The following is a 55,132-nucleotide window of genomic DNA, read 5'->3' as shown; positions in this document are numbered from 1 at the left end:
GGTCTGGGATAGCAGCGCAGAGGTCTCCCGGGGACTCTCGCCCGCCACCCTTTCACAGCTGACCCACTGAGTCCTCCCGGAGCCGCCCTCGCTCGCCTGATGGGACGGGAGGAAGGGGGGGGGGTGGGGAGGGAACAGGAAAGAAGAGATTGAGGGGGAAGTTTCAAGGGGTGTGCCCGGGAGCGGGGAGGATTCTCGTGAGTCAGCCGAGCTGCTGGAGTGTGACTTCATTGCTTCCCGAGAAGAGGCGCCCGGGGCAGGAGGCCGCTCAGAGTGCAACAGGAGTAGAAGGTCGGAGTCCCTGGCCCCCTGCGCGGGGCAGGACAGGGACAGAGCTCGGGGCTGGCCAGGTTGCTTGGGGCTGGGGCGGAGAGGGAGACCGCGCGCGGGCCAGGAAAGCTCAGGGCAGAGGAGCCGACCTCTCCTCTTCTCTTCTTCCTCCGGCTGGGACGCAAGTTCCCGCCGCCCGAGACGCCGCGCGGCGCGCGTTCCGCCTGCAGGTGGCGCTGCAGAGGCGCCCTGGGCGCACTGCTGGGGGTTGGGGGTGGAGCTCTGCCCCAGCGGAGAATCTGGGGTTTGGAAGGCGCGCGTGCCCAGAAGGGGCGGGAGCGGGGGGGAGGGGGCGAGGGAAAGGCGGGAGGGGCCGCCAGAACCTCCACGCCGCTTCCCGCCCCGCTCTCCCACCCGAGTGGCGGGAGAGGCAGATTTGACCTGCTGTGGTAGCGCCACAGCGTGGGGCTGGCTCCTGCGTGCTTCTTAATAATCCCTTCGGCCACTTCCCGGGCCCCGCAGAGCTTCGGGCGGCTCACCTTCAGCAAAGGGATTGTGGTTTAGGGGCCGGCTTTCCTCTCCGGGGATGGCGCTCTTGACCCGCGGGCAGTAGAATGGAAACTTTGAGTCGCGTCTGGCGCGTTGGGGGTGGGTTTCCCTGAACAGCCACTCTCTAGCCTGGCTCCCCTGAGACCCAGAATGCTTCGCCTGCACAGGGATAGACCCGGGCTAGGGTTGGGGCGCAATCTGGGACCTAGGCTCAGCCTAGGTGAGGGTCAGGAGCTGAGCTTTGGGCTGGATGTAGGGCGATGGTTAGGGATTCTGCGCTCCACAATCCGGTTTTTGGCAGCTGTATAAGAAACAAACAAACAAACAAAAAAACTAAGAGGCCCATCTGGGGCTCAAACTTGCAACCTTATTTTCAGGAGATAAAGCCCTGTATTCTACTTTCTTGCAAGGCCCTGAGCTCTAGAAGTCATGATGCTGCTAACCTTCCCATGTTGGTTCATGGTTATGTGGTGGCTCTTTAGTTAGCATATTGAGAGTATCAAAGCACAAAAATAACCTGTGGCCAGACACCTTTAGGCTGACAAAAAAAAAAAAAAAAAAAAGCTGTTGGGGGCTCCAGCCTCATCCTTTCCAGAGGCTCCAGTGGCTATTCCCATGATACAACTTTACATATAACTATATGGCTACATTGTGTCTCCCGTGCATGAGCATAAAAGCTATGCTCTGGGGGGCTAGTGTTTTTGGGGGGGGGGGGGGGCTCTTCTCCTCTATCAGTCAGTCCACCTCCCCTGCTTTCAGGATGTCCAAAGCCACCTGAGAAAGTTATCCTTAGGATTTTCCATAAAGAAGAGGAAAGGGGTTTAAAAGAAAAAAAAACGAAGGATCCTAAACGTTTCACTGTGTTTCACTGTGTGCCAGGAGAAATACCGTCTGTCTCCCGCCCAGACCTCAGAGCCCGGGCCTCCTTCCTACAGGGCGGTGCCCAGCTATTCCTGGAAACCCCCTCCTTTCTACTAACCCCTTCCCCAAGGTGTCTCCTCCCAGAGCACGACCTAGGAAAAGTATCCTACTGTCAAACCTGATGTCTCTGTCCTCTTTCTGTCCCTAACCTGACCTGCCACAGTCCTCAGCCTCCCCTTTTTCCCTTGATGCCCTCGTGCTGTCTTCTCCTCCCAGAACAGGGCCCGAGCTGTGACCTCTCCTTCAAAGCCTGGCTCTGCACCTCACTAGGAGACTGGGAGAGGATCTGATATACTAATTAGTGTTAATGTGATAATGGGAGTTAATGGGGTCACGTGGTAACCACAGGCCAATTTCTAGCCCGGCCTCACTGCCTCAACCCCAAGTCGAGGCAGTGGGGATGGGAATTTCAGGCTGACTAATCTCCACAGCCCGCTGGAGGGGGCGGGGGAATGGGAGGAACCGAAGCCCCAGGACGATCCCAGAGTACTGGTGCCTCGGTTTCAGTTTCATCCTTGGCTGACACTTTCCTCCGACGAGTGGAATTGCTTTGGTTTTCCTCCAGCCCCTCTCCCCTCCCTGGCTACCCCCCTTTTGGATTGCTAGCTTCCCTCGGCCAGCCCTTCACTTCGTGAGGGGAGAGATGGGAAGATAATTTGGCAGTGACGAAGAAAAAAATGTACACGTAGACACCCTCAGACGCACAGGCTCACATACCATGCTGCCTTGCAGACACACACACATGCGCATGCCCTCCACAAACACACTCGCACGCATGAGGGGACTCCCTACTCACATCTGGGAGTCAAGCTCACACGCATGCACACACAAACACACACACAACCCTCCTCCCCGCCATGGTTACACCCTCACTCACATCTGAAATACCCTCACGGACACACACAAGGCCCTACAGAGGCCCATCCCACACACAGACCCACACACACACTCTCACACACAAACCAGCAGCAGCAGCCGAGCTGGATGCCTTCCTCAAAAGAGGGCTGGAAAGTTTGTTTGCTGCCAGCGAAGGGGCCTAGACATTCCGTGAAATGACTCATACTGCACCTTTACAGACATTAAATGTTGTATTTTTCTGGATGAAACAACAACCCTCGACCCCTGTTGTGATGGCAGAATGGGGAAACTGAGTGGCTGCACTCCTTTTGGGTCTCTGTCTAGTGCACATCTCTGGCTTGTCCTTGCCTCCCTGGGGAATGGGGCAATCCTGAAAGAGCAGAATCATCTACCTCCTGACACAGACCTCAGCCCAGCACCGCGCCTTGGCAGGATGTGAAGTGGGTGAAATTCAGGCTAACAAGCCCCCCTCACAGTCTTTCCCCACTACTCCATCCCCAGACTCGAGGATCTGGAGTCAGGCTTGGTACCCCCACGCTGGTGACCCAGCCTGAGCCCTTCCTGATCTCTCCTTTCATTCCAGCACCCCTCCCCACCTCCCCTTACTCCAGTAAGGGTCTGTCCTTACTGCCACCTCTGAACACAACTCCGGGGGTGCCATTCACCATGTAGGTACATAGCGCCCCCTGAAATGTGACTAGAGCCTCCTCCACTGCCCTGAGCCTCCTCTCCACCTCTCCACCTGAGAAGGGAACACCTAGCTTGGTGGCTTCATGCTCCCTGTCCCCCAGTACATTCAAGGAGCCCCAGAAATCACTTGGCACCTCCTCCAGGAAGACCTCTATATGTCGACATCTCTCTGCCCCCCCATCCCAATCTCTGCCCCCAAACAGCACCCCCTTGGGCCAAGGCCCCCTTAGACCCACTCATTTTTTCCTGCAGGCCATGAGGGGAGATGCCTTTGGGGTGTCGCTTGGCATCTGCGCAGGGCCGCAGAGCACAGTGAGGCTGCCAGCCACACAAGATGACACATCAGAGGTTGAGGAGTTAACTCTAGTTCCACTGGATCGTGGCCTCAACACTCTGGATGCTGCGCTGCCTCTGATAGGTGCCCCAGAGTAGGTGCCTGCCCTTGGCCCTGGTCCCAGGGACTTTTCCATGGCTCCAAGATAGGGGCTAAGGGCCAGTAGGATTAGACTTCAGCGGACTTGCTCTCATTTGCTGAACTCTGCTTGAAGCCACTTCTTCCTTCTTTTTGGCAAATGAACCAAAGGATTGAGTCTCTCCTCCTCCTCCCACCTCAGAAATCTCCCACCAACCCAGAGGCTTGGCCTGAAGGGCACTAAATCTGTTTCCCAAATACTAGGCCCACTCCCGGCAGTGTATATGGTGGGGACAGCGCCTCCCAGGAGCCACTGCACTGAGTATGGACATAAGGAGCAGTGATTCAAGGCTGTAGCACTTGCTATGTGAGGCTGTCATCTCACTCCACTGGACCCTTGAACTGCTCACCAGCCCTCCAAGAGGTGAAGCCCAGAGGTCCTCTGAAGTTTTGTAGGGGATATTCTGGTGCCTGAGCCTGTCACAGCAAAGGCCTAGAGTGGAACTGTGTAACTCTCCATTTTAATGAGAGCAACTTGGGGTGGGGGGACCAAGTGGTTTTCCAAGATCCCCAGACAAGGAAGGTGGCTGGCCAGATGAAAGTCATGATCTGAGAAGTTGTTCCCAATGAAATCTTCCCATCTGCATGCCTTTTCTTTGGCCTGGGCACACACCCCCCCCCCGTAGTCCCCAGTATGGACATGGGCAAGAGACCACCATCTGGATAAGGAGCAGTTTGGTATATAACCTACCTCAAGGAATTCTTATATTGCAGCTACCCAACAATCTTTTTTGAAGTTTATTTATTTTGAGAGACAGACAGACAGAGAGAGAAGGGAGGGAGGGGCAGAGAGAGAGGGAAAGAGAATTCCAAGCAGGTTCCACACTGTCAACGCAGGCTGGATCGCACAAACTGAACTGTGAGACCATGACCTGAGCTGAAACCAAGAATCAGGTGCTCAACCAACTGAGCCACTCAGGCGTCCCCTGAATAATCTTTTTATTTAAAATTTTTTTTAAATGTTAGCTTCCTTCTGTTTTTTTTTTAAAGTTTATTTATTTATTTTGAGAGAGGGAGAATGAACATGAGCGAGGGGAGGGGCAGAGAGAGAGGGAGAAAGAGAATCCCAAGCAGACTCCACTTGGTCAGCACAGAGCCCAACGTAGGGCTCAATCTGACAAACCTTGGGATTGTGACCTGAGCCAAAACCAGCAGTTGGACACTTAATGGATGGAGCCACCCAAGACCCCCCTCCCACAATCTTTTTAGAATACTCATGATGGCCAGCCACAACCTGGGATGTAGAAATTTCTGTCTGTCATTTGGAGCTTTCTAGGGCCTCATCACATAAACCCAATGGAGGCAAATCTGGTGTTATTGAACATATCAACAGAGGAATGATTGTTGGCTGTTTAGAAAGGATTATAGGGGGCTTCTCAGCTTTACAGGTGGGAGGATTTCTTTTAAACTATAACTTCTCTCCTGGCTTTTGAGTATGCTTCTCATTCTGAAAGTCTGATTGATGGGTGACTTTTCTAGCTTGTATCTGTGGTGGAAAGTAAGGGCCATGGATGGCTACAGTAAGTGTGGCACTGTGGTATTTTGTTCTAGCCACAGGTTTGAATAGAATTTGTTGAGGCCAAGGGGTTAAGAGGGGGGGAAGCAACCAGTCACTTTGTCTCTAAAGAACCTGGGTTATTTGCAGGAGAACATAGGCACTGCTTGAAAGAGGGGAGAAAGAGAACCTGAGAAAGTTGCCAAGGTGGGAAGGCAAGTTGAATACTGGAATGGCGAGCTGGCCCTGCACAGGCTGTGGGCAGCCAGGAGGCCCTCCACTCTTGGAAGGATCCATGTTCTGAGGCTCGAGAGGACTGAATCGGAGTTGGAGGGGTGGGGGTGGGGGACGGGCTGGAAGGAGAAAGACTGAGAGTGCACACTGGATGGTGCAGTCTGGGCATCCATGGGCAACTCGAGAAGGGGAATTCCTGCCAAGTCAGGGAATGAGACACTGGCAGAGACAGCATGGCTGTCATCAGGAGTAGTGATCTCAGTCGGCTGGTCCCTCCTGGCTGGGGCTCACCCAATGGGTAAATGGAAGAGTGGGGAGCCAGGTGGGGAAGGGCTGGCAGTCTGGGGAGCAGCAAAGTCATTGGGAAGGGCAGCCTGGTTGACCTGGAGCCATGGAGCCAGGAAAGTCACTCGTGTGGCCCATGGCTCCCCAAGGCGAGGTCAGCACAAGATATTCGTCAAGGGGGGGTGGGATTTGCTTTGGCTGCAACTCCCAGATTACAGGGCTGTGGTTAGTTCCGAGTGGCTGGGGAAGGTGGGAACTTACGGGATTCCCACTAATGGGCTCCAGGTCACTGGCAGGTATTAGGACCAGTCACTGTTAGTTGGTTGGCACAGTGCTTGACCTCTTTCCCCGCCCTTCCCAAGAGGAAGACCTCTCCTCTGGCTTTGCCATGCCTCGAAGCTTCAGATTTGGTTTAAACCACAAACATTTATAGGAGGGATCTCACCATTCGTCCTCAGCAGCTTCTGGCCTGGACCGATCAGACTCTCCTGAGAGCTGGGTTAGAAAAGTGCAGTGAGGATGAGGATGATGCTGAAGGTAGCTAACATTTATTGAGGGGTTACTAGACACCAGGCACTGCCATAGACGTGGGTTATGTTATTCAGTCGTCACTACAGCCTTTTGATGTAGGTTCTTATTATCCCCAACTTAAAAATAAGGAAAGTGAAGCTCAGGGAGTTTAAGTGACTTGCCCAAAGACACATAGCTGATAAATGGTGCAGTTGGAATAGGAACTCAGGCCTGTCTGATGTTAGAGACCACTGAACTCTTAGCAAAATGGAAAGGTATGTGTGTTTGTGTCCACTGGTGAGTTTCAAAGTCAAGATAAAGGGGGTTTAGGGATAGGTGGGACCTACCATGACTTCGACCTCGAGAAGGGAGCCTCACAGACCAGAGACCAGCAGACAATGATGTGGCTCCAGGATCTGGAATCCCCCCGGGGAAAGCATGCCCACTTAGAAAAGAAAAAAAGTGGGAATCTGCTCTTGGTGCTTATTTCAGGGACTTGGCTATATAGGTAGCCAAGAGATCTCGAGGGCCAGTGCCCCAGTCCAGTCCCTAGGTTTTTCCCTGGAAACCTGTAATCTGCAGCTGCCTTCACCACCATCATCCACCACCACTCATGTCCCCAAGTCCTGTGCCAGGGACCATCCTTTCCCAAGGCTGGGGAAGCAGGCAGATGCTGGTGGTTGAGCAGGTCCCTGAACTTCAGGCCCTTTGGCCACCCCTGCCCCACAGAAAGCCGTTGTCCTCTGGGGCCCCTTCAGCTTTCCTGCTTTCTGCCAAGGAACTTCAAAGGCTGAGGCTTGGGTGCACCCGTCCTCCAGACCATGTAGAGCCATAAGAAGTGACAATTTCCAGCCATTTCCCTCCTAGAGCCTCTTAGTTGTGGGACCAGATGGGGGGTGGGGGCTTTTATGGTTGCTGAGGCAGGTCAGAGGAGAGGGTAAGGGGGAGATAGAATGGGAGCCTGGGGTTCAAGTGGTTGCCTCAAACAGGGCAGCTTGGCTTTGGAGAGAAGGGGAGCCTAAACTTTTTCCCAGCACCCAGCACTGCCTGCCTTTGCACCTGTTGTGTCAGCCCTACTCTCCCCACCCAGCCCTTCCCCTGTTTCATGTCTGCCTGGTCTCCCCCACTAGGAGCCCTAGGCTCGACTTCCCTAAGAAGTCCCCCAAACTCTCCAGTCACCCCAAGCGCACGATGATGCATTTGGCCCGGGATCCTGCGGTGTTTGGCATATAGCTCTCAAATTGTATCCTCTGGGCATCTCCTTGTCTCACCCACGCGCTCCGCCGGCCCTCCCGCCAGGTCCGCACACAGCAGGCGCTCAATAATCTGGAGTGCAAGCGTATGGGCCAAAGGCGTCAAGCGAGTGGTGTGTGCAGGCCGCGAGGGGCCTGAACATAAACACCCGGGGTCCCCTGGGAATAGATTTCTCTCACGGGCATTGTGTGGGGGCCTCTCACCGGGAAGGGCCCCGACAGGGATAGGTGAGCCCCGCACCCGCCACGCGCTAGCCGACTTAGGGGCACTGGCCAAGGCAGGGGCGGGCAATACGGGCTCTGCAGGGGCCCTGCTCTCGCGGTCCCCGGGGGCGAGCGAGCCGCTAGGGGAAGGAGAGGCCGCGCGGGCCCCTGGCACGGCTCCCCCTGCCGTGCTGGCGACCGCGGCGGGCCGGGAGTGGAGGGGCGCTGTTTCCACCAAGACGCCTCGTCCCTCCCTCGCTCCCTCACCCACCCCGCCCGCCCGCGGTCCCTCCCGTCGGTCCCTCCCTCCGGCTCTTCCCTCCCTCCCGCCCTGCCTCCTCCGCGCCCGCCCCAGCCGCCGCCTGCGGGGACGTGTGTGTTTCTAGTGCAATTTCCCCTTTCGCTCGGGTGTCTCAGTGCAGGTCTCCGCCGGCTCGCGCCCCCTCCCCGGGCGCCCCCGCTGCCCCCTCCCTCGGCCTGGCCCTCCCCGGCGGCCACCCAGCTCCCCCCCGCACTCCACCCCGCCCCCCGGAGTCGTTTTATCAGGGGCGCCGGCGTCTCACCTGGTATTTGCATCTCGCCCTCCAACTTGCCATTGGCGGCGCGACGTGTGGGAGAGCCCTGTGCCTCGCCCGCCCGGACCAGCCTGCCCCGGCGCCGAGGTGAGTCACGGGCGCGGGGCCGCGGGGGCAGGCGGGCAGGGAGGAAAGAGGGAGGGAAGGAGGGAGGGGGACGGTGGCCCCGGCGGCCGCGGGGACCGACCGGGCGCCGCGCTCAACTTCCACTTCTCCTTTCGCCGGCGCCGAGGTCCCGGCGCCACCGGCCCGGCTGGCTTCTGAGAGGAGAAGGCGAGCTGGCGGGGGTGGGGACCCTCCCCTGGGCCCCCGGAGCGGGGAGGGGACCATAGCGACCGATCCCAGCCCGGCGACCGAGCCCACTCGGCCTCAGGTACGTCGATGGCGCCAGTTCTTCGAGCCATCGGGGACCTCGAAAAGTTTGCCCGAGGGGGCGGGATCGGGGGCGCTGGGGCCCCTGCGTGTAGAGTTGGGGGCCCAGGGAATGGTGGGAGAGCCCTGGCGTGTTGAGTCTGGCCCTTGCCTCGCCCCACCGCGTGTGTGTTGGGGAACCCGGGCTTCTGAGCCGGGGTTAGAAACGGAATCGAATTCCCCAGTCAGGGCGGGGGGCCGGTTTTCCGGCGGCCGGGGGGCCAGTTTTCCCGCGACCCGGGCAGCCCGGGTTCCCTGACAAGGCCGATCGAGACAGCAGCCCCCCAAAAGCTCGAGGCTCGAGGGCGGGAGGTCAGACCGCACAGTGGCTAGGCTGCCAGATTGATCGGCAGCCGGCCCCTGGGGCCTCTGGGGCCAGGCGCCTTAGAGTAACACACACACACACACACACACACACACACACACACACACACACACCTATGACTTGGATAATTGGATCGCCAAAATAGAGACCTCTTGGCAGAGACCAGAGTTTCCGTGTGAGCAAGCCGCCAGCCCTCCCGCTCCCGCGTTCCCGCTCTCCCGGTTTCTCCCGCCTCTGTGTTCCTTCCTCTTCTGCCGGCAAGGGGATTGAGCAGATACACAGCGTGGGGTGCCATACCGGCAAGCGCCTTGCTTTGGGGAACTAATGAGGCGGTAGCCGCTTTATGAATTTCTGGTCCCTCCACCGCACCATAACTCTGCTGCCATTTCCTCATGACTGCGTGTAGGGACATGGCCTTCCTCACCAGAGTCACCTTCTGACCCCTTGGTACCTCAGCTCAGCCAGGTTCTCCCTGGCTCCCCCCACCCAACACCCCAGCCATGGGATTTGATGGCAGTTTGAGTCCTGCCCCTCATCCCTGTACCCCAGATAGAGGCCTGTCTGGTCCTGCAGCTTCTTCTGGTTAATGTTTGACAGTTCATTGTAGCTAATCATTTTAATTAGCTCTTAAAGTGGGGAGGAACAGTTAACCTTGGACTTCTTGATTTTGGCCTGGTGGGGCCTCAAATGGGAGGAGTGCTAGGGAGGTGGGGAGGTAGGAGCGGAAGTGAGGTCACCACCCCAGGGCCTGAGCCACCACTGCTTGGCCCCAGCAGCTGGTGGGCACGCCCATCGGGCACTCACCCCCTGCAAGCTGACCCCTAGCCTGAGTGCCAGGTTGGACGGGGTTGAAGGGAACAGATCTAGCTCTCCCCTTTGGGGAGACAGGACACTTTGGCACTAAAAATGCCTAGGGAACACGTATGCCCGGCAAGAATGCAAATCCCTCCACGCAGTTACATGGTTATAGCAGTTAGTTACATGGTTATAAGGCGCTTTCTCAACCATTGATTCAGTGGACCCAGAGCAGGAACAGCTTAGTGGGGGAGCTGTCTTGAGTTAAGTGAAGGACTTAACTATCTTGGAGGACTTGTGTGGGGAAGAGGCTGCCTTGCATGTGGGTTATTTCTGGGGCTGGGTTCGATTCAAAACCTGGGATGTTTGGGGGGGGGGGGTGGTGTTGAGCAGGCTCCATGTTGCCACCCTCACCCAGCCTCTAGCTGTGAGCCGAAGGAGTGGCTTGTTTGCAACTATGTCTGGCATTCCTCCCACTGCTACACTGTTTGCTCTGTGGTTGCTCAGGAACTGGTGCCCACCCTGGACAAGCTGGGGGCCTGAAATCCACTCTCCCCCTGCCTAGTGCTAAGTGGTGGCTCAGTGGCTTCTGTCTTCTCTAAATTGGGATCTAAACATGAGGGTGCTGTGGTCTGTCATTCATAGGCCTGATTGATAGAATATCCAATATGTCCCAAGCCTGCAAAATTCAGGGCTTTTGTCTCTGAAGAGGCCCAGCCAGGCGCAGGCTGATGGGATTGCTTTCCCAGGGAAATCCCTGCTCCTAAGCTTGGCCTTGGGCCTTGCCACTCCCCACCCCGCAGCCCCCAACTTTCTCATTTTATCTTCCATCCCTAGAGCCAGACTGTCTGGGTCTAAAACCCAGCTTTGGGGGCGCCTGGCTGGCTCTGCTGGTTAAGTGTCTGACTTTAGCTCAGGTCATGATCTCGTGGTTTTCATGAGTTAAAGCCCTGTGTTGGGCTCTATTCTGCACTGGTGGTGCGGAGCCTGCTTGGGACTCTCTTTCTCTCTGCCCCTTCCGCGCTTGCGTGCGCTCTCTCTCTCTCCCTCTCTCTCAAAATAAGTAAATAAACTTAAAATAAATAAATAAATAAATAAATAAATAAATAAATAAAACCCAGCTTTGTTATTTACTAGCTACGCGATCCCAATCAATTGTATGCCTCTGTTTCTTCATCTTTCAAATGAGCCCTACTTCATAAGGATGCTCTGAAGATCAAGTACATCAATACACATAAGCTGCTTATTAGAACAGCATATGGCACATAGTGAGCATGAATTAGCATTATGGTGTTTTCTAATACAGTGCCTAAAACTGAGACTCCACTCAGCAAACATTTGCGGAGAGCCAGTCATGGTAGCAGGCATCAATGAAGTGGCAGTGAGGAAAATATGGAGGTGAAGAAGACACCACATGCCTTCCAGGATTGTGTATACCTTCTGTTGCAGGCCGGAGTTGGGATGTGGGGTGTGGGGTGTGAGAGGGAGCCAGGGAGAGTGGCTAGCTCATCTATACAAGTACGCATAATCCAAAGCCAGCCTCGACTATCTGAGCTAGTGTGAGGAGCCAGGCGCCCCAGACTTGGAGGCTTCTCCTTGCCAGGGAACCCTGGCTGGGTTCTGGTCTGGATGCATCACCTGAATTGCCTTGGGATTTGGATGAATGATGGGGCAAGGGAGACCTGCTTCCTTCATGGGCTGCAGGTGTTGAGCATTCAGTGGCCTGATTTGTTGGGTTCCAGGGCAGGATGGCATTACTTAGGGCCACCCCCAAACACCCCTCTAGTCCCCTGCCATGTACCCCCCAGAGATCTCCTGCTGAGCTGGGAAGGGCCTCCAGCAGCCTTCTGTCCTCAAGCTTGGGCCTGACCCCAACCTGGGCTTGGTTATCTCTCCAGGATTTCTAAGCTGCAAAGAGGTTTCTGGCTTCGCTGCCAATTTATTTCCTTTGTGGTTCTCAGACTGAAAACTAGTTCTGCAGGGGAGAAAGGAAACTCATCCGAGGTACCCAGAATCCTATGGGCGCTTTCCTAGAGGTCAGAGGCTTTTCTCATCAACACCAACCCGCCTGCAAATCTCTGGCTGCTGAGCCTCACATGGTCTGTAATAGTGGCCACACCAGTAATGCCCTATAGCTCAGGCCCCGGCGCTGGTTGCCAAGGAACTGCTGGTCGGGGTGCTCGTGAGGGTTCTGACCTCATAGGGGCTGCCGAGTTTCAATTCAACAGCCATTTATTAACACGTACTGTGTGCCCAACCTGTGCTAGGCACTGTGGAGGAGACAGCAGAGGAGGTGGTGGTGTAAAGATGACTAAGACGCTGAAATGATCAGAGGCGAGGACAAGTAGCCTGGACCGCGACTGGTCAGGTGCTAATTGTGCTCCTCAGAGCAGGGGCCAGAGGCGGCCAGAGCTCTGAGGTTGGCAGTTGGAGGGGGGAGGGAAGGCTTTGTGAGGTCCGAGGCTCAAATCCAGCTAGACCTTGAAGCAGGAGGGGTCGGCGTGGGGGAGATTTGGCTGGGCAGAAAAGGGAGAAAAGACGCCTTTCTCTGTCTCCCCTGGCCAACAGACTGACCTTCGAAGTCTGGATAATTGTTTGGCAAATGCATGTCACACAAAAGACCAGGTCAGGGGGTGTGGGTGGCTCGGAGCAAACCTCTGATCTCCCCTCCAAGAAGAGATAGAAAGTGGCCGACCCAGACTGGGAGCCCAGCGTGTACTGATAAGACACAAAGGGTAGGCAGGCTTCCTTGCCACCCAACCTGAAGGGATTTTGTTTTGAGCTACCCCACCCCCACCAACACACACACACACACACACACACACACACACACACTCACACACACACACACCCTGGGGAAAAGAGGGGAAGAGAGGTAGAAGGCACCAAATGCACGGGAAGATTGACACACCAGTAGTGTTCACAGCAGGCTTGGCCTGGTTGGGTCCCACCTTTCCCAGGAGTTCTGGGATTTCTCTGGAAGCCTGGAGGTTCAGGTGGAAGACAGAGATTTTCATTTCCTCAGCCAGCTTGGGAACCGAAGAGTCTAGAGAGTCCCACAGGTTTCTGCCCAGACCATGCAGACAAGGGCAAGGACTAGCCATATATTTGTTCTGCTGCTTCTGTGTCTCCCATCGGTGAGTGTAGAGAGGAACTTGGCTCTTGTTGGGTTTAACTGGAGAAAAACACCCAGACACACACATCCCCCCTCCCCCGCATCATTTTTTTCTCTGTCACTGCCCTCTTTCCCTGCCCCCTCCCAGCACATGGCAACACCACAGGGACACACCAGAGTGCCCTGAGTTCTTGGCTGGGAAATCATGTTCTAAGGTGAGTTTCTTGGCAGAGACTCCAGCCTTCTATCAGAGGAGAAGGAGGCTCAGGGAAAGGTGTTTCATGCAGGAGGGTCTGTAAGGGAAAGTACTGGAACGTTTCTTGAACCAACAAGAAGAAAGAGGTTAAGCAGCCTGCCTGGGTTGAGCAAGCTTTGCCTTAGGTTCCCACCTTCTTGATGGACCATTTTATTGTCCCAGTGCTGGTACTTCCTGCTTCTCAGTTCACCTGCCCTTCCAGAAGCTTCCTTTCTTCTTCCAGGCTAACCCAATGTACTTCCAGTGAAGCGTGTCGTCTAGAAGGGGGAAGAGCACAGGCTCTCTGTGTCCATATTCCAGACCTGCCACTTACTGACTGTGTGAGTTTGGACTAGTCACTTAACCACTCTGGGTCCTGGTGCCCACCTGCCAGGGTTAGAATGTGGATTAAATGAGATAAGGCATGTGAAGTGCTCAGCATGGTGTCTGGCCCATAGTTCCTGCCCAATAGGATAGGTGTTAGCTGCTATTATTCCTGTGGCTGATGCTGTGCTTGTTGTCACTTACCCCTTCACACACCCTTGACTCTGCCAACTCCAGGGATCCATCGCTTCTCTGGCAGTACTGGCAGGGCCTGCCATACCCATTCCTAAAACTGAGATGGAGATTTCCCGTATCTTTCTGCTAACCCTTTGTTAGCTCTGCCATCACACTGGAGAAGGAGGGGGTACGGAAGAAGACGTGTGTGTGCAACATACAGTCTTTCCATGTGGCAGTCGGTAGTGCTGTGAAGAGCAAAAAGCAAGTCTTTAGTGTCTTTATTCACATTGCCATCTTTATCTCTTTGCCACTTTCATCTTGAGTATCATTGGCTGTGGGAATAAGAGTTAAGTTAGTTCCTCTGAGAGAAGGCCTCATATTCCATCCCTGGCAAGTATTTAGCAACCATCGGTTTGTTATTATTACCCTGCTGAGTGATGAATTCTGGGAGCCAACTGGCCAACCGCTGCTCACTTTCTCCCTCCTTTTACTAGAATTAGATTATGCATCCATTTGGGGCTAATGCCCAGAGGCCTTGGGTTGGAGCTGGGGCACTGCCTTTGCCCAGAAGAATTCCCAGGGTGCTGAGTGCCATCTCCATTCCAGAGGCCTCCCAGAAAGTACCTTGGAGGTTCCATCTGCTATTAAGTGGATCGTGTTTGCCCAGGATAAATTAGACCACCCATGGACCACTCCTGAGCCACTTACTCAGTGCCTTTGTCTCCACCCCTCAGGTTTAGAACTGCTAGGCCTTGGGGGATGGGAGAGTGGGCAATTAGTCTTAACCTCCCCAAATTCCTGATGACCTGATAGCAAGGAGGTACTTAGACATAGATTTAGGAGATAATCAGTCTTTTTTCCCATGTTGCCCCCAGAGGATAAAACAGGCTAGTTCAGCTGTGTTGATTCTGTGAGAATCCATGCCCAGAAAACACCTGTCTGTTACATTAGGTGACCAGTTTCTTGGCGCCACTCTGATCCTAAAAAAACAAAAAAACAAAAAACAAACCCGGGGCGCCTGGGTGGCTCAGTGGGTTAAGCGTCTGACTTCAGCTCAGGTCATGATCTCACAGTCTGTGAGTTCGAGCCCCACATCGGGCTCTGTGCTGACAGCTCAGAGCCTGGAGCCTGCTTTGGATTCTGTGTCTTCCTCTCTCTCTCTCTCTGCCCCTATCCCTGCTCATGCTCTGTCTCTTTCTCTCTTAAAAATAAATAAATGTTAAAAAAAAAAATAACCCAAACACAGCAGACCCAGCCCCCTGCTCTGAAGGATCTAAACCCAATTCTAGAACGTTAGTAATACACATGCACTTAGCCCCATAGTGGGCTATTTGCATATTGTAATATGGTTGCCATTGTAATGATAATTAGCACTTCTATCGTTACATCATTACCCTTTTTTTTTAGTGATTAAAGAGCAATTCAAGACCGTGTAGGAGTAAGAGACTTTAGTCTCCCAACAAGTTTGATAATCAATACAATATTGTTACCTATATTCACTATACTGTGCATTAGAGCTCCAGGTCTTATTTATGACTCATTGTAACAGTTTGCATCTTCTGGAGTTCTATATAAATGGAATCATGTAGCATGTTCTCTCCTTTTGTATGGCTTCTTTCAGTCAGCATGTCCATGTTGTTATATACATAAGTATTTCATTCCTTTTTATTGCTAAATAACATCACATTGTATGGACATACCATACATCGTTTATCTATTCATTGGTCAACAGACATTTGGTGGCTTCCCCTCCCTCCCCACTCCTCGTGTTGGGCTATTACAAACAAAGCTGCTATGAACATCTGTGTACAAATCTTCGTATAGCTGTATATATGTCCTTTTCTCTTGGTTGAATGCCTAGGACTGGAATGGCTAGATCATGCAATAGTTGTAGGTTCAACTTCTTAAGAAACTGTCTAACTGTTTTCCAAAGTGGTTGCACCATTTTATACGCCCACCAGCAGTGTATGAGTTCTGGTTGCTCCGCACCCTCACCAACACTTGGCGAGTCTTTTTAATTTTAGCCATTCTAATAGATGTGCAGTGGTATCTCATTGTGGTTTTAATTTGTATTTCCCTAATGATGGATGAGGTTGAACATCTTTTTATATACTTATGTGTCACCAATATATCTTCTTTGGTGACGTATCTGTTTGAATCTTTTGCCCATTTGAAAATTGATTTGTTTTTCGTGTTAGAGTTTTGACAGTTCTTTATACATTCTAGATACAAGACCTTTATCAGATGATGCATGCTTAGTAAAGATTCCCACCCCCCCCCACCCCGAGTCCCTGGCTTGCCTTTTCATTCTCTTCACAGCGTCTTTTGAAGAGAATTTTTTTAAAATTTTTATAAAATCTTTTTAATGTTTATTTACTTTTGAAGGAGAGAGATACAGAGTGTGAGCAGGGAGGGGCAGAGTGAGAGAGAGAGAAGGAGGCACAGAATCTAAAGCAGGCTCCAGGCTCCAAGCTATCAGCACAGAGCCCGACATGGGTCTCAAACTCACAAACTGCAAGATCATGACCTGAGCCGAAGTCGGACACTTAACCGACTGAGCCACCCACACTCCCCAAGAGCAGAAGGTTTTAATATTGATGAAGTCCTACTAATCAATTTTTATTTTTATGGATCATGCTATTGGTGTTGTATCTAAGAACTCTTCACCTAGCCGTAGGTCACATATTTTGTCTTATGTTTTCTTCTATAAGTTCTATAGTTTTAGGTTTTACATTTTGGTCTTTCGATCCATTTTGAGTGAATTTTTCTATGTGGCAAGAGGTTTGAATCCAAATTTATTTTTTCTCTTTTTACATATAGATATCCAATCACTCTAGTACCATTTGTTGAAAAAGCTATTGTTAGGCTACTGCAGCTGTCATTATATATGTAGGCTTATTTCTGGACTCTGTATTCTGTTCCACTGATTGATCTATTTATTTATCTTTACACCAATGCCAATTTTTTTTATTAATTTAACTTTGTAATCATTTTTGACATCATGTAGTGTTAGCCTTCCAACTTTGTTCTTTTTCAAAGTTGTGTTTGCTTATTTTAATTATTTTGCAATTCCATATGAAGTTTAGAATGAGATTGTCAATATCGTTTTCTTTTAACACTTGAATTTACCCTATTTACAGTAATTGTTATAACAGATATGTTTGGTTGTGCTTTTGTGATCTTGTTTTATAACCATGGATGACCCTGATGTAACTGTCATTTAAAAGATGCTTAGGGGTGCCTGGGTGGCTCAGTTGGTTAAGTGTACAACTCTTGATTTCGGCTCAGGTCATGATCTCGTGGCTTGTGAGTTCGAGGCCCATGTTGGGCTCTGCACTGACAGTGCAGAGCCTGCTTGGGATTGTCTCTCTCTGCCCCTCCCTCTCTCTCTCCCTGTCTCTCTCTCAAAATAAGTAGATAAATTAAAAAAAAAAAGAAGATGCTTGATCTTTTCATTGATATTCTTCAACTAAAGAGTTTCATAGTTCACAAACTTATGTATTTGCAAAATAGGACTATTTATTTGCCCTTCATTTACAAACCATTTTTGGTGACTAGGCCCATGATTATCTGCTCCATACATCATTTTGTAGATGCCAATCATATTCCTTCTCCACCTTTTCTGTCTGGACAACATAAGGCCTCTTCTAAAAAAAAACTTGTCTTTGGGGCATGTGGATGGCTCAGTTGGTTAAGCGTCCAACTTCAGCTTAGGTCATGATCTCACAGTTCATGAGCTCAAGCCCCACATTGGGCTTGCTGCTGTCAGCAAGAGCCTGCTTCAGATCCTCTGTTCCCTTCTCTCTCTGCCCCTCACCACCCTCTCTCTCAAAAATAAATAAACATTTTTTAAGAAAAGCTTGTCTTGGGGCGCCTGGGTGGCTCAGTCAGTTGAGCATCCGACTTTGGCTCCAGTCATGATTTCATGGTTTGTGAGTTTGAGCCCCGCGTCGGGCTGTGTGCTGACAGCTCAGAGCCTGGAGCCTGCTTCGGATTCTGTGTCTCCATCTCTCTCTGCCCCTCCCCTGCTCGCACTCTGTTTCTCTCTCTCTCAAAAATAAATAAGCATTAAAAAAATTACAAAAAAAAACCCCACTGTTTTTAAAAAAAACAACAACACAGAAAAGTTTGTCTTCATATAGTTATCCTCACTCCCTGTTCTTCTGAATCATTTTAGGTCTTAGACCTGATCCAGAATCATGAAATCTTTCCAGAGGGTCCAGTGATCAGATCAGCACCCAATATGCCCAGGGTGGAAACACTGTGGCTTTGTACAAAGAGAGAATGCTTTGGTGATGATCTGATTGATCACCAACCGCCTTCTTGATGCAGCTTGGAATAAATGACTCTAGCTAGCGTGTGTTTCCCTAAACAGACTCATGGAGCAAGAGAGGACAAGTAATGTTTGAGACTGGAGACCTTTGTCCCCCAACTCTATTTCTAAATAGATCGTGGCTCTCAGATCAGTCAGGACCCGGGTTCTCTATTTTAGAGATCTCACTTGAGGAGACTTCACATGAACTTAATTCACGAATGCCCAGGCCTGTGCTAGAATCAGGAGAAGATGAGCTAGGCGTTGGTTCCATGGATTTGACTGCCTATTGGGGAAACAAGATACACACATGAAATTATTAAAGAGTTGTTCAAGCCTGTGTGGCATTAAGAGCTCCTGTGGTCGAATTTAGGCTAGCATCTAGAAAAGGGGGCTCCATAGGTGTGCAGTCTAGTTATCAGGGTATCAACAGCTCCATGTGTTTGGGGAGCTTGGGTGGGACCTTGCTGGATGGGCATTATTTGATTAACCAAAACAGAGCAGCAAGGGCATGGCAAGCCTGAGAAACTCCGTGAATGAGCCTGGAATGTTCCCTCAGGGGACCATGAGGAGACCACTGGGCTTGAAGCCCAGGCTTGAGTTGGGAAATCATGGGAAACAAGGCTGAGTAGGTAGGGTGGAGTCAGACTGTGAAGGACCTTTGGAAACCAAGCAGATGAGTTTGGACTGTAAAGCTTTGTGGAGTACAGCTGGTATGGCCACAGCCATTGATCTAAATGTGTGCCCTGGAGTAGGAGTTGGTGCCGGCTCAAAGGCTGAGGGAGGAGCTAGGCAGAGGCAGAGCCGTGACTAGGACTTACTCTTCCTCACTCCCAGTCAAGTGGGCTTTCTGTTGCACCAGGCCTGGTTGTTAGTCTTTCTAAGGCTTTCACATCAACTCTATACAGTTTCCTCACATGGACCACAGGCGTGGGGAGTAGATGGTGAAGGCCGGATTGCTCCACGGCTAATGGTGTGAGAGGAGGCAGCGCCATCAAGAAATACCTGCCTGGCTCACCTGCCCCCACTATTGCCCCAGAGCCACTCTTTAGGTTAGGGTAGGGTAACTCCAGATGGCCTTTTAAAGGGAAATGTGTTAAGGAGAGAGGTGACACATTAACCTAATGTCACCCATTAACACATTGACACGAAATGGTTTGTGATTTTTCAGAGTGGTGGGGAAGTCATTCCTGGGGAGATGGGATGGTGGTTTGTGGAGTCTTGACTGCTACCATGGTCAGTCAGAAGAGTGCTGGGCAGCATGAGATCTATAGTGCAGAGCAGGGTAGGAGGCCCAAGTCTGTGAGAGCCACATGACTTGACATGCCTGTGGTTACATAGTCCATTAATGGCAAAATTGCCTTAGCAGAGTCTTTCCAAACTTTCCCACCCAAGCGCCCCAAACTATTGAATTCTATCCCAGGGGCCTAGAAGGACACAGTCGCATAAATTTCTTTGAAGTATGGCATTTTATCTTAAGTGAGAATGTTGCAATCTACTGCCTAAATCTATTTTTTTTACTGTTTATTTATTTACTTTTGAGAGAGAGAGAGAGAGAGAGAGAGAGAGAGAGCAAATGAGGGAGAGGCAGAGAGGTAGAGAGAAAATCCCAAGCAGGCTCTGTGCTTAGTGCAGAGCCAGACACAGGGTTCGAACTGATGAACTGTGAGATCATGACCTGAGCCGAAACCAGGAGTCAGACGCTTAACCCACTGAGCCACCCAGGTGCCCCTGCCTAAGTATATTTTAATAGATTTATCAGCAAACAACATGAAAGCTCCTGAAAGATGAGCTGGATTTGGACTGTGGCTTTGATTCCTACTGTGGGGCTTGGTCAGCTTTACCAAGCAGGCTGTGTCCCTGTGAGACCTGCTTATGGACAGGTCAGAACTTGAACTTTTGGGATCTTAGCCCAAAGTTCTGGAAGGCATATCCATCACCTGCAGCTTGTTCATTTGTCTGCTGTCCCCATCCCTGTCCCCCTCTTTGGTTCAAACTTATTTGATGGAAGAATCTAAGCCCTTATGTTCCCAGGGAAAGCTGTTGGGCTTACTCAGTGCTTAGTTAGCCCTGGCCTTATCTTAGCCTTTAGTGGGTGAGCAGATCCCAGGGCAGGATAGAGACAGTGTGGGCCTTATGAAACTCTGATGTCAGCATGGATTGGCTAAGGCCATACGTACAGATTCCCCAGCCTTCCTTCCTTCACCGGGTTCAGCCTATGACCCCTCATTCTGTCCCACCTTTAGCTTGGAGTGTTTACAGTTCTCCTCAGTTAGAAAAAAGAAAACATGCGGGTACTCTCAGAGCCTGGTGTTGCCCGTGCTCATCTCTTCTTGGTGGAGAACAGAAGAGCCGTCAAGGCCTCCAGGCCAAAGTTATCCTTCTCAGTGACCCAAGCACCTCATTCCTGTCCCCATAGCCTGCAGATAGAGATGATGACAATATACAAAGAATGCTTGCCCTCCCCCAGCTTGGGCAAGGTGGATAAAGCACTATGAATATTCAGGTTTCACTCTGGCAGGCAGCAAGACTTCATCCACACCCCCTGCCTGCCAGGGGTGTAAGGGGGTTCCAGACTCATGTGCCTGCAATGGCGAAACCACGGGCAGGTAGGGCCCTGGGCAGACTGTCTGGGCTGGGCGGGGCGGGGCAGCCGACTGGGTGAGGCACAGATTCCCCAGGCTGATAAGACAGCCTGTAAACACCCAGCAAGGGGAGGGGGCAGAGGGCAGGCGACCAGATGGCAGGAGAAGGGGGGAACCGGAGCCCAGGCCTAGCTGCAGGAAGTGGGGTTTGATGTGGAAACATCCTGTCCAGCAGGGGCTAGACCATCAGCAATCACTCCCTCCACCAAGGAGGCAAGCTCAGCACAAGGTGGGGCTGCCTGGGCACCAGGCCAAGAACCTGGTGCCTGATATCTCCAAAGGACATGATCATTGGGTCTCTAGGATGGCTTATTCTCCCACCTAACACTGCTGGTGGGGGGAAATCAGGACCAAGCTACCCACCTCCCATGCAGAAACTCAGCAGTAGAATTGTCTGAGAGAATCTGACTCTCACAGGAACGTCTTGGTCATCACTATCAGTGAAGAGCATCACTTGGAACACCTAATTGTGTCCAAGACCTCCTGCAGCTCTTGGAGAAGAAGCACATATCTGACACGCCATTCGGTTGCATCTTGCAGTACTTTATAATTAGAACCTCGGAGGGTAACGGGCGCCTGGGTGGCTCAGTCAGTTAAGCGTCCGACTTCAGCTCAGGTCATGATCTCACAGTCTTTGAGTTCGAGCCCCGTGTTGGGCTCTGTGCTGACAGCTAGGACCCTGGAGCCTGCTTCGGATTCTGTGTCTCCCTCTTTCTGTCCCTCCCCACTTGCACTCTGTCTCTCTCCCTCTCTCTCTCTCAAAAATAAATAAACATTTAAAAGTTAAATAAAAAAAAAGAACCTGAGAGGGTCAGAAACATTAGAAAGTTAAATAAAAAAAAAGAACCTGAGAGGGTCAGAGCTGGTATAGCCTTTTGCAAGGGACCACCAAACTCATTCACTTCACTTCACAGATGGGGACAGTGGGGTCCAGAGAGGGGCAGGCACTTGGTGATGCTCATGGCAGACCTAAATGAAAGTCCCTGGCCTACGGCATTTTCTACTGCCTACCTTATTGCTTAAGGTCCAGCCACCAGCCCTCCTGCATGAGGCTGGCCCAGCTTTGCACAATCACTGAACCTCAGCATTTATCCTTGCTTAGGGTTGTGAGGACTCTGATAGAAGGTAAGAGCCTCAAAATCAGAAATCAGAAGACCTGGAGTCTGGCCTGAGCTGCTCTGTCAACTTGCACATGGTCTTGAGTGAACTGCTGCCCCTCTCTGGGCCTCATTTTTGTTTGCTTGTTTGTTTTAAATAACAGTTTAATTCGATTTAGTTCAATGCCATACAGTTCACTCAATTATACACTCAAAGTATACAGTTCTGTGGCTTTTGGTATACTCACAGAGTTGTATCCATCACCACAATCCATTATAGAAGATTTTCATCATAAAGAGACTCTATACCCATTAGCAATCACGTCCCATTTGCTGCCAACCTCTGGGCCTCAGTTATGGAGAGATATTTGTTATAGATGTATTTTGGGGAGAAAAACCCAGCAATATTATTTAGGCATATGGGCTAACCCAGCTTACTGGGAACTTAGAGATGAAGAGACCATACCAGGTGCACCTGGGTGGCTCAGTTGGTGGAGCATCTGACTCTTGATTTCGGCTCAGGGTATGATCCCAGGGTTATGGGATTGAGCCGTGCATCGGGCTCAGGGCTGACGGTCCAGAGCCTGCTTGGGAGTCTCTGTTTCCCTCTCTTTGCCCCTCCCCTGCTCATGTGTGTGCGTGCGCACACACACACACACACACACACACAACACACATACTCTCTCTCTTTTTCTCTTTCTCTCTCTCTCTCTGTCTCAAATAAAATTAAAAAAAATGAACAGACCCTACCATAGAAAAGAATAGGGTGGGCCTGGTGTTAAGTCCCTGGCCATGGGCCTGCCATCTATGAGGTACTCAGGATTGACTTCCCATAAATGTTTGAATAAACATGTGAATGAATCAACACCCTGAGATAAGAACCCAGACTTACATTATGTGTAAGCTGAGAGCAAGTGTATATTTATGGGGCAGGGACCATGACATGACCACTCCAGGTCTGGATCCAGGAACTCTCTGACAACAGTAGGCCCTTTGAGGTACAGGAATAGAGACAGCCTCCTTCATCAACAGAGCTGGAAGCCTCCTATTCCATGTACCCTTCCTCCATATCTGGCCACAGGAGCTCAAGTTGTAACTATTTTGGTGCAGACTTGGCCCAGAAAGTTAGAATTCACTTATTAGATGGAGCTTTGCTTCAGATTGAGACCCTGAGGGGGATGGGTCACAGACCTGGGAAGCTTTTGTTGAAGGGGCATCACAGAGGTTCTGAACATTCAAAGTTGGGTGTTGTGAGCAAACCTTGGGCTAGGGATCTGAGCAAATGATCACCAGCATGGGACAGTGGGAAAGGCGCAGGCTTTGAGATCAAAGGCACACAGGCCTGGGTTTGAGTTCTGCCTCTCTTCTTCTTCTTTTTTATTTATTTTTTATTTTTTTAACATTTATTCATTTTTTTTTCAACGTTTTTTATTTATTTTGGGGACAGAGAGAGACAGAGCATGAACGGGGGAGGGGCAGAGAGAGAGGGAGACACAGAATCGGAAACAGGCTCCAGGCTCCGAGCCATCAGCCCAGAGCCTGACGCGGGGCTCGAACTCACAGACCGCGAGATCGTGACCTGGCTGAAGTCGGACGCTTAACCGACTGCGCCACCCAGGCGCCCCACATTTATTCATTTTTGAGAGTGAGAGAGACAGAGCATGATCGGGGGAGGGGCAGAGAGAGAGGGAGACACAGAATCTGAAGCAGGCTCCAGGCTCTGAGCTGACAGCACAGAGCCCGACGCGGGGCTTGAACTCACAGACTGTGAGATCATGACCTGAGCCAAAGTTGGACAGTTAACTGACTGAGCCACCCAGGCGCCCCTTCTTTTCTTTTCTTTTTTTAATCTGCTTAGGAAAATCACTTTATTTTGTTTAGAGGTATGAGCAGATATCTAGTCTCAGAACTTCTGGAGTTGCTTTTTGGTGCTGGCAGCCTTGCTGACCTTAAGCACTTGAAGCGCTCAGTCTTACTCAAGGGCTGGCAGCCACCCACTGTGACACTGTTACCAATCTGGAGGTCCCTGAAATGGGAGAGGTGTATAGACATGTTCTTGTGGCATTTCTCGAAGCAGTTGTATTTTCAGATGTAGTGGAAGTAGTCTTGGTGGATGACAGTGGTCTTCTGCGTCTTCATCTTGGTCACCACACCAGATACAATCTGCCCTCAGAGACATTACCAGTGAAGGGTCACTTCTTGTCCGTATAGGTGCCCTTAAAGGCCTTGAGCGTCTTGAAACCCAGACCAATGTGTTTGTAATATTGTGGGAGCTTCTTTTTTCCAGAGTCTCCAAGCAGGACCCTCTTCCTATTTTGAAAGATGGTCAGCTGCTTTTGATAGACACTCTCTGTCTGAATGTCCGCCATCATCCCTGCTGCCTGAAAAAAGGTCTGCCTCCATTTTTGATGGGAAGTGTGACCTTGGTCATGTTACCTAGTCCTTTCTGAGCCTCACTTTTGCTGTTTTTAAAACTGAACTATTAAGGGACACTGGGGTGGCTCAGTGGGTTAAGCGTCTGACTTCGGCTCAGGTCATGGTTCTGTGGTTGGTGAGTTCAGCCCTGTGCTGGGCTCAGAACTGACAGTGTGGAGTCTGCTTGGGATTCTCTCTCTCTCCCCTGCCCCCACCTCTCTCTCGGCTCCTCCCCCACTTGCACACGTGCTCACGCGTTCTCTCTCAAAATAAATTTTAAAAAATAAAATAAAATAAAACTATTAAAATACTATTATTACCAAAAGAGAGTTCACTGAAAACAACGTTAAGAGAGTGTAGTAGTTGGAAATCAACCTAGCTTCAAACCCCAGCTCTGCCACTGACTAGCTACATTGTAAGGATGTTGTTAAGAATGAAAGGAGATAGGCTATGTAAAGTGCCTGGCACAACACCACCCCCACAGCTCATACCCAATAAATGTAAATCCCTGCCACCTTCCCTACATTCCACCCTGTCACCCTGTAAGTTTTACTGTTTGGCCCCTTTCCCCAGATGCAGACAGAACAACTTCAAGTGATATCAGAGGGCAAAAAAGAAAATCTTACCCATGTTTAAACAAGTACCACACCCCTCTGCTCCTCCCGCAATGGGCCCATGGTGAGACCACAGTGGCCACACCCGCCATCCCAGCCGGCGATAGTTTAGATCTGTGCCAGCCCCGCAAGCACTTGCCCTGAGTTGGCATTGATCTCAAGTGCTTCCACCCCCTCCTTCCAGTCTAGATGTGCTTTCCAAACACGTGCCACCAGCTTTGAGTTGGGCTTGTAACCAAGCCCTGGCCCTGGGTTTGCACTGCAGACGTAGGGAGGGGCTGGCAGAAGCCCAGGTGCTCATCCAGATGTTGTCTCCAAGGCTTCCTTGGCGTCCCCCATACCAGCTGTGCAGCAGTGCTCGCTCCAAATTCTGGGGGTGGAGAAGCAAGTTTGTGTGGGGCCCTATCATTGGGGCACTGGGGCCTATTTGCCCTGGGTTGTGTGTGGAGGGAGAGGGAAAAGAGAGACTTTGTTCTCTTGACAGGCGGCCTGGCTGGGCAGGGATCCTGGCCAAAGTCGTAAGAGCTGAGAAAAAAATCTCAGAACTGAGAGAGGTGTCAAGACCATCTTCCCATCCATTTTTTGTCGGCTCACCCAGTACCATCATGTGTAGGAGTCCCCTTAACTTCTCTCACCTCGGACCTCATGGAACAATATTAACATGGAGGGACCAAAGTGATGGTATGTATCCTCTATGAGCCCCCCATCCCAGGCGTCAAGGCTTCTAGAACCATCATCATGTACTTCTAACCTGTCCTCAGAAGCACTGGCAACTAGGCAGAGGTCCAGGGCCTCAGGCTTCCACTGCTTCTCTGACCCACTGCTTTGGAAGGGCCTGGCAGAGCTGGTCACATGCCTGCAGGGTTCCTCACAGGCACATCACCCCAGTTCTGGAAGCCCCACCTTGCAAGGGCAACTGGGAGGTATTTACAAGTGGAAGTCACCGCAGCAAATCAGTAGCAGGTATGTGGCACCTGGGTGGCTCAGTTGGTTTAGCATCCAACTCTTAATTCAGCTCAGGTCGTGATCTCACAGATCATGAGATCAAGCCCTGCATCAGGCTCTGTGCTGACAATGCGGAGCGTGCTTGGAATTCTCTCTCTCCCTCTCTCTCGGCCTCTCTCTCTCTCAAAATAAATAAACTTAAAAAAAGAAAAAAACCAAGTCAGTAGCAGGTATGGAATGTGATAGCTTCCTGTTCTATCACCCAGAAAATGCTGCTACCTTTGGCCCACATGTTACTGTACTTTGCTCTCCATTGTTGTCTCTGTCCACTGGTGCTAGGGACAAAATTATGCAAAGTTGTGAAGTGGCATTGATTTCCCTGTCACCTGCCCCTCCCAATTAACCCCTGTTGTCGGCCTGTTTTCCCCAGGCTCTTGCTTCAGCTCATCCCTCCATCCCAAGCCACCTGGGGCTGAGGATCAGCTCCAGGTGGACATTGACCTGAGCATACAGTCAGGTCTTTTATCCAATCCTCCAAGGCCTGGCTTATTCTGCACCCGCCCCCTCAAGGTGATAGCTAGGTAAAGTGATAAACTCACTCCTCATCCACTTAACCAGAGAGGGTTTGCAGAGACACCTCCTACTCTCTCCCAGTCCCCATACCCCCAGCTCTAGCAGGCTGGCAGTGGAGCTGCTGGGGTGTCCCCTTGTGTAGACAGCTGTCTCCTCAGCCTTCCTGTGAGGGATCCTCCCCCTCACCCGCAGTGCCCCTCCCCTCTCTGCACTTTCTGACCTGTGTGGGGCAGGGGCGGGGCCGGGAGGGCCTCGTAGGCCCTGAAGGGGAAACTGCTCAAACCCCTGGGACAGGAAGTGGCAGAGAGGGGCTGTTTCCTCTGGCAGAGTAGGGGTGCGGTGAGAGCTGGCCCTATCCCCTGCTTCACTGCCTGTCTGCTGTGGGCCCTGAGAGGCTGGGGAGAGCTGAGAGCCCTTCTTTCCCTGCCTCTCCCCCCACAAAAAATGGATACTCCTGGCCCACCGGATTGGAGAGGTGGGGGGCTCTCAGAGGAAGCCATTTCTATTTTGATGGGAGAGGAATTCAGAAAGAAGGGCAGTCAGGTCAGCTAGAAGGGAAGGGTGGGGCAAGGCAGGTGAATATGGGGTGAGGGGGGCCCACAGTGGCAGCGGAAAACCACAGCTGGGCAGGGGAACCTTCTGTAAGCTCTTATTCTGAGAGAAAATGATCAAGACTGCCTGCACAAAACTGCATGAGTTGGAAATGCAACAGATTGCTGACTCTAAGTCCTAGGGCTAGAAAGGGCTTTGACTTTCCAGTCCAACCCCCTCATTGTGCAGCTGAGGAAACAGGCCCACAAAGCAGAAGTGACTTGCCCAAGGTCACACCATGGGCAGAGACAGGGCCAGGATTTTCTTTCTGATGACAACCTGCCGAGTTTGTATTTGGTGTTCCACACCTCCCTCCTGGTGCCTTCTGAGTGCTCTGTGACATTCTTCTCAGAAATGAACTTAACCTCTTCACAATGAAGGGGAGTGAAGCCTTTAGTCCAGGAGCCAGTAAACTTTTCCTGCAAAGGATAGATAGTAAATATTTTAGACTTTGTGGCCTATATGAACTCTTGTCACAACAACTCAACTTACAATGCAAAAGCAGCCACAGACAACACGTAAACGAGTGAGCATAGCTGCATTCCAATAAAACTTTATTTGTGGACACTGAAATTTGACCTTTGTGTAATTCTCACATGGCATGAAATATTATTCTTCTGTTTATTTTTGTCCAAATCATTAAAACATGTAAAAGCCATTCTTAGCTCATGGGCCATACCCAACAGATGATAGGCTGGACTTGGCACGTGGGCCATAGTTTGCCAACCCATACTTTGGTCTAAGAAGTCAAGCTCAGGTGTTGGGAGGAGGAAGAGGAGGAGGAGGAGGAGGAGGAGGAGGAGGAGGAGGAGAGAATGTACTTGGTGGGGAGGAAGCAGGTGAGGCTATGAAAAGGAGGTGACATTTGCTTCAGATCTTGAATACTGTATGGGAATTAGGGCTGCAGAAATTGGGGAAGGGCCTATCAAACCCAGGGCACAGTGGGAGCAAAGGCCTGAAGGAAGGTGCTGCAAAAGTTAAATGTGTTCTGCACATGTGTGGCCTCATTGTTATTTGCCAACCCTGGGGCTCTGGCCGCTGTCTGGTCTCACCAGAGGAAAGGGTTGGCTTTACTGAGGATGCTGAGAGACAATGAGGAGGAGAGGAAGAAAGGTCACCTGGGAGTCATAATGACTGGCTGTGTGACCTTGAGTAAGTCATTTCTCTTCCCTCAGGAACTTGTTGTCTCTAGTTGGATGACACAAGAGATAGATGCCATGATCTTTCAGGCCCCTTTTTACTTTGATATCGTGGGACTCTGAGTCATGAAGAGGTTTTGAGTAGTGTAGGTGAGGGGGAAGGAGGAACCCCAGGGTTTCACAGTGACATAAGAACTGAAGCTGCCCTCCTTATTTGCCTGCACCCCAATAGGCTGTCTTTCTACCTCAGCCTTGCACCCTCCCCTCTGTGCAGGCAACACCGGACTTCCCTTTGCTTTTGCTGGCCTGGGAAGTGGCCTGTGGGGGAATGGGGCACTTGAAAGGGACCCTCTCCCCCCGCCAAACAGGCAGCGAACCCAGCCCAGCCCCTCCTGCCTGGGGTAGTCCCAGATCTGAGCAAGGAGCCTCCACTTTAGTTTCTAGGACACGCGCTGGCAGGGGCTTTGAGAAAGAACACTGTCCCTTCAATAAAAGTTATCTGGCTTAATATCCTGTTGGTGCCGAGCCACAGATTGCCCCAGCTTCTAGAAAACCCACTAATAAATTTAATTAGTCTCTGGTCAGTGTTTCTGTTACCCCACCTATGGAAATAAGCAGGCCTTCCTAGGCAGAGGTGGGGTGTGTGCCGTTTGAAGCCACCTTTCATTCATCGCAGGCCACTTTCTGCCATGGGGCTGTGTCTGGCTTGCCAGCCTCACCAGGCCAGGCCTGCTCCTTTGACCACTGAAGGCCTGTAGCGGTCCCTCCTGCTGATGCTGTGTGTGTGTGCGCGTGCAAAATGTCCACGTCCTCTTTTTTTCCACCTGGGTTTTTTTCAAGATGATCCCAATTTCAAACTGCCCAAGTTGAGTTCATTCTCCTGCCATCTTTCCTGTCCCAATCACTTCATATCTTTTAACATTCTTTACCGCAGGCTCCACATCTTGGGGTCCCCACAACTACTGTCTTACCCCACAATCTGTCATTTTATTCCCTTGGAGTGGCCTTGGGCTTCGCCTCCTGGGTTCCAGCTGCCCCACCAGATCTCCTTCCATCCACTCCACTCCTACACTCATACCAAAGGGACCTACCTAAAGAACTGCTTGCTTTATGCCCTGCCTTGCTCAAGAATCTCCAGGAACTCCCAGTCGCTGTGTATATCAAGTTCAAATCCCAATCCCACCACCTGGTGGATCTTGGGCCTATGCCCTTATCCAACTGATATCCCTGATCCCCCAGCCAACCCCCCTCCTGCACAGTCAAGCTTGTTTCCTCCCTTTCCCATGAGTTTCATGGCTGTGGTTATGTCCTCCCTCGCCTTCATCTCATCCCACCACCTCCATGTCCTGTCTTCCTGTCCATCCAGGTAAAGATATGCCAAATGTTTAATGAGTGACTGTAGCCAAAAAGACACCAATCACACCAGGAAATTGAAAAACATGTTTGGGACATAACAAAGTTTTCACCCACATGAACTCACTGGCCTTGCATGACAACTCTTTGAGCTAGGGAGGGTGTCCCCATTTCACAGAGGAGGAAGATCACCTGACTAAACCCCAAGACAAAGCTGGATCTTCTCCCTTATGATCTGCAGGGACTTCTGGGGTCCCCTCCTAGGCTGTGGCTGGCAGCCCACCGAACTGGGGTTCATTCAGTAGCTGCTCTGGACTTGACTTTGCCTTCTTTCCTGTTGTGTGTTCTCCTTGTCGTTGGCCTGTCCCTCATTTCCCAGAAGAGCTTAGTGACTCTCTTGGTGAGGCCCCTGGAGTGGTAGAGATGAGGGTGTGGTGGCCGCAGGCTCCTCCAGGGGGTGCTCTTTTGGCTTTCTCAGGCAAGGCCCCTGGGAGTCAGCGCTGCTGGGGAAATAGGTTCAGTCAGTAACCCTTCCCCCTGACCCTGCTCCCCTACCGGGGCTTCTGTAGAGCCTTTCTTGCCACATAACCACAACCGAAAGTGTTGGGGTGGGGTGAAGGCAGCTAGGACAGGGGCCTGGGAGCACTGCTTCAACCAGAGCAACCTGCCCCTGCCTGCGGGGGCCCCCAACCCCAGTGAGGGGCCTGCCCCTTCAAAGCCAACAACTGGAAGTCTCCAGTTGTCTATGTTCTCGAGCCAATGGGGGACTTCTGGGGCCTTAATGGGGCCCCAAGCCCCATTTGCTCTTTGGGGGTCACCTGAAACTCATCATCTGGATGAGTGTTTTTTAATTTCCAAAGTGCTTTCCCACCACCATCTTCATTCACCCGAGACTCCCTAGTGAGCATCTGCTAAACCTGGATTACCCTCAGCCCTAGCCCTCAATAAGGATGACAGAAGCCACAGCCCAGAAAGATGGCTGCCTTTTCCGGGGTCTCACGTCGGGTTGGGATACAGCCAGATGAGGGCTTCCCTCCTCCTCCTCGAAACCTGGGCGGCACACACCATGGGTGAGCTTATGGGTCTTCTGGAGAAAGAGGGGACCTACCATCTCCTGCAGCCCTAATCGCCCCTCCACTGGGACAGCTCAGGGCCTGGGAAGGTAGAGTCAAGAGTAGAGCAGATAAAGGATAAGGGCAGTTGGAGATGAGCTCTGGGCCTCCCTCACCATCGGAGTTGTGGCAAGCCCTATGCTGGAAGCAAGCAGTGACCGAGGGCCAAGGAAGGAAACTGGGTTTCTTGTAAATAAGCAAAGAGAAACCCCAACCAACAGAGCTTGCAAAACCTTTATGTTTTTCCTCCTCTTCCTGATTTCATCTCATAAGGGGGTGGTGAAAAGAAAGGAATAGAGGAGAAGGAGCTGACAAAATAGTTGTGGCTGGGGCCCCTTCACTGCGCATTTGCTCAAGGAGGAGGGTTTGGCTTGAAGATCAGGGTCAAGGTTGTAGGGGGGTATCCCACAGACCGGTTACTTCGGCTCTGTCCAAGGCTACAGACTGGACCCCTGGCTCTGGCCCTCTGTCTCTTAAGTACACACCATTGGTCACATGGTGCCACATGCAAATTTGCTTCTGGATGACTATTAGCCAGAGGAGGGGCTGTTTTTAAGTAGAGGGTACAGCTGTTCCTGGGGTAGTTTCCATTTTGTTTGTGGTTGTGGGGGAGGGGCGCTGAGGGAGTGGGAAATGGCATGAAGGAAATTGTCACTTCCTTTCCAGAGAATTCCAGAAAGGTTTCATGGAGGGCTGGGTATTTCAGGAGTGAGGGCTGGCTCCGAGAGGATGAGGAACTGGAGAAGGAGAACTCTGCTTTGTGGCCTGGCTGACCATCTGGCCCCCATGTTTCCTGGCCTGCGTGAAAATGCCACGGGTGTTACTAGCGATTTTGTGAGAGCCAGTGACTGAACCGGTGTAGATTTAAACTCACTCCACAGAGACTGTGGATGTGGCTTTTACATAGGGGCTGCTTCCTGTATGCAGAGGAGGCCCAGATGGGTGGGTGCTGGACACTGCTTGACTGCGCTCCAGTGACAGCCCCAGAAAGGGTCTGTACTTCTGAAGGGGGCCCAGCTGTGATGACGCAGGAGCAGCTCAAACCACTTCTATTTTGCTATTTTGGTTTTGAAATGCAGTCAGAACCACAGTGAGCCAGAGGTGTGCATTTGCAGGTTGGGGATGTAGGCGCCCTCGCTTGCTTGCTCCCTCCTGTGGCACAGGCTCACTTGCTTCCTCACACACGGTGTCCGGAGCCATATGCTCTCCAGACGCTTTGCTTTCAGTGCAAGTAGGACAAGGTCCTGGGAGCCAGGGATCCTGCAGTGGCCTCCAGGGGAGTGAAGGGAGTGGAGCTCTTGCCACCCTGGGAGCAGACTCTGACTGGAGCCAGCTGTGATCTGTATGATGACAGGGCGGGTGGGGAACTTCCCAGGCCCATCTCTTACTCAAGCCGGGTGTCTATGCCGCATACCCATCTAGCGCCCCACTCACCGTAAAGGCAGCGTCCAGGGCTCTAGGCCCTGGAAGAGCTGAAAGGACACCAGGGAGGAGAGCCCCCCGGTGTGGGCCTCTCAGGCCTCCCTGGCCTCCAGCAGGGCGGGCCTTCTGTGGTGGTGGTTTTTTTTTTTTTTTTTTTTTTTTTTGGTTTCAGGTTCCTGGGAGAGGGAGGTTATTTTGAGGGACTGGGGGGGTCACTCCTCTGCTGGGGAGAGTGAGTGAGCATGCAAATGGGCTTCTCCCCACCTCTCACTTTCAAATCCTCAAACATCTGACGGGGGAGGGGCAAAGGGCAAAACTTTATGGTGGAGAAGGTTCCATGGTGGGGCTGGGAAGGGAGTTTTCTTAGCCTTGACCAAAAAAGTAGGACAGCTACTTCCTCCCTCCACCCCGCCCACACTCCTTCACCTTACTAGCTTTAGGCTGGAGCTTGGGCAGAACAAGACACCAGGATCAGCCTTGAGTGCTGGGTCCTGCAGCCTTGAAATTCTCACAGTCTTGGGTCAGCAGAACCTGCACCAACCCAGTCCTGAATTTAGATACTTAGACGTGTGGACACTTAAAGAGTGCAATTACATTAGCCTCTTCTTTCAAACCTCTCTTTGCACAGATGGCTAAGGATCCCATCCAGTACAGTGCGGTGCTGTCTTCCCTCTCCCACCACCTCCTTAGCAGAGTGGACCTTGGTGGACTCACCCCAAGAATCCATGAGCCACATACATATTCTGTTGCTAGCTCTCTTCCTGGGAAGCGGCAGGAGGGAGCAGCGGCGGTGGCCATAGCTCGGTCTGTCATTGTCATTCTGCGAAGGCGGGACTGGAGGAGGGGGGACCCGCCACTGAGTTTGTGGCTCTGCCGGTCCACAGAGCGTCTCATGCACACATCCCCATACTTGGGACATGTGCGTGCACCCTGCACACAAGTAAGTCCATGGTGTGCGTGCACACCCACAGTGAGAACTCCCATTGTAAATTACAGTGCACAAACACCCAGATGTAACACAGACCAGAGCACACATCTCTCTCTTACCCCAAAAACAATGTACACACGGATATACTTCTTGCCCAGAAAACACACCTCACTGGTACGGACTGACCAGTATCATTCATTCGTTCGTTTGTTCATTAATTCATTCATGTGTTTGTTCTGCAAACATAAGTTGAGTGTCTGCCACATGCCAAGCACAGTGCAGCTTGGTAACGTCTCACTGATGACCAACACAGTTGCCCCTGCCCTCAAGGAAGCCACTGCCTAATGGGGGAGGTGAGAAAGGTACAGGGAAGGTCTGCAGGCAGCGAGCAGCAGTGAACTCGCAAACAAGAAGTGCTGATCTGTCAAGAGAGGCCAAAGCGATGAGCAAACCTGAAGGGAAGGGCTGCCGCAGAATGACCTTGTTGCGGGGAGAGGGAGCAGACACCAGAGTTTCGTGTTTAGACAAAGTGGGATTAGGTGAAAGTGATCCCTTTCATTTGATTAGTATGAGAATGCTTCCTGGGGGCAGACAGCCGGCCTGAGGGAGGGCGGGGAGCTGCGGAATGCGAGCCTTGGGGCGCTTTGGCTACAAGAGACAGACCTTCCAAGCATAAATGGCCCTGGGAGGCTTCTCGGGCAGGCCACTGGAGACAGGGTCACAGGCAGGGCCCGGTGGGGGTAGGGTGAGGGCAGGAGGGGTGGAACTGTGTTTTCCCCAGGGCCTCCTCTTCATCCTTGCAGGGCTGTCTCCTTAGCCAAAGGGAAACTCAGACCTGCCAGGTTGAGTTGAGTGACTTCTCGAAGTTTTTTGTTAAGGGTGGGTGGAAAGGTGCGGGGGTGGGGGTTAGGGTGAGGGCTGGGGTGGAGAGTGGGCGGAGCCAACCCTGTGGGCTAACGGAAAGGAAGTGGGAGAGGCCTGGGTGTCTTCTGTGGGGGAGAGCGGTCATCAGAGAGGTCACCCATGGTCCTCCTCCCTTTCCTCCCCTTTGCCCCTCTCCGAAGTTCCTCATTTCTTTCTGGGCCAGGAGAAGGTTCTACCACCCCGGCACTACCAAAGGTGTGTCAAGGAGGTAGGAGTCAAATGTGTCTCTGGGACTATGGTGCATGGACCCAGTTCTTCAGGAGCTGGTGGTTGAACCGGGCTGTTTGTAGACCCATTGCGTGCACGCACACGCAAGGGTACCATTAAAATCAACCCTAAGAGTCAAAGATGTGGTACCTGGAGGTGTAAAAGCCCACGTGTTCGAGAGCAGAGGAGCAGAGCAGGCTGGCAGGAGGGCCATGGCAGCAGGAGCTAGGCTTTGGGAGGTAAGCCTGGGTGCCGCCGCAGACCACACGTAGAAGAGCAGCAAGCACGGCCCTGGGTGGCGTGTGTGTGCCTGAGGTGCACACTGTGAGCTCCGGAGGCACCGGACGCCCGGGAGAGGAGAGACATGCCGGCTGCAGCAGACAGGTTTCCTGGAAAAGAGGGGGAGGTCCTGAGCCGGCCCTGCAGGATGGGGAAGGTTCTGTGCCCACCCCCACAACCTGGGGCTCTCCTCACAAGTTCCCAGGGCGAGAGTTCAGTCTTGAAACTGAAAGCAAAGCTGAAGCAAGAGCAGGGACACCCCCCACCCCTCCCCGAGGCTCAGAAGCCATCCTCTCCAGTGGGCGGCAGCGGTGTCAGGGCAGCGATAAGTGCACAGGGCATGTGCCCCGCCTGTCTCGGGCCGTCGGGGCGTGGCTGAGACCAAGACTCCCCTCCTGGAGAGCTGCTGGCTCTGACAGCACAACCCCCACTGAGAGACATTTCTTCCTCCCTAGACTCTGCCCTTCAGAGCTAAGTGCCCCCACTTTTGAGGTAGACCGAACCAGGCAGAGTCTGGAAGAGCACCTGGCACAGCCATGTGTCGCTTCCCACACCCCTGAACACACGATTCTTTCCAAGCCAAGGGGCTTTTAAGGATTCTTCATGCTGCTGCTCCGTCTATAAGGCCAGATGGGGTGCCCTGATTTCCCCTGTGGCCACACCCTGGGGATTAATCTTTGGGGTGGAGAGAGCCCAAAGTCCCTCTATCTGTCACCTTCTCCAGAGGAGGCAGGAGAGAAGGGAGGGAGGCTGTGTGTCTTTAGGGCCAGCTCAGGTGCAGATGCTGGTGACCTAGACTGACACTGAGGCTGAGCCACTTCCCACTGGAGGTAACTCAGTTAACTTCATCTTTTTCGTTCATTTTTTACTTGCCTCTTTTCTTCTTCCCCTTTCTTCTCCCATTGTCCTCCCCTTTTGGCAAGCCCCCTTGGTCCCTCTGGTTCGACTGGCTGTCGGCTGTCCTGTCGTGGGGACAAAGCTCAAGGAAGGTGACTGATTCACTGACCCTGTGACTCCCTTCTCCACAGGTCACTCCTGCGGTTGGCCCAACCCAGCATGCAGCCTTGAACCTGGCTTAGGCCACCACCTACTCCAGCTCTCTACACCCCCTATCTCCCTGTGGTTCGGGCTGTAGGCTCTAAGCTCCAAAGTACCTGAACAGCATCTGTTCGTCAAGAAACCCCCGCAGCTCCAGAGGGCCCAGTGAACCCTGCTTTCGGCTCTCTGAGAAGACAGCATGGCTATTACCCTGCAGCCCAGTGACCTGATCTTTGAGTTTGCAAGCAACGGGATGGATGATATTCACCAGGTATGGCCCCAGAGAACAGAGCCTGGTCACCCAGGCGGACGATCAGAGAGGCACACACTGGCAGGCAGACGGCAAGTCAGCTAGCCATCCGGCTAGCCAGTCAGCAAATGTTGATCAAGCACCTACTAGGTCCAGGCCACTGGCCCTGCATACCAGCCAGACTGTGCACCAGCTTGTCATTCGTACGGCCGTCAGTAGTCATTGAGTGGTCATTTCGTGAGCCACGTGCCCGTGTGCAGTTCTGGGGCACGTGCAGTCACCAAGTCAGCCATGCGGTCAGCATGGTGTCAGCCAGTCAGCAATGTGGGCTGAATGCACAGGTATACCTGGGCCCTCACGTGCATTCCTGTCCCCTTCCCTTCTCCCGCAGTGTCACAATGAGAAAGCTGCTGGGACAGCCACATAACGAGGGTGAGCACTGCCAGCTGGACCCATGGGCAAAGACCAGCCCCCCACCCCCTTCAGACACCTGTCTCTAGTATAGCCGATGGGCCCTTCCATAATCATCTTTTCAGCCTTAGTCTGAGGATTCAGATCTGGAAATGGGGCTTTCTGGTGGGGGAAAGTTGAAAACTAGGACAGAATTCTGGCACTTAGGTCCCCACTGCTCCATATCTTGCTCTGTACTGGGGCCAAGGGAGCACTTTTTCCGTGGACTTAGCTGTACTCATTGGAGGGTGTCCTGGCACACCCATTGCTACCTACTCCTCTCCTTCCAGAAACTGGAGAAGAGGCAGCCAGGTACAGTAGAAGGAACAGAAGATTAAGTCAGGGGTCCTGGGTTCCAATCCCAGTTTGGCCACAGTTACACGTGGGCAAGTCCTGTCCCCTACCTTATCTGGCTGCCCTCTCCCCATCTTCACCAAGAGGAGATCCAGTTGGATTATCTCTAAGGGCACCGCAGCCTAATACTGATGCTCTCTATGCTAAATCCTTGTGAGGATAGAAAACTTTGTCGGACTTCTGGCGGCCTACCAAAGGCTGCCCCCTAGTGGACTTTGAGCACATTGTCCTTTCTGTCCCGCTGGGTCTTAACCTAAAGTTGCTCAGTTTTATGCAACACCTGTGGTGTGCCTAGCCTTGTGGAAGGCATCATGGGAAGAGAAGGGAAGAAAAATCTAAACAAACATGAGTTCTCAATACTACTGGTCATTTTTTGCTTGTTTCTGATCTGCTCAGCAACTGTTACTGTTCTTTTTTAAAATGTTTATTTAATTATTTTGAAAGAGAGCGAGCGCATGAGCTGGGGAGGGACAGAGAGAGAGAGAGAGAGAGAGAGAATCCCAAGCAGACTCCAAACTGTTAGTGCAGAACCTGATGGGGGGCTCGAACTCACGAACTATGAGATCATGACCTGAGCCGAAATGAAGAGCTGGACGCTTAACCAACTGAGTCACCCAATCCAAATCCCACACCTGCTCCTCCACCCTCAGCAGACAGCTTCTCCTCCAATCCACAGAGAAGCTCAAAACCAAGGATACCCTCAGTTTCCCTCCCTTCCCCCTTTTATTGATAACATCACCATTCTTGTTTTCTTCCTGCTGGCCCAGGAGAAAGAAGTGTCCCTCTTCTTTCCAGGGCTATCTCGTACCCATCCTTAATCTCTTCTCTCCTGCCTCCGAGACCTCAAACCATTGGTCACCCTTCTTAGCTCCTTTCTGCTCATTAGTATAGTCTCCACCCTCTGTGCTTATGTTCTCACCTCCTTTCTTTCCCTCTTTTTAGGAAACAATTTTTATTAAAAATGTATCATTAATACAAAAGAGTACATAAATCATATATATATATATATATGGAATAACTATAAAAAGAACACTCATGAACTCACCACCCATGTGAAGAAATAAAGCATTACTAGTCTCCTAGAAGTCCCTGATACCTAAAACATTTAATGAAAGCCTACTCTACACCAGGCCCTGATGTACATGCTTTATGCACATTGATCTGTTTAAACCACCCAGTGGGGTTGTTTAATATGACCACCCCAATTTTATAAAGTAAGGAAGCCGATGTACAGCAAGATTAGGTACCTTGCCCAAGGTCCCACTGTTACTAAGTAACAGTTTCAAACCCAGGAAGTCTGGCTCTAGATCAGGACAATCCAATGGAATTTTTTTAATTAATTAATTTATTTATTTATTTATTAAAAAAATTTTTTTAACATTTATTTATTTTTGAGACAGAGAGAGAGAGAGAGAGAGAGAGCATGAACAGGGGAGGGTCAGAGGAAGAGAGAGGCACAGCATCTGAAACAGGCTCCAGGCTCTGAGGTGTCAGCACAGAGCCCGACGCGGGGCTCGAACTCACGGACCGCGAGATCATGACCTGAGCCGAAGTCGGACGCTCAACCGACTGAGCCACCCAGGCGCCCCTAATTTATTTATTTTTGAGAGAGAGACAGAGAGAGCGAGTCAGGGAGGGGCAGAGAGAGAGGGAGAGAGAGAATCCCAAGTAGGCTCCGCACTGTCAGCCCAGAGCCTGATGTAGGGCTCGAACTCACAAACCGTGAGATCGTGACCTGAGCCAAAACCAAGAGTCAGACACTTAACCCACTGAGCCACTCAGGTGCCCCTCCAATGGAATTTTTTGAATTACTAGAAGTGTTCTGTATTTGCCCTGTCCAGTATGGGGCCACTAATCACATATAATTATGGAGCATTTGAGCTATGACTAATGCAACTAAAGGACTGAACTTTTTTCAAGGTGATATTCTTTTTTTTTAATGTTTATTTATTTATTTTGAGAGAGAGACAGAGACAGAGATAGAGACAGAGTGCACACAGGAGAGGAGCAGAGAAGAGGAAGACAGAGGATTCGAACCGAAGTAGGCTCGGTGCTGACAGCAGAGGGTCCAATGCAGGGCTCAAACTCATGAACCCTGTGAGAGCATGACCTGAGCCAAAGTTGAAGTCGGACACTTAACCGACTGAGCCACCCAGGTGCCCCTGAACTTTTACTTTTGAACACATTTTACATTTACATTTAAATAGTCATCCATGGCTTGTGAGTACCATATTGGACAGACAGCTCTCAACTCATGGCCTTCATCCTGACACCCGACTGCCTGCCTCAGTCCATCCTCTCTGAGATCTGTTGTAATGTGCCTTGGGGCCCTAGCACCCCCCTGGGAGTGCTCTAGCCACGGTGACTGCCCAGTGGCCAAACCCAAAGTCGTTTTATCAATTTTTATTTTTCTGGATCCTTCAGGAACATTAGGCATAACTGAGCATTCTCATTCTTTTTTCATGAAGAAAGAATTAAGTCCCATGAAAATTTGGAAAATACAGAAAATTTGAAAGAAAAGGAAAAGAGTCACCCAAAGTCCTACAATAAAAACATAATTATTATAATTATTCTGGTATAATTCCTTCTATACATAAGTTTTAACGTTTATTTATTTTTGAGACAGAGACAGAGTGTGAGCAGGAAAGGGGCAGAGAGAGAGGGAGACACAGAATCTGAAGCAGGCTCCAGGTTCTGAGCTATCAGCAAAGAGCTTGACGTGGGGCTCGAACTCACAAACTGTGAGATCATGACCTAAGCTGAAGTCGGACACTTAACGACTGAGCCACCCAGGCGCCCCTATACATAAATTTTAAAAAGACAGTTGCAATCACACTCCTTTTTCATTTAGCTTTGTTTGATTTTAGAACGACTATGTCCTCCAGTGGTCCAATTCTCATCCTGATGATTATAGCCGCTCTAAGGGATTTAGCGACCACTCTTTTGAACCCTTGGTCACATATTTTTCACTCCCTGATAGGTATCTCCATGTTAAATATTTCAAAGGTACCATATCCAGACACTATTCTCCGTATCTTTCTCCAAAAAACTGTTTCTCCTCCTTCTGGGTCCCCCTTTCAATGAACAGTGTCCTCATGCACCCAACAAATCAAGCTGGAAATTGGAACCTTCTCCCCCACCCTAACAGGGACTGGGCCCTAACCTCCTACCTATATAATGCCTCTGTTCTTCTGTCTTCATTGCCAGAGACTGAGCCCTAAGATGTCCACAGTCTGAGCCACTAATCCTGGATACCCAACCCTGACTATGGGCTGAGTCCCTCACCCTTGCCATTGACTAATGCTTTCCCACTGGCCTGAGAATGAGCCTAACCCTTCTCACAGACCAAGCATAACCCTGGCCAAGGATTAACCCAGAACTACAACCAATTAAAACTGCGTGATCTTGGGGGCTCCTGGGTGGCTCAGTCGGTTGAGTGTCCAACTCTTGATTTCAGCTCAGGTCATGATCTCACAGTTCATGGGATCGAGCCCCGTGTTGGGCTCTGCACTGAAAGTGCAGAGCCTGCTTGAGATTCTCTCTCTCTGCTCCTCCCCAGCTCTGTCTCTCTCAAAATAAACATTAAAAAAAAAAAAACAACCCTGTTTGCCCTTGATTGAGTGCAGGTGGTACAGAGCTAACCCATCTCTGTTAATCAAGAATCCACTCAAAGCATCACCTAGTGAGGTTGGACCCAGAACAATGTCATCCTACAAAGGACAGCCCTGAGGGCTCCAAGAATTAGGAATTGCAAGACGGGCCAGATTCTGTTGGCAGGGCTTCCTGGTAGAGGCAGGTGAGCCTTAAACCAGATTCCTATCTTGTCCATAGCTGGAAGACCCCTCGGTGTTCCCAGCTGTGATCGTGGAACAGGTACCCTACCCCGAATTACTGCATCTGTACTCAGGACTGGAACTGGACGACGTTCACAATGGTATCATAACAGACGGGACGTTGTGCATGGCACAGGATCAGATCCTGGAGGGCAGTATTTTGCTGGCAGGTTTGTTTCCTTCCTGGGCAGGGAAGATGTGGAAGAGAAAGTGGTTCTGTCTTCAGGGAATCGTAGCCTACGATTGGCTCCTAGTGACCTTACGCAGCAAGGGCAAGGCCCGCAAGAGTTGGAAATTAGATGGGGCGGTTAGGACAAGCAAAAGGTAGTACCACTTCATAGAGGAGGAAACCACCTAAATGGATCCGTGATCTCTCAAGATGGAATGGGACGAGGAAGAGTGGAGACCAGCTGAGGTGAGTGTAGAGAAAAGGTGGAGAGTTACAGTAGGTGGCACACCATCCCCTTCCCACTATCCTTTGGCCTCTTAGCACCATTCTCTGGGCTGGCCCTGATGACTGCTCTATCCCTGCCCTGTGCCCTGAGGGAACTTTTTTTCTGCCCCACGCCCTCTGTCAACCCCACACCATGGAACCTGGAACCAGATGACAATGAAGCAACCTCACAAACCATGTCAACCACTGAAGTCTTACTCAACGTCGAGTCTCCCAATGACATCCTGGATGAGAAGCAGATCTGTAAGTTTGAACCCTGGTGCCTTAACCCAAGGCGACGAAAAATGCCATTGAAAACTACCACATCCACATACTGGGTTGCCAGGCACATGTGCATGCCAGCACACATACCCACAGCCACTGCCACACGTGTAAATGTGCTCTTGAATTGTGGCTGGAACAGAGGGTGCCAGAGGGCACCGTAGGCAAGGAAAAGTTGGCCAAGGTGACTTCCTTTCTCCAATGTTTAAATCATGCTAAAATACTCATAACGTAAAATTGACCACCTTAACCATTTCTCAGCATACAGGTCAGTGGTATGAAGTACATTTGTATTTTGCATTCTCACCACCATCATCTCCAGAACCTCCATCCTGCAAACCTGAAACTCTGTGCCCATTAAACAGTAACTCCTCATTGCCCCTCTCCCCTCAGCCCCTGGCAGCCAGCACTCTACTTTCTGTCACTATGAATTGCACGACTCTAGGGACTTCACATGAGTGTAGTCACACAGTCGTGGTCTTTGGGGACTGGCTTATTTCACTTAACATAATGACCTCAAGGTCTGTCCATGTTATGGTGTATGTCAGAATTTCCTTCCTTTTTAAAGGTGACTCTTGGGTCCCCTCTGCTCTCTTGCCCGGCTCCCAGGAAGACTGTGCAGGGTGTGGCTTATTTAGAAATGCGCCAGGCTTGAAATCCCCTCTTCTCTTCCCTATGCTTGGAGGCTGGCCCCTACCTCCCCAGAAGGCCCCCAAGGCAGGCTCCTCCCCCAGCTCCCCCTCAGGCCTTTGCCTGACTCCTGGACAGGAGGACTCCTAGCCCTAACTGCCCCTTCCCAAGGGGATGCTGAGATCCAGTGGGGGAAAGAAAGCCTGAAGGTGTAAGAGTACTAGTATTTCTGTTGACCACCCTGTCACTAATATACACTCAGGCTTCAGCAGATACTTACCGAATGCCCACATGTACCAGGCACCAGCTTGCTGTGTGACCTTGGACTCATGCCCTGCCATCTCTAGATCTCAGTTTCCTTACCAGGAAAGCAGAGGAGTTGGGCTAATTGATACCTTCCAGTTGTAAAACAAATGAATGACTAAATCAAGGTGGCCCTTTACCCTGGGTGTCGCCTGGAACTTCCCCACCACCAGCAGTGGCTGCAAATGTGGCAGCCGTGATTGGGACCAGCTCATGCCCACAGCCCTGCAGGTGTTTCCTCTCCTCATGGTGCAAGACACATGAGGCATTTTCAGGTGTATCCTGAATCTGGGGCTGTGGGGAACCGCTCCCACCGCCCTCCTCGGGAGCCCACCATTCTCTTCAGTGCCCTCCCTGCCCCAGGCCACTGGAACTTCAGGCCTCTCTCCTTGCAGTCAGCACCTCCGAAATGCTTCCCGACTCAGACCCTGCTCCAGCTGCCACTCTGCCCAACTACCTGTTTCCTGTCTCTGAGCCTGATGCCCTGAATGGGGCAGGTGACACTGATGACCAGGAGGGACACTGTCTGGAGAAGGTCCCCAGAGAGGAAAGTGCCAAGAAGACTGGAAAATCAAAGAAGAGAAGTAAGAGAGATGGAGGTGGGGGATGGGGAGAGGAAGTGTGTATGTGTGTGTGTGTGTGTGTGTGTGTGTTCAAGGGGGCGCAGTAGGCAGGGGGCAGGTCAGGGACACCATAAGGGGTGAGTGGGTCGAGGCTCTTAGACACATTAAAAGGACAGCTCTCATGACACGGGTGGATGAAACGTCCTCCCTTCTGTAAAACCTGGCCTCATCAGTTGGTCTGACATCTCCCATGCCATTGCTGTCGGCCCAGCATATATGTAAACTCTTCCAGAAATGCCAACGATCCCAGATGGGTTGAACCCTCGTCTTGGTGTTTGGACACCATCCTTGGCCTCCTGGCAAGTCCCTGGCCCTCTGGGGGCCTCTGCCTATAAAAGAGGCCTCATCCAGGGGTGCCTGGGTGGCTCCATCTGTTGGGTGTCCGACTTCGGCCCAGGTCATGATCTCACAGTTTGTGAGTTCGACCCCCCGCGTCAGGCTCTGTGCTGACAGCTTGGAGCCTGGAGTCTGCTTCGGATTCTGTGTCTCCCTCTCTCTCTCTCTGCACCTCCCCAGCTCATGCTTGCACTCTGTCTCTGTCAAAAATAAATAAACTTAAAAAATTTTTTTTTAATAAATTAAAAAAAAAAAAAAGAGGCCTCATCCTGTGTGCTTATCTTCCTTCTCCAAGCTTTTGGTGCTTGGGCCATATGTGGGAGAGGACTTTGGGCTTTCCCAAGCCCCGGTGTTATTGATTTCCTTAGGTAATGACTGGTTGCCACTGCCTTGTCAGCGAGGGAACCAAAGCCTCAGTGTCACACTTACCTGCACAACAGCTGCCCCATTAGGCTGCCTTCTCTCTCTCTCTCTCTCTCTCTCTCTCTCTTTTAATGTTTATTTATTTATTTTCAGAGAGAGAGAGAGAGAGAGAGAGAGAGAGCATGAGCAGGGGAGGGGCAGAGAGAGAGAGAGAATTACAAGTGCAGATGAGATCATGACCTGATCCAAAATCAAGAGTCCCACGCTGAGCCAACTGAGCCACCCAGGTGCCCTGAGGCTACCTTTCCATTTCAAACATTAGGCTAGGTGGATTGTGTTCTTCTAAAGGGGACTCATTTGTAACCACTACCGCATTGCAGTCGTGTTCTGGTGTACCTTTGGGGCCTGAAAATGAGGGCGGGCCATTGGGCAAGTGCAGGAACTTGAGGGCTGTGGTTGTGGAGGGTGATCGTGGGCCTCTGGTCTTGTTGACCCGGCTCTTCCTTGTCTGCCCTGGCACCCTACTTGAGGAGCTCCGGGGTCCTCCCTCTCGGGAGTCCACCCTGGAGCACTCACTGCCGTCTCGTCTCTGCCTCATCCTCCTCCCTGCTTCCCCTCACAGTCCGGAAGACCAAGGGCAACCGCAGTACCTCACCAGTCACTGACCCCAGCATCCCCATTCGGAAGAAATCTAAGGATGGCAAAGGTGCGGCTGGGAGTCAGGTGAGGTGGGAGGGGCACTGGAGGGCCTAGGCCGCCCCTCATCACGTGCCCTTCTGCAGGCAGCACCATCTACCTGTGGGAGTTCCTCCTCGCACTGCTGCAAGACAGAAACACCTGCCCCAAGTACATCAAGTGGACCCAGCGAGAGAAAGGCATCTTCAAGCTGGTGGACTCCAAAGCCGTGTCCAAGCTGTGGGGGAAGCAGAAAAATAAGCCTGACATGAACTATGAGACAATGGGGCGGGCGCTAAGGTAGGAGCTGCTGGGGCACCGAGTCCCTGCCCGGGGGGTGGGGGTGGGGGGTTACCGAACTCTTCTCCTTGTTCAAGATGTCCCTCCTGCCTTAGGGTCTCCCAGCTCTCCCACGTGGTTGCCCCTAAGCCTGTTCCCGGACCCTTGGGAGGAACAGTCCCCTCCCTCGTGTATCTCTGTCCTGGCTTTTTCTCTTTTTATAACAGAAGAGCCCTTAAGGACCCCGCATCCCCAGGAAGGGCCTTCTGCCAGCCAGAGACCCAGGGAGACAGGCCCAAGTTACCCACCGTTGACCTTTCAGGCCGGGGGACAGCTGAGCTTCCCAACGTCCATCCCCTCCCATCATTTACTCACCCCTTGTCCTTATCCCCAAAGCAGGGCAGGGCTAACATTTAAAACCCCTTTTCGTGGCCCTTTGTGTCCTCAGGGGGAGATCTCAGGAATTTCATAAAAGCCTTCCAAGTCCAAGAGTTGGCCTTGGCTGGGCTCCCTTGCCCTGGGCTCCCATCTGGCTGCCTGGCTGCCCCCTCTTCCTGCCGGACCTGCCCTGGAGGGTGGCGTGTCCCGGCCTAACTCCCCACATCCCCGGCCCTCGTCCCCCAGATACTACTACCAAAGAGGCATCCTTGCCAAAGTGGAAGGGCAGAGGCTGGTGTACCAGTTTAAGGAGATGCCCAAGGACCTGGTGGTGATCGAAGACGAGGATGAGAGAAGTGAAGTCACGGCAGCCTCCCCTCGGGCCTCCACTCCCTGCACCTCCTCCACCAGCACCACCAGGCGAGCCAGCTCCAGGGTCTCGGCCAGAGCTGTTCCCCAGGGCAAGGCAGGCCCTTCCTGGGAAAAGCCAAAGGTTCAGAGCGTTGGCTTACAGCCGTCTGCAAATCTGGAAGTGGGACTGTGTGCAGATGAGGAGATCCCCACTACCTCCGCCGTGCTCATCCCTCCCCCGGAGAGCCAGGCCAAATTCCCCAAAGCCATGAGGTAAGGGCCCTGGAGTCATTACAGGTCTTCTACTAAGACCGTGTTTGGGGAGAGTGTTCAACTTCTTGAGGAGTTCTGCTGTGTCTCCAGTCTCACGGGACACTCCCAGAATCCCTGGGAAGCCAGTAGGGCACCTGTTGGTCAAGAGGGGAAAAGTGACTTGCCCAAGGTCGCACGCTAAAATAATGGCAACGCCAGCACTTGACCTGGGCAGCTTCTGTCACCAGCTGGGGCTGTTTTGGTTATTTCAGAGTGCTCCCCAAGTAGCCACCAGGTACCTCCACATCTGGGCCCATCTCCCCAAGCCTCCTCCATTCCAGAAAAGAGACAATGGCGGATGGTACAGAGACACCCATTCTGCTTCCCTCAGGCCCTCCAGGGCCACCTGGAAAGCTCTCGCTACTTCTTGTCCATGCTCAGTGCCTCCAAATTTTCCCTGAGAAGGTTGGGCTTTGAGTTATGTGTATGTTACTCTCACTACACTGGCGTGGATAAGGTGCTCTCCTGAAGAGGGAAGGCAATAGAGCGGAGTGGTGAGCAACATGAGCTTGGGGGTCACAAAGCCTAGATGTGGTCCCTGCGACTAGCTGTGTGGTCTAAGGCAAGTTACATAACCTCTCCGTGCTTCCGTCTCCTCAAGCTGTAAAATCACATTATTAATCTTATTCAATTTGTGGGTTGTTTGGGAGATTGAGTGAAATACCACATGCCAGGCATTTAGAACGATTCCTGACCTATACTAAGTACTCAGTAGGTGTTGGCTGGTACAACAGCAAAGAAACCACACCTTCAGCTCTGTTCCTCCTGTGCCCTGCTCCCTAGCCAGTTGGGAGATGCCTTCTGCCTTAACCAAATCTGTTTTCTGTTTCTTCTCAGTACTTCTTCAGTGCCCAGCAACATCCACCTAGGAGTGGCCCCTGTGGGGTCAGGCTCGGCCCTGACCCTGCAGACAATCCCACTGACCACAGTGCTGACCAACGGGCCTCCTGCCAGTACTACTGCTTCAACCCAGCTTGTTCTCCAGAGTGTTCCGCCTGCTTCGACCTTCAAGGACACCTTCACTTTGCAGGCCTCCTTCCCCCTGAACACCAGTTTCCAAGAAAGTCAGGTGGCAGCACCAGGGGCTCCGCTGATTCTTAGTGGTCTCCCCCAACTTCTGGCTGGGGCCAACCGTCCAACCAACCCAGCACCATCCTCCGTCACAGGGGCTGGAGCAGCAGGGCCCAGCTCTCAGGCCCCTGGGACTGTCATCGCTGCCTTCATCAGGACTTCGGGTGCCACAGCAGCCCCTGGGGTCAAGGAGGGGCCACTGAGGCCCTCCTCATATGTGCAGGGCATGGTGACTGGGGCCCCCATGGAGGGGCTGCTGGTTCCTGAAGAGACCCTGAGGGAGCTCCTGAGGGATCGGGCTCACCTTCAGCCACTTCCAACCCAGGTGGTTTCAAGGGGTTCCCTTCCGGGGAACCAGACTTTCTCTTCTCCCAGCTGCCCCACTGTTGGGCTGACCCCAGTGGCTGAACTTGAGCTCTCCTCAGGCTCAGGGTCCCTGTTTATGGCTGAGCCTAATGTGACCACATCTGGGAGCCTGCTTACCAGATCCCCAACCCCAGCCCCCTTCTCCCCATTCAACCCCACTTCGCTTATAAAGATGGAGCCCCATGACATATAAATGAAGGGGGTCGGGGGAGGTGTGTCCCAACAGGCAAAGTTGAACAGCATTTTTATATGGACTTCCTGTAGCAGAGACTGACTGAAACAGCACACCTGCCCTTTTCAGTGGGATGTCAATACACCAGATCCCCTGTCCCCAACCCCTGCCCGGTGTCACCACGGCCAAGCCATGCCCAATTTGAGCATCCGTGGCGTCAGACCATGGCCTTCAAGAGCACTAGGGGATATGCTCTTGTCAGGGTAATGGGCTGACTTGGTGATGGAGCGAAAACCTCCTGAGAAGTTTGTGGCCAGGACTGAGGCAGGGGCTCTGGGGGAAGAGTCCTGTCGTGGGGCTATATTTCACCATCTACGTTCCCTCCACAGGGAATTTCCTATCCCGTATGTGAATATCTCTGTATGTATTTGTGTGTACTTGTGGGTCTGTATCTCTGTTTCTTTGGGGAGGATGGGCGTGTAGCTGTGAGGTATTCAAGGGTGTGTGTCTTTGCGGGTCAGCTGCAGAGATGGGGAGTGTTTTTTAAGGGAAAGCATTCTCTAGTGCCCTCTGTACAAACCGAGATTCAGTTGCTCTGAGGCTGTGGGGTATATGCTGGATCCCCCAAATTGAGAAAGATGTCACAGAGCTGGAGCAGGTCCAGGGTACGAGGATTTCAGTGGGCATGTGTGCTGGCGAAGACGCGGTTAGAAGGGCCAACGTCAGACCCAGATAGAAAGTCCCCAGGCAGGGGCTGAATTAATTGAATGTGCCGAGGGTGTGGACTCCCTCTTGATGAGTGTCATCCCGATACCTCCCTGCTGTCAGGCATTGCTGGGACAGCCGTGTCGCGGTGCATGCTGGCTCTGCCTCCGTCCTTACCCGTGTGTGCCTGCTGCTCAGCGTGCCTTCTACTCACCTTGTAGGCTTGCCAACCCACTCGCCCCCACAATGGCTATCACAGTCCTCGAGTGGACCGTTGACACTCATCGCCAACTTTCAGTTGCACCTAGCCCTGACTCTTCCTGCAACAAGAAGACAGGAGCCAGCAGATGTGAGCCCCCATGGCACTTCTCCCATCTCTACATGGTTCCTTGCTTCCCTCTTTCTTCTTTCTGAGGAAGTTTCAACTGATCCTCTATTAGGTCAAACCCTTGGCCTAACTCCTCTTTCCCCTTTGAATTAGCTTGCCTCTCTCCCGCGAAAATTGGGGGGGCAAGGCTAAGAGTTAAAACATGTTGACAGCCTCAGAAACAATGATATGATCTGGTGAATTTGGTTAATGTGAATCAGTGCCTCAGGACCTTTTCTGTGTCCTCAGTATAAAACCATCCATTAGACCTAACTACCTCCCCAGGTTGTTCTCTCTCTCCTTCTGGTCACTGCCAAGCCTCCTATCATTCTCTCCCACTCTCTTCTTGTGCTTCCCCCTTCTCTCCCTGGAAAGGAAACATATATGGATGTGCAGGTGTATTTATTACACATCTCCAACACTCGGCATTAAAATGCCTTTTTCTAATATGATCAGGTTATTATGACAAATTCCCAATGATGGAAAGTGAAACATCCCAAGAAAGAGTCACCTTTCAAACAAAATTTGCACAAAGTCACTGCGTGGATTAGGGGTGGCCCTGCCCCCGCCCCAAATCCGTAGAACTCATCATCTGAAGGTCACTGATACCCTCACGGTGACATGAAGTGTCTTCTTCACAGTTCTCAGTCCCTGTGAGCCCTCATGGCTCGTGACACTACTTTCTCCCCCCTCCTGCAGTAGCCGGGTTCTTGGGCTACCCTTTGTACCTGTGCTGGCCCCACATCTGCCACTTTAAATGTGGGTGCCCACCAAGGGTCTCAGCCGCTCTCCTGGCTCTGCCTTGGCTCTTTGGGGATGGGGCTGAAATTGAGAGAGTCAGCCCCCACTTTTCTCCTCAGCTCCTGCTTGCATTTCCAGCGGCCTGCTGGACATTTCCATCCAGATGCCTGTCATGCCTCAAACACAGCCCTTCTATCAAAAATGGATTTGAAAGTCTTCACACACACACACACACACAAAACCTTTCCCTCCCCCAAAACAAAAATCTGTCATGACTTGCCTATTTCTGTGAAAGGTGCCACCATTTTCCTGACCTTCTAAGCTTGACATTTCAGAGCCATCTGACGGCTGCCTTCATTTGACCCTAACCCTCCCCCATCTCTTGAAGTCCAGGCCGTTTGCCATGTCTCCGAAATCTAGCCTTTCTTCCACATTCTCAGAGCCTCCAGCCTAGCTCAGACTTACTCGAGTGTATCTCTTTCCCGGATACACCAACACAGCGCAGTGTGACCTGTCCCCCTCTCTGATCTGCCTGCTGGGGCACCAGTCCTGTTCTTTCTCTGCTAAAAAGCCTTCAATGGCTCTTCATTGCCTATAGGTAGGGGTGATACTCAAAATACTTTAGCCTCCTATCTGTTCTGGCAGCTGAGCATTAAATTTTAATTTGCTGAACCACAAAGCAGTCCAGGGGTCCTGGAGGAGAGGGGAGGGAACATTTGAGGACTCAGGGCAGTAATTCCAAAAGGAAGGCCCCAAGTCCTTGGACCTTCTGGCAAAGGCCCTTCACCATCAAGCCCCAACTGACTTCCCTAGTCATCTCTCACATTCCTTCCCTGACCCCCGGGGTCCTGCTCCAAACAGGGATTCCCCCGGCCTTTGAGTTTGCCTCTGTTTGAAGTTTCCCACCTCTGCGGTTTTGCTTTACTTGGTTCTGCTCAACCAGGATGCTCTTCCCACCCTGTTAGTACCAATTAAATTGTATCCATCCTTTAAGACTCTGTTCACGGAAGCTGCCTCCCCAGACCAGACTACCCCTGAGTTCTTCATTTGAAATTCGCACCAATTGCCACTCTTTTGGCAACTGCTCATGAATAGTGACATCTCCTCTGTTATAATCACAAACTGTTACTTAAATCTTCAATGACCTGGGCCTATTTAGTCTCCCCACTTAGTGTGCCACCTTTCGAGGGGCGGGGGGCTGTACCACCCACAGAGCGGGGCAAGCTATGAACCATCTAGTGAGCATCAGTGAGCCCACTGAGCTGCTGAGAGATGGGGAAGAAAGTCTGAGGCTGGTGACCTCTGACCTCCCCTCTGCACAGGCACTCACCCTAGGTGCTCCACTGCCCAGGGCCAGCCCTCTCTGGCTCAGTGCCCTCATGATGCCCCCACTCCCACCCCCCAGCCTTATCACCCAAGAGTTGTTACTACTTTGAACACCCCCTGCCCCTAAAGAAACTTCCCTGTCCAGTTTCTTTCCTAATTCAAAGTGTTAAAGTAGCTAATCTGGTCAACTAACCTGTGCTGATCTAGTTATGGGAGAGGGCCGGAGGAGACCCTCAGGAGACCGGTTCATTTTTGCCAGGGTCATGTGGCAACAACCTCCTTGCCTTTGCGAAGACGGTGTAATGGGGTCAGGAGACCCGCTCCTCACCCCCTAGCAGCTGATGTATCCCTCCTTCCTCTGGGCTCCCGCAGCACTTTGTGTATACCTCTTCCTGTAGCACTTAGCACATGGTAGCTCCTTAGCTATGTGTTTATGTATGTTGCCTCTCTAATAGACTGTGAGCTCCTCAAGGACAGGGACTGTGTGTTAGTCACTGATGTATCCCCAGCGCCTAGCACAGTGCCTGGCACACAGTAGGTGCTCAATAAATGTTTATTGAAAGAAACAATGAGTCATGTTTCTAATCATGGGGATTTCAGCCATATACTGTAGCAGGCAAAAGGGGGAGGGGAAGGACAACCCATACTTGGGGGCTCTCACAGCCTTTTGGCCCCTCATATGACTGCAGGCAGCTGATTCCTTGCCCAGGTCTACCTGCCCCCCTCCTAACAGGGTCCAGAGGAGCCTGAGGCTGCTTCTAGCTGTGCCTTGCTGTTACCAGGAGCCACTGGGGACTCCTGAAACTCCCTACCCCTTTGCCCTGCCCTTTTCAGCTTCAGCACTGGTTCCTCACCTCTGGCTGGAAAGGAGTGGCAGAAAGGTCAGGACCCATGGAAAGGGCGAGGCAAGAAGTTATTCTTATACCATCATAGGTTTTTCTGACTCCATAACATATTTGTTTTTATTTGAGAGAGAAAGAGATACAGAGAGCAGGGGAGGGGTGGGGGGGGGGAGAGACAGAGAGACAGAGACAGAGAGAGAGAGAGAGAGAATCTTAAGAATCCATGCTAAGTGTGAAGCCTGGAGCCGGGCTAGATCCCACACCCTGGGATCACGACCTGCCCCCAAATCAAGACTCAGATGCTCAACGGACTGAGCCCCCAGGCATTCTCAGTAATGTATTTTTATTATTTTATTTTTAAAGTTTTAAAAATGTTTTTTAATTTTTTTTTTTTTGACAGAAAGAGAGGGACAGAGACACAGACAGAGCATGAGCAGGGGAGGGGCAGATAGAGACAGAAACACAGAAGCCGAAGCAGGCTCCGGGCTCTAGACAGCACCGAGCCCCACGGGGCGGGGCTCGAACTCAGAACCGCGAGATCATGACCTGAGCCGAAGTCGGCCGCTTAACTGAGCCACCCAGGCGCCCCTGTTTTTATTTTTAAAGTTTATTTTGAGAGAGAGAGAAAAAGAGAGAAAAAAGTGCGGGAGGGGCAAGGGGAGAGATAATCACAAGCAGGCTCTGCACTGTCAGTACGGAGCCTGAGGCGGGGCTCGAACCCACGCACCACGAGAGCATAACCTGAGCCACCCAGGCGTTCCCCCCATAACGTATTTTTAAAGAGGTCTCTGCTTCCAAAGCTGCTGGACCCGAGGTGACTGAGCTCATCTCCCTCCCACCGCTCGCTCCCAGGGCTTAGAAGCCAAGACGATCTCAGCGTTCGAGAGTCTCTGCCCCTGGCGTGCCGGACGTGAGGACCAACGTCCAGTAGGTGGAGCTCTCGAGCTGGCGATGGCGGGCTGACGACCCGGGAGAGCCCGGGAAGGGGGAGGCGGCCAGGGTGGGGCCGGCGCCCTTCCGTCCCTCGGTCCTGACTCTGAGCCCCCAACTGTCCCTGAGCGGCTTCGGGCCCCACCAAGGCCTTCCATTGCTCGGGAACTTAGAATTCCCCCCTGCACTCCACCCCTCTACTTTCCCGGGAGAATTTAGCAGTGGCCTGAATGCCCTCTCCCCATTGGCCTGTCGCGCCCTGGCCCCGCCCCCCCCATCGGCCCCCTCACCCAGCCTCCCCGACCAGCAGGTGAGCTTGCAGCGCACCCGGCCCGGCGCGCGGGCCGCCGCTCTTCCCCGGCTTCGGGAGGGAGCCTCCGCCTCCGCTTTTCGCCGCGGGGGCGTCCGGCCTGGCCCGCCTCCCCACCGCGGCCTGCCTATAGCTGCACGTCCACGAGGCGCCGCTTTCCACCTTGAAATCGAGCGATCGAGGCGCCCGCGGCATCCGTTTGCCTGCGGAGGGCCCCGGACCGCCCGCTGTGGTGTGAGCCTGGGCTCCCGCAGGGCCGGTGCCGGGCCGGGGAGGCGTCCGCACCCAGCTGCCCGACGCTGCGGCGCGCCCGCTCCCCTCGCGGTGTAAACCCGGAGTCTAGGGGAACACGTGGAGTCCTGGGCTGCCCATTGCGGGGTCCAGGAGGCCCGAGCTCGGCACCTCCCCATGGCAGCTAAGCAGGCTGCCCTTGGGGCAGACCCCATTCTCCCTAAAACACACACACACACACACACACACACACACACGGCTTGGCAGGCTGGACACAATAAAACACTCAACAAGCTTCCCTGTTAAAGGTTAGAATGTGGAAGGGGCAGTTTACTGCCCAAGTGACCCCCCTCCGACCCAAATAGGGATGCGCGGATAGCGGATGGCCCGTTCTCCGGAAATACGGAGCCTTGAACAGGGCCTCCCTTTAACCCTGCACCCCAAAGAGGAACATTCTGGTAAAACCATCATTAACTGTTGGCCCACGACACGTAGGAGGAACTAACTTCAGCTAAACAGCCGTGTTTACTCAGTATGATTCTCTTCCTTCGTGGGTAAATTGAGCCCTATTTGGCAGACGGAGCGATGAAGAGTCAGAAAGATTGGGTTCTCACCCAAGGTCAGCCTAGGTGGCAAGTGGTGGAGCTGGCTCCTTCCCCTAGGCCGCACTGGAAGGATTAGATCACCCCAATCTGGAGCAGGGATGCAGGCTTCATATCACACAACCCATACCTCCTGCCTTGGTCTTCCCACTCTGGCTGAAGGGCAGTGAGCCCTATCTGGGAAAGGTGTGTGGAAAGGAGCCCAAAGGCAAGAGAACAAGGAACTTTTTGGTTTTGCTTTTAACTTGCCTCCTTTCTGCAGGGAAATAAAGGGGTGTGTGCACCCACACACCCAAACCCAGAAGCGCAGGGATGTCCATGGCTCCCCAAAGGACCCTCACCTATTTATTTGGGGTCATTCTTTTTTTTTTTTAATAAAGTTTACTTATTTATTTTGAGAGAGAGAGAGAGAGAGAGAGAGAGAGAGAGAGAGAGTGGCAGGGACAGAGAAGGAGGGAGAGAGACAGAATCCCAAGCAGGTTCTGCACTGTGAGTGCAGAGCCCCATGTGAGGCTCCAGCTCACCAACCATGAAATCATGACCTGAGCTGAAGTCAGACGCCATCAGAGCCACCCAGGCACCCTCTCTTTGGAGTCATTCTGACTCTACCCATGGCATCTCCCTCCTGCCTTCAATTAGAAATTCTTATAGTACCCTCACCACTCTCCCTTCCTCCTTTCACCTGAATCTCAAGCGATTACCTGTCTTTCTCTGTGGCCCACCTCCAACACATTTTTACCATTAAAACTAAAACAAAAACAAAAAACCCTCTATCACTACCCAGTTTAAAGTTTTCCCGTGGTTCCCACCATCTAGGGCAAAAGTCCAAGCCGTGCCCGTTGGCATGCCTGGCAGGGCTCCTGCCCCCTCCTTCCCCATCTGTCCCTTCCAGCTGCAGTGACACTGAAGTGGCTTATAGTTTCCTGCACATACTACTCTCATTTGTCTCCAAGCCTTTGCTCGGATTGTCCCCTCAGTTCAGAGATGCTTCCCTGACACCCCTAATTCCTATTTTTCTACTTAAGTGTCAACTGGGCACCCTCTCTCCCAGTAAGTCCTTCTAACCACCCCAGTGCCCTTGCCCTTTGAGCTGAATCCTTGCACTCACTACATAGCTTTTGTGACCTATTGACTTGTCTGATTTCTTCACTCCAAGTTCCAAACAGAGGATTGACCTAAATTCAGTACTGCTATGGGGTTGTTTAGGAACCTGAGAAAGCAAGTAGTCTACAGGCCTCAAGATCAGAAAGCGAGTAAGCAAAGGCCAATGAGGAAGATTAATGCTGTGGCTCCAAGGGATGGATGTTCCTCCACCTGGGCAGAAAGACCCGAGTTGAAGCACGCTCCTGGGGCTGGAGCAAAGAGCAGCTCATAGTTTGCTCCTGGGGGTGGCTAGACTCCAGTTGGCCAGACCCACAGATACCCTCACTTGTACACTGACAGGGTTCTCCAGAGACTTACACAGGGAGACATCCCAGGCCTGTCAAACATCCACTTCCCCCTCAAACAGTAACAGGTACGTTCTGAAGCCAGCAGGCAAAAGGAACTAGGAGCTTCTACCACTGTTTTTCAGAAGTGGGAAGAAAAAGTGTAAAATACAGGACGGGCATCTTGCCTCCATAGTAGCTGGGTCTTAGGAAACCGGAAGTGTGGACTGCCTGCACCATGTGGGCGGCCCGGGGGTGGGAGGCCAGGGGCACAACAGTGAGGGCAGTGATAAGACTGTGCAGTCAGATGTGGATGTGGGTGGCCCAGGGCAAGAGAGCCAGCAGGCAGGTGATTTCCTTGAGCCGCCTAAGAGAGGGCTCTCCTTCCAGCTCTGCTACTCCTATAGCAAACAAGGCGCGCGCACACACGTGTGCCCACACCCACACCCACACACACACACACCTAAACTGATGCAGATATTCAATTCTCCCCACAGCTCCTGCAGCCCAGGATGTGCCCCTGCCTTGCCTTTTCTTTCCAGATCTTGCCCCAGTGACCCAAATGTTGTCTAGCCCCTCCACCTTGTCCTCATTTGTACCCAAACTGCAAGGCAGGATCAGGGGTTTCCCATTGACTTCATCAGGACACCCATCTGCTTTAACCACAGAAAAACCAATATGGGGAAAAGAGTAAAGACAGGAGACAGAAGCCCTGACGCAGGTTTTCAGTATGCAAGTGTTTTTGACTCCACAGCCAGTTGCTTAAAATGAAACATAAAGGGCAGCCAGAATACACACCCAAATGCAAAAAGGTAAAGGAAACATAAAATAAACCACACAATACCATGAACCCCCACAAAACCAAAAAATTAAAACCCAAAACCCCTCAACTTTATAT

The 55,132-nt window shown here is 52.0% G+C and overlaps 1 protein-coding gene and 1 pseudogene across 3 annotated transcripts; one reads left to right on the top strand and one right to left on the bottom strand.

The window, feature by feature from the left end:
* The first annotated feature begins 8,111 nt into the window (after positions 1–8,111).
* Positions 8,112–50,035, top strand: ELF4 (E74 like ETS transcription factor 4). 3 transcript variants are annotated; one of them, XM_049644275.1, is made up of 9 exons: positions 8,112–8,403; positions 35,283–35,563; positions 40,178–40,349; positions 40,784–40,876; positions 42,223–42,411; positions 43,772–43,855; positions 43,932–44,124; positions 44,728–45,105; positions 45,982–50,035. In XM_049644275.1, exons 2-9 carry the CDS (start codon positions 35,492–35,494, stop codon positions 46,772–46,774), a joined length of 1,974 nt encoding a protein of 657 aa, XP_049500232.1. In that variant the 5' UTR covers positions 8,112–8,403; positions 35,283–35,491; the 3' UTR covers positions 46,775–50,035. The 3 variants fall into 3 exon arrangements, with proteins under 3 accessions (XP_049500232.1, XP_049500234.1, XP_049500233.1); XM_049644277.1 differs by lacking the exon at positions 8,112–8,403 and adding an exon at positions 8,538–8,548; XM_049644276.1 differs by lacking the exon at positions 8,112–8,403 and adding an exon at positions 8,555–8,689.
* On the bottom strand, positions 23,378–24,121 carry LOC125931969 (40S ribosomal protein S11-like; annotated as a pseudogene).
* Positions 50,036–55,132: the final 5,097 nt, after the last annotated feature.

This window comes from Panthera uncia, chromosome X, assembly GCF_023721935.1.
Source record: "Panthera uncia isolate 11264 chromosome X, Puncia_PCG_1.0, whole genome shotgun sequence".
In the NCBI taxonomy this organism is placed as follows: Eukaryota; Metazoa; Chordata; class Mammalia; order Carnivora; family Felidae; genus Panthera; species Panthera uncia.
Note: the sequence above shows the minus strand (reverse complement) of the source record. Positions and strands in the feature narration are given on the sequence as shown.

What these genes read in the sequence shown, in the direction of transcription:
- ELF4 (XM_049644275.1), top strand. Translation starts at nt 35,492, where the DNA reads ATGGCTATTACCCTGCAGCCCAGTGACCTGATCTTTGAGTTTGCAAGC. An exon ending in GGGCAGTATTTTGCTGGCAG is followed by an intron (nt 40,350 to 40,783) that starts GTTTGTTTCCTT and finishes ACCTGGAACCAG; the next exon opens with ATGACAATGAAGCAACCTCA. An exon ending in GAAATCTAAGGATGGCAAAG is followed by an intron (nt 43,856 to 43,931) that starts GTGCGGCTGGGA and finishes GCCCTTCTGCAG; the next exon opens with GCAGCACCATCTACCTGTGG.